The 72,089-nt window shown below is 32.4% G+C and overlaps 4 protein-coding genes across 6 annotated transcripts; 1 reads left to right on the forward strand and 3 right to left on the reverse strand.

Annotated features, from left to right (window-relative positions):
- Positions 1 to 13,157: 13,157 nt before the first annotated feature.
- Positions 13,158 to 20,315, reverse strand: LOC137806869 (PHD finger protein Alfin1). 2 transcript variants are annotated; one of them, XM_068607208.1, is made up of 5 exons: positions 19,856 to 20,315; positions 19,739 to 19,771; positions 18,037 to 18,265; positions 13,781 to 13,910; positions 13,158 to 13,681 (listed from the first exon to the last, which is right to left on the reverse strand). In XM_068607208.1, the coding sequence occupies exons 1-5, from the start codon at positions 19,950 to 19,952 to the stop codon at positions 13,409 to 13,411; spliced, it is 762 nt and encodes a 253-aa protein (XP_068463309.1). In that variant the 5' UTR covers positions 19,953 to 20,315; the 3' UTR covers positions 13,158 to 13,408. The 2 variants fall into 2 exon arrangements, with proteins under 2 accessions (XP_068463309.1, XP_068463310.1); XM_068607209.1 differs by having other exon boundaries at positions 13,784 to 13,910; positions 19,856 to 20,305.
- Positions 20,316 to 21,899: 1,584 nt separating this feature from the next.
- LOC137806870 (uncharacterized) lies at positions 21,900 to 26,354 on the forward strand. Of its 2 annotated transcripts, none has more exons than XM_068607211.1 (9): positions 21,900 to 22,287; positions 22,383 to 22,527; positions 22,621 to 22,845; positions 23,071 to 23,330; positions 23,604 to 23,830; positions 24,117 to 24,242; positions 25,052 to 25,237; positions 25,502 to 25,639; positions 25,734 to 26,354. In XM_068607211.1, exons 1-9 carry the CDS (start codon positions 22,245 to 22,247, stop codon positions 26,040 to 26,042), a joined length of 1,659 nt encoding a protein of 552 aa, XP_068463312.1. In that variant the 5' UTR covers positions 21,900 to 22,244; the 3' UTR covers positions 26,043 to 26,354. The 2 variants fall into 2 exon arrangements, with proteins under 2 accessions (XP_068463312.1, XP_068463311.1); XM_068607210.1 differs by having other exon boundaries at positions 22,075 to 22,287; positions 23,598 to 23,830.
- A 2,456-nt stretch (positions 26,355 to 28,810) lies between these two features.
- On the reverse strand, positions 28,811 to 31,186 carry LOC137806871 (UDP-glucose 4-epimerase GEPI42-like). Its single transcript, XM_068607212.1, has 7 exons — positions 30,559 to 31,186; positions 30,248 to 30,488; positions 29,946 to 30,173; positions 29,786 to 29,867; positions 29,619 to 29,701; positions 29,415 to 29,506; positions 28,811 to 29,135 (listed from the first exon to the last, which is right to left on the reverse strand). Exons 1-7 carry the CDS (start codon positions 30,801 to 30,803, stop codon positions 29,051 to 29,053), a joined length of 1,056 nt encoding a protein of 351 aa, XP_068463313.1. The 5' UTR covers positions 30,804 to 31,186; the 3' UTR covers positions 28,811 to 29,050.
- Positions 31,187 to 40,700: 9,514 nt separating this feature from the next.
- On the reverse strand, positions 40,701 to 43,600 carry LOC137806872 (NAC domain-containing protein 35). Its single transcript, XM_068607213.1, has 3 exons — positions 42,833 to 43,600; positions 42,231 to 42,499; positions 40,701 to 41,586 (listed from the first exon to the last, which is right to left on the reverse strand). The coding sequence occupies exons 1-3, from the start codon at positions 43,119 to 43,121 to the stop codon at positions 40,921 to 40,923; spliced, it is 1,224 nt and encodes a 407-aa protein (XP_068463314.1). The 5' UTR covers positions 43,122 to 43,600; the 3' UTR covers positions 40,701 to 40,920.
- Between the last annotated feature and the right edge of the window lie 28,489 nt (positions 43,601 to 72,089).

Consider the following 72,089-nt stretch of genomic DNA (forward strand, 5'->3'; position numbering starts at 1 on the left):
GAGTGTATGCCGTCTTGAAAGAGCATCGGCTACTATATTGGTGCTTTCTTTCTTGTATTTGATTACATAAGGAAATTGTTCAAAAAACTCCATCCATTTAGCATGTCTCTTGTTGAGCTTGTGTTGGCCCTTTAAATATTTTAAAGACTCGTGATCACTATGGATGACAAATTCTTTGGACACAAGGTAGTGTTCCCAAGTCTTTAGGGCTCGCACAAGAGCATAGAGCTCTTTGTCATAGGTGGGATAGTTGAGGGTGGCACCATGGAGTTTTTCACTAAAATAGGCAATGGGGTGTCCACCTTGCAACAATACCGCACCTATGCCTACTCCCGATGCATCACATTCTATCTCAAAAGTTTTGGAAAAATTTGGAAGAGATAGAATTGGTGCATTGGTGAGTTCAGCTTTTAGCCTTTGGAAGGCTTGCTCATGCTTATCATTCCAACAAAATGCAACATCTTTTTTAACAAGTTCATTCAAAGGAGAAGCTAGGCTTGAAAAATTAGGCACAAACCTTCTGTAGAAGCTAGCTAACCCATGAAAACTCCTTACATCACTTACATTTTGTGGAGTGGGCCACTCTCTGATGGCTTTGATTTTCTCGGGGTCAACATGCACCCCCCTTTGGTTAACTATGAAACCTAAGAAAACTACACTATCTACACAAAAGGTGCACTTATCCCTATTGGCAAAAAGACTATTTTTCCTAAGCACTAGAAGAACTTCCCTAAGGTGACTTAGATGGTCTTCTAGGGTCTTGCTATACACTAAGACATCATCAAAATAAACTACTACATATTTACCTATACAATCTCTCAAGGTATGATTCATGAGCCTCATGAATGTACTAGGGGCATTAGTGAGCCCAAAGAGCATCACCAACCACTCATATAATCCAAACTTGGTCTTAAAAGCAGTTTTCCATTCATCACCCTCTTTGATTCTAATTTGGTGATACCCACTTTTAAGGTCAATTTTAGAGAATATGGTTGACCCATGTAGCTCATCAAGCATGTCACCAAGCCTTGGGATTGGATGCCTATACTTGATGGTGATGTTGTTGATTGCTCTACAATCACAACACATGCGCCATTTTCCATCTTTTTTGGGCACCAACAAGACAGGTACAGCACAAGGGCTTAAGCTCTTTTGAACCCAACCCTTCTCCAACAAGTCTTGAACTTGTGACTCTATCTCCTTGGTTTCCTCGGGGTTAGTTCTATAAGCAGGCCTATTTGGTAGGCTTGCCCCCAGAATGAAGTCAATTTGATGTTCTATACCTCTAATGGGGGGAAGTCCAATGGGTCCCTCATTAGAGAATATATCTTCAAATTCACTTAAAAGTTTTTCTACTTGAGGAGGTAGACTCATGAGTTCATCACTTGTGGCAGTGCATGCAAGTGTTCCTTTACAAAAGACTAGGTTTGGTTGTTCAACAAGAAGCAAATTTTCCAAAACGTTTTCAAAAGGCTTTTCTTGTTGAGCAACCTTGCGGGAAGGAACACTCTTCTCCCACGCCTTTCTATCCCTAAGGATTTTCTCTTTTTCTAGCACTTTTTTTTTTGTTTTCCTCATCTCTCTTATGTTTCATTTGTATTTGGTCTTTCACCACTTGAGAAGGTGGTAAAGGACTAAGTACAAATTTCTTATGCTTATGGGTGAAGGAAATCTCGTTAGTGAGACCATCATGCAAGGTTTTCTTGTCAAATTGCCATGGTCTCCCTAATAAGATGTGGCAAGCTTCCATAGGCACTACATCACATAAAACTTTGTCTTTGTAGTTCCCTATGGAAAACTTGATTTCCACTTGCTTATCTACACTTAGTTCCCCAATTTCATTAATCCATTGTAGTTTGTAAGGTTTTGGGTGAGGAACTACTTGTAGATTAAGCTTATCAACCATTCTAGCACTACAACAATTACAACTAGATCCACTATCCATAATGAGGGAACATATATTTTCTAAAACATTGCATCTTGTATGAAAGATGTTCTCCCTTTGTGTTTCCATGGATGTGCTAGGTTGATTGTTGAGGGTTCTCCTAATCATTAGCAATTCTCCCTCTAAAGGAGCTACCCTCTCATCCTCTCCCCCTTCCTCTCTCTCACTAGGCTCATCCTCTCCACTAGTGTATTCATCTACACCCTTTAAAAACAAAGTCCTTTGGTTTGGGCATTGTGCTTGCACATGCCCTCTTCCATAGCACTTAAAGCACTTAACATCTCTAGCTCGGATGGATGGGGTGGAGGTTTCTTTTGTTAAGAGTTTGGTAGTTTCTTTTTGGTTTTTCTCTAGATGTGCTACCCTCCCTTCTATATTCTTTCTTGGGATAAAAGCTAGAGTAGGAACTCACCCTTTGACTTGAAGTTTTGCGCAAAATTTGTTGTTCAACTTTAATGCAAAGTTGAACCAAGTCATTCAAGTCTTGGTAGGGAAGGAGTTCTACCCTATCTCTTATCTCAAGAGAAAGGCCACTAAGGAACCTAGCTATGGTGGTGTCCTCCTCTTCCCTAATGGATGCTCTCATCATGTAGAGCTCCATTTTCTGCCTATACTCCTCTACACTCATATTTTTTTGTTGGAGTCTTTGGAGCTTGTCCATTAACTCCCTATGGTAGTATGAGGGTATATGTCGACGTCTTAGGGCTCCCCTAAGGTCATTCCAATACATAATGGGAGGTTCCCTATGAAGAATTTTTCTCTTTCGAGAGAGGTCCACCAATACATGGCATTCCCTTGGAAGCTAAGGGTGGCTAAGGGTACCTTGCGTTCTTCACTCACCCTATGGCAAGCAAAGAGTTGCTCTACTTTCATCTCCCAATCTAGGTAGATTTCTACATTCTCCTTAACATGGAAGTGAGGTAGGTCTACTCTAACCTCCCTTGGCCCCTCTTGCTCCCTTTGCCTATTTCTTCTAGGGGGTGGTTGGTAATAGTCATTGATTCTAAGGCTTCCCTCCCCTAGGGACTCATTACTTTTAGAATGGGATGTATGAGTATGAGTTTTTTTTTATTTTTGAAACTTCTCTTCCTTGGCTTTAGTCAACTCATTGATTTTAGTATCATTCTCCAATTGTCTAAATGAAATCATTTGCACAGCTTGTGAAACTTCTTTCAAAAGAATTTTCAAAGATTTTACTTCACTTTCAATAGACTTTGCAGAATGAGAAGAAGAAGACATGACTAGAGCTTTGTGTGTAGAAGTATTTTACCTTGAGAAAATTTAGGGAAGTCAAAGAAGGTAGCCTTCCAGGTAAGGGAGGTGAGTCACAGTGTACTACTTAAATACCAAGCCTTGCCTTAGCCAAAGACTATACCTTAATGTCTTCACACAAAGTTTTCTCTTAGTAAATCACTTAAAACACAATTAAGTTGGAGAAATCAAAATTTTAATGCAAGAAAGCAATGCAAACTAACTAATTAACCAAGCAACAATTAACAAAGCTTTAAGCAAAACAAGACAATTAAAAACGTAACTATCTAAAGCAAAAAGATGCAATTAAAACAATTAACAATTGCTAAACTAGATAGTTCCACACTAGTCGGCCCTAGGTGAGGCTTCTTGGACACTTGGAGCCCTTGAAGACACACTCACCGTCTAATCACGTAATTAAAGAAGTAATTAACAAAAGTTAAGTTGCAAAGAAATAAAGAAAACTCCCTTTGTTGATCTTTTTTGCTATTGGCACTTCCTTGGTTGTCTTTTCTTTGTTGGGCCTTCCAATGTTTGTGGTGTTTTTGGTAGGTATTTGTTTTCTGCCCTTGCCTTTGTTCCTCTTAGAATTAGGGAATTAATTCTCCAATCCAGCACCTATCAAGCAAACTATACCTCACTCAAGTCAAATTTCCACTCAAATAAGCACCAATTGATAATCAATCCACCACCAAATTTAGAGGCCAAAGAATTAAAGCAAGAAACAAGTTAATTGGAAAAACAGTACCACACAAATGGAATTAAAATATGACAACTAGAAAGAGTTCCAAAGAAATATTAGACAAGCAAATAAAGGTACTCAAAGAAAGGTAGGCACACAAAATGGATCCTAAGAATAGCACTAGAATTGATTTCAAAATCAAAAACAGCACCACTGAAAAAATTGTTGTGGGCCAGAGAGCGTGATTTTCCCCGATTTATGCTGAGCTGTCCTTTTAAGATTTGCTTCTGAAAATTTATATGCCAATAATTCAAGATCTCAACTAAATTCTGGCGTTGGTTTCACTCCAAACGCATAAACCATTGTTTTTTAATAAATTTTCTAAAATTAGTGTTCAGTTACGCCAACTGTAGCGCCAGATTTGCACACTGTTTTTATAATATTTATCATTTTTTTTCTATTGACTCTTTTGAACTGATTCTTTTTTTGTCTTTTCTGTAACACCTCAATCTTTCATAATCCAGAGGATCAGAAATTTCCTATGTGGGAAAATAATTTTCTTAAGCAAAACAGCCAGCACAGAGTTATGCAAAACAGGGGATTCTGTAAATCTGAAGAAAAAAAAAACAGCAAGATACCAAAAGAAAAACACAATGGAATTGGTGAAAAGGAATTTGTGTAGATCTAAACACAAATATGAACTCAAGCTAAAAATATTAGGCACCAAAGGATCAAAAACACAGCAGATTCAAAACAAACATTTAGACCAAAATCAAGAAACAAATAAGCCAAACAAAGTACTACTATGATTTGATGACATTTTGGAAAAACATGACTAGACAAAACACATATAGATTCAGAAATTAAAAGACTCAAAGAGCATAAAATGAACCAAATAAAATTGCAATAAGGACTCAAATACCTAAAATAAAAAAACAGCAACACAAAGTGTATGGAATCCTACCAAAAATTGCACAAAGATTGCTCAAGAACAATTGAACAAGATGCACCGATTGGAATTTCCAAACAGCACACCAATTCAAAGCAAAAATTAAAAAACAGCAAGACAATATGTAATGTAAAGAACAACACGGATTAAAGAAGAACTCAAAATGAAAATGACCAAGAAATACTCATCTTTGAAGAACCTATGCTCATGATACCAAATGATGGCATTCTCAAGGAGCTCTTCTTGGATGTATGGTAAAAATGGTGCGGAAGCTTATGTATGAAATGGGCAAGGTCCTCCTAGGAGTTATGGTGACCTTGAAGGTGCATGAAGAGTATGGAAGAAGGGAGGTTCGACCAGCCCTTTGATAGATGGTGAAGGAAGATTAAAACCTAGAAACTAGGTAAGGAGCAAGTATGGCACAAAATGGGCAGCATAACATTACTCAATTTAATCTTGCAAATACAAGTGATGGGCTTCTCCTTTTATAGGCTAAGGAGGTCGTAAATGTTAAGCTAATAAAAGATGAAAGGCTAGCCAAATGAAATGGAAATGTGAAGGCACATGGCACATGAAGCACATGGTCGTTCCTAGTGGAGAATCTTTTAGAAAACGTGAGCTAACAAGGTTAAATCAAAAGGAGACAAGTTTATGCTTTCTAACACTACACTAACTACTAAGCCACCCCTAATGGGCCATGTATAGGTTCCTTTCCCTTCCATCCGTTGCTTGCCCCAAATGTGCGTGGAGATGCTTGGCCATGGACCTAGTGATAGGTCCTAGACGGTCTAGGCTTCCTCCTAGACGCTCCTTTTGTAGTCGCCCCTCTTCTTGTGCTAGACACTCCATACTTGAGTCTAAACGCTCCCCACATGGCTCTAGACGATCTAGACTTGGATCTTGTCTTCCATAGTGTGATGAGCTTGGCCCTCCTCCATCATAAAAGGAGCATGCCTGCAGAAGTTTGAGATAGAGCTACGTGTAGAAACACCCTCCTTTATCTGCCCAATGATGTTCTCCACTGACAGATCTCTTGGTATTCTGCATTCTTTAGGCAACTCACTCTGCTGCAGAATTTCCAATCGGTTGTTTCGATGAATCAACCCGGTTGTTTTTCTGCACAGCAGTCCAGCTTCTCCAAAATGATGTTCTACTCATCCTCTTCTGTGTTGTTCTTTGAGACTTGAATGCTTTTGTGATCAACTTCACCAAACACCACATGAACAGATTCTTCTACTGTCATGAGCCTCTTATTGTAGATCCTATAGGCATGGCTATTTAAGGAATAACCAATAAAGATTCTATGGTCAACTTTTTCATCAAACTTTCCCAGATTTTCTTTCCCATTATTCATAACAAAACAGCTGCATCCAAACACTCTTAGGTGACAAATGTTTGGCTTCCTTCAATTGAAGAGTTCATAGGGAGTTTCCTTCAACATTGGCCTTATTAGCACTCTATTCATCACATAGCAAGAGGTGCTAACAGCATCAGCCCAAAAATACTTGGGTAAGGAAGATTCACTTAGCATGGTTCTTGCTAACTCTTCAAGAGATCTGTTCTTTCTTTCTACTACACCATTTTGTCGAGGAGTTCTTGGTGCAGAGAAGTTGTGTAAGATCCCCATCTTCTCACAGAATTTGCTGAATTTCTCATTTTGAAATTCCCTTCCATGATCACTCCTTATAGAACCAATGTTGCTATTTTTTTGTGTTTTGTAACCTTCTAGCAAGCTTTTTGAAGGCAGAGAAGGCATCACTCTTTGATTCCAAGAAGAGAGTCCATGTGTACCTAGAGAAATCATCCACAATAACAAGAGCATAATAGTTGTCACCAAGAGTCATGGTTCTTGAAGGTCCAAACAAATCCATATGGAGCAGCTCAAGAGGTTTTAAAGATGAAACAACATTGTAATTTTTAAATAATTTTTAACTTTTTTCCCCTTTTGACATGCTTCACATATGTGGTCCTTCTCAAACTTAAGCTTGGGCAACCCAATCACAAGATCTTTTGAGATTAATTTGTTTAAGTGATTCATGTGAATGTGAGCAATTCTTCTATGCCATAACCAAGATTCATCATGCTTAGAAAGAAGACAACCTATAGAACAATGAGAAGAAATATCCAAGAGATAGACATTGTTGATTCTCTTACCAATCAACATTACCTCTTTTGTGTTAGGAAGGCAGATTTCACAAGAGTTTGTCTTGAAGATTACTTGATAGCCTTTGTCACATAATTGGTTAATGCTAAGCAAGTTGTGTTTTAGTCCCTCTACATACAAGACATCATGAATGAGCAAGATACTCTTGTCTCCTATAGAGCCTCTTCCAAGAATTATTCCTTTGTTGTTATCTCCATATGTTACATGGCCTTCTTGTTTGAAGGTGATGCTCACAAACTTTGATTTATCTCTTGTCATGTGTTTTGAGCAGCCATTGTCCAGATACCACTATTGCATGCTCTCCATCAAATTTCCCTACAAAGTAAAATTTCAAGTACAAAGATTTGGTCCCCTTTTAAATGTGGGTCCTTTTGATTTACATTCATCACTGGGAACTCCAGAATCTTTAAGAATCCATCTCATAATGCCTTTAGGAACAGAATTTTTCCTAATTTTATAGAATCTAACAGAATAGCCTCTTTTCATGCGATAAAAGCATGTAACAACCGGTTGTTTCGATAGAACAATCGGTTGTTTTTCTGGCAGTTTCGAAAATGACTTTGAAAACTTGTCTTGCTTGTTCTATGGATTAAAACCTAATCCAGCTTTTCCAAAAACACAATTTTGAGATGCCAAGACATTCTCAAAGTTGGATTTACCCTTTCAAAGCTTATCCACAGTTCTTACAAGATAATGAACTTTCTTTTCAAGATTTTTACAATTTTCACAAATAAGAGAGTCACACCTTCAAGAAGAGTTTTTGAAAAGAATTTCAAGGTTTTCAAAATCTGTTTTTGAATTTTCTAATTCTTCTTCCAGTGATTTGACTCTGTTTTCAAGCCAGTTGTTCATTCCCTTCAACCGGTTGTTCAAGAGAGTCAATCGGTTAGCTTTTTCATGTGTTTCTTGAAAAGCTTGAAGCAATTAACTGTAATTTTCAGTATTTGAAGAATTAGAGGAACTTACACTGCTTGAATCATCTCCCTTTTTGGCCATGAAGCATAGATTGAGACCTTTTTTATTCTTCCTCCTTTTTCTTCTTGTCTTTGATTTTTTTTATTTCAGTGGTACTCTCATGAGTTGCTTTGAGTGTATCCCACATCTCCTTAGCAGATTCACATTTTGAGATCCTGAAAAATTCTTTAGAATCCAAAGCAGACGTTATTATATTTTTGGCAATGCAATCAAACTTGGCCTTTTCACTTTCTTCATTAGTCCATTGGGACCAAGGTTTTTTAATAAAAGATCCACTCTTTTTAATCTTTGGAGAGAAAGGGCCATTTTCAATTGCATCCCAAATCCCTTGATCAATGGATTCAACAAAGATTTTTATTCTAACTTCCCAATACTTATAATTCAAACCACAAAATAAAAATGGTTTGTTAATTGAAGCATCCTCCTCAAAATGTAGTTTTCCAGCCATTGAAAAAAGATTTTAGGATCAAACCTGAGTATTTTTCAAGTACCAAGCTCTGATACCAATTGTTAGAATATATGGCCTTAAACGAGAGGGGGGTGAAATGTTTAAAAGGGGTTTTCAAAAACTTTTTCAGCTAGAACAAAATCCTTTGTATAAAACTCAATCAAAAATTCAGTTAGCCAAGATATAAAGCACAAAACAGCAATTGTTAGAACATATGTTAGAATATATGACCTTCAACGAGAGGGGGGGTGAATTGTTTAAAAGGGGTTTTCGAAAACTTTTTCAGCTAGAAAAAAATCCTTTGTATGAAACTCAATCAGAAATACAGTTAGCCAAGATATAAAGCACAAAACAGCAAAGTACCAGAACAACAATCGGTTGTTTCTTCGAAACAATCGGTTGTTTATACCAGCAAAGCAATAACAACTGAATTTAAATGAGTTTAAGGGAAGAAAGAGATACACAAACAATTTATATTGGTTCACTCTTAAACCAAGAGCTACATCCAGTCCCCAAAAGCCACTAGGCAATCCACTAAGCAATCAATACAGATTACACACAAACCACCAAAGAAGTGACATTGAATCCTTCAAGAAACACACTTCCTTTGGCACAACACACACCAAGAATGTTGATCTTGACAACCGCAAGAGCACACAACACTGTTTGGCAACAACACCAGAATTTACAAAGTGTTCATAACGAATTACACTTGTTTACAAAATAAACTGAAATCAATACAGATGTAATCCTATTCCACTCTCTCTTGAGAAAACCAAAGCTGAATGTGAATGTTCAAAAACTTGAAAGCAATCTTTCACAACTGAAAAACTCAAATTTGTTTTTCTGGTTTGTTATAAAACATAAACAAACTATTTATGGCTTTCAAAGATTGGTCAAAACATTTAATAGAGGAGCGTATTCAGTTGAAAAACATTTAAAGAACACTCAACTAACAAAACATAATTCTGTTAGGATTTTCAAACAAACGATCGATTGAAATTACGAAATAATCGATTGTTTTGGTCAACCAACCAAAACAGTTTTCAACCTTTTCAAAAACACCTAAGAGTAAAACAATCGGTTGTTTCGACAAAACAACAGGTTGTTTTTGACTTAGTTCGAAAAACACTTTAAACTTAAAAGGTTTTAAAAACACTTTAGCTTTAGATACAACAAATAGTGGATTACACAAATAAACTACCCAAATCATATCCTAAACACAGCAGCAACTCCAGCCTTGCATCAAACACTTGGATTTGGATTCTTCAAAGCCTTTGATCACTCTTGATCAACAAGAATCCCACTGACTTTACAGGATTTTACCAACACTTACACAGGTTTATCAAAGTACAATTACAGGAAATTAAGCAAGAATAGAAAACACCTAGAATTACAAAACCAGAAGCCCTATGATCAGTTCTTGCACCAGAGCAAAGCTTTATCAACAATCTTGCTAAACTTTGAAAAAATTCTTTCAAAAACGAATCTTTAAACTCTCTCTTGATTCCACAACAATGTGTTAAACTTGTATTTAAAACATTTGAAAGAAGGCTATATTTATAGCTTTTGAAAACTAATCGTTTAAGGCAACATAACAGAGCCTAAATCAGTTTTGATCTCATTCAAAACAGTTAAAACAGGTTTTCAAAAAACTGTTATGAAAACACACATTTAACCGGTTGAAACCACGATTTAACTGGTTGAATGAGTCAAGCAGTTGCACAGTTGATTCAAAAAGCAGTTTCAAAACATCCAGCCAGCTAAGTGACAAACAACCGATTATTTCAATAAATCAACCGGTTGTTTTCCCTTTGCTTGGAAAACACTTAGTTTCTTAAAACAGCTTTGATCAAGCTTTGCATAGGCTTTAAGGACTAATCTTAACAAAGATTCTAAAGAACCTAATCTAAACCCAAACCCAGAAAGCAGCACAACTTCAGGCTTCATGTGGATTTGAAACATCAAAGCTCCCATGCTCAACTAATATGTATAAATACATTCAAATCGATAGTGTTGATCTGTAAAAAGGATATGGAACAAATTGTCATTGTCATTGATGTCGGTGTGTTGCCACCATTCGCTACATGACACAATGAACAGGTAGGATTTTCTATGGGACAAATTGATACATTGTTGTTACTGAGTTGCGCTAACCATGTGACTTGTAGATTGTGGCAGGGTGAGGATTGAGGAAAACTGAATTTGGTCTCCCATGGACACAAGTTAAGTAAGTATGGGATCCCTTATCCCTAAATTGAGGTTGTGATATTTAACACTGGGTTGTTGTCACTGTGCAACATTAGTTATTAAATCGGTGATAAATGTTCCATATTAGACTATGTTGAGAGGTGGCACCGTGACACCAACAATTTTCACCTTTCTATTGGTGAGATTACCATTACTCTAGATTATATGTCAGCTTTGCTGCATCTCCCCATTATAGGTCAATTTTGTTCATAAGTGAAGTTATATTTCACATTAGTGTCATCATTATCGGTTGAGCTCTTTGAGGTGAAGTTTAGTGACGCCATAATAGAGTTGAGACAATATCATGATGCTCACCTCGAACTAAGTCGGTTGCACATTTGCCACAGTTGGGAGTATACAACTCTCACTCATTTGTTGCATCTAATAGGGTGTACAACATTTGTTGCAACATTTTTCAACATATCATATTTTCGTTATTCAACAATTTGAGGATGTGTGGTGGGTACGCATGGGAAGCTGACAGACTCACCCACATGTATCACCAGTTGGAGGATGCTTTTGCGCAAAGCAGTTAGGAGGTTATGTCACGCTATTATAGGTAAATAATATACAAAATTTCAACAACTTAAAATTATTTTTAACAAAATATATCAATAATTTTGAGTTCATGATAGATCATGAGTAGATATATGAACACTTTCCAAAGATGGAAACGAGATATATGAATCTCACATATAAGGAGCTCCTTCCTCGAACGTATCATTATGTCACAGGATGCTATATATGTACAATTAGCATTGTGCGTCTGCAAATCGATGGTCTTACCAATGTTAGGATGCTTTGAAATCCTTACAATGACCATCATCCTAGTCTATTATTTGATGTGATAATCATGTTCTTGAGATATATTTGGCTAAAGGTGTGCTAACAACCATAGTGTGTATTACAGTAGTTTGGATACAAGCAGATGATTACTTAGGCTCCCCACCATTGGAAGAAGGTGTAGTTATTATTATCGATGATCGATGATTGCAGTTTGTCGACCATCTTGTTAGCAGTGTGACACTGACTTCACATCCCTCAACATAAGCAGTTAGATACATGTACTAGCTCAGATCATTGTCACACCCCACATACTTCCTTGGACGGACGAAAATCTTGTGTTATCGTATGTATAGTCTAAATGATAGTTAGACACTACAACATCATAACAAGAGCATATTTATTTGATAATTTAGTTACATTGTTCTCATGTTTCACCATCATTTATTATTTTAATATTTTTTTAAGTGTCTAATATAATTTTTACAAATACATATGATATTAAAGAGGATTGTCGACTTTCTACTAAACAAAAAAAAATACTCCAAAAATGAAACTCATTATACGTTATAGTAGTCTATGACATCACGGATGAAAAAACCATTTAGACCAAATATTTGCATGTTGTATGGAACAAATGATAAAATCATGGTTCCAGTTCTTAGAACAAATACTTAAGTTTTATATTTTATATTTGACAATTATATTATAGAATTTATTTTATCATTAATATATAAAATATTGTCATAATATATTATGTTTACTTTACGTTATACTTTTGAAAAAAAATTGTATTAAATAAATTATTTATGTTTAAAGTACAAAAACAAGTCTTTAAAATATATTAATAGGATTTGAAATCAATTCTATAAAAATATTAAAAAATGAAAAATGAAACGTCTTGAATTATATATTTTGAAATACATATTTTATATTTTATATTACATTTTAATACATCATCCAAAATATATCCAAAATATAAAAGATAGAGTAATTCGGATTGCACATTTCAAAACATAAAAAATTATTATAAAATATGTAATTTAGAATATACTTTTTCTTCTTGGATTATACATGTCAAATTATATATTTTATATTTCAAATTTTACATTCACGATACAAATTTACAAAATTAAATTTTCAGATTATATAGAGATGACTTTTTAAATTATGAAGGTGCTGGACGTAACCCCAATAACATAGTATCATACTAAAATAATATCCTTTGATAAACAAATAGTCCACCGCCCATTGATTTAAATCTGTTATCCATATTAATAGTTCATTTTGATAATTGGACCAGCTTATATTTTGCTTCGAAGTTCAAATCCAAAAGGAACTGAAATTTTGCTTCAAATTATCTTTTCACCCGATTAAATTTGGGAGCAGATTATCGGTTCAAAAACAGGCATTCTAAGCATATAGTGATGCACGGCCAACAATTTGTAATTCTTGCTTTAATTCCCTGAAAGATTACTTTGAACCTGCTAACAAGACCCGCCTCCAATGATGGAAACAAATATTTCGGGTGCGACAGAATATCATTGCTCTTTGCTTTTTCTTTCTCAAAATTGACTAACAAAATTAAAAACCGGTTCAAGCAATATCAAAGCCCCTTTGTGGACACTACTGATCTTAATTGATTTCCGTTGAAGGCACACTATATAACAGTGGTTCCCACCGCATTATAATGTAGAAGTAAATAAAATGTTTATTAAAGCAAAACCAGAAACTGCATAATATATTTATATAATATCTTCGTTGTCAATGACTACTTAACACAATTCCCAAGAAGATTAGACAGTAGGAATGAACACAGTAGCAAAACTTGAAATTCCATCTGCATAGTCATTAAAGTGCACCATTGACTAGAACAGGAAGCAATTTTCACTTGTAAAAATGTTATCAAACATTCTAAATCTTGTCTGTTTAATTGCTGATGGATCCAAAGGTTAGTGCTTTCAAACTCTAACCCTCTTGTTACTGCAGCTGGGGCACTTGTATTGCTTGATGTGCTCAGCCTTAGCGGGAGTAATTTTAACACATTTACCATGGAACCATCTTTCACACATATCACAACAGATCCAGAATTCATCAGTGCCATAATTATCACCGCAAGCACCACATGTTGCACCTTGTTCATCATCTTCTTCTTCTTCCTCTCCACTCTCATCCTCCTCTTTAGGTGGTGCAGACATCTTCATCCCCTTGGCTTGAGACTCAGACTGACGAGACTGTTAACAGGAAGCATCCAAAACAGGAAGACCGAAGTGACTTTTCACACAAGGACAGTTATACAAACATAAATTAAGAAATGATTGAAAACTACGTACCACCTTTCCACTTGATTTGAATTTGCTACCATTGTTGTGAGCAGCTGGTTGATCCTTTGATTGCTTAACACTTCCAGTCACAAGTTCGAAGATTGTTGGCAGATCATTTATCATCTGAAAAAGCCTTTTCCTGAAAATATCCATTTGAACCAAAATTAGAAGAACCTCCTAAAATGATATCATATACGATCTTCAAACCAAGTATCTCAATATTTGTAGCAGTGTACTTTTTCTTCTTGGACTCCTTGAGTCTGTTTTTTTCATTTTGTTTTCATCACCCTCCCTACCCCAAAGACCAAACTTTCCGTGAAAGACACATGATTTATCTCCCAACTTTTAGTATTGAATTCAATCGGACTACCTTTGTACTCAGATATTAAATTGAGTACCACAAGTAGGTACCGAGATTAAAGGGACCAATGGGAGGCTCAAATATACCCCAGAAGAAGAATATTAGTAATTGGCCTTAGTTCAAATATATAGAAAATATCTACTATTATATTGACTGTATCACAGTATTTCTCAATATGCAAGAGAATACTATCCAAATTTGTATACTCTTAATTTCTTTCCCCAATACCTAGAACCCTATAATTTCAACAGGGTCCATATGAACTCCCAATGTTGTTCTTTGTCTTTTAACTTTAGTATTAGTAATACATCTTATTTGTGATGATTTAAGTATCCATATTCCTGCACAAGGGTCTTAGGACTCACCAGTAAAAAGCTGCAGTATCACTACCAATGCTGGGGACCTTAAAAATTTAAGTAAGCCACAAGCAACTATCCCCACCTTCACCCTTTGAACCCATCCTTAAATTTGTTTGGCTTAAATATACTTTTCATTCTTATAACCTAATCTTTTTTTTTTGTTTTAGTCCCTAAACATCTTTTCCATTTGATGTTTAATTTATTGACATTGTTACTTTTAGTTCCTGCTGTCATAATATTATAAAATGACGACAAGGCAAATAAATTGCCACATTATCATGTATACATGAATATCTACTTGGCATATACAACATGGACATCTTTTACCATGTCACCTTCCAAACCCATTATGGTATGGTAGTGGCCTATTACCATACTCCAAAGCGACTTTACATTCTGACCATAAGCACTTTCTATAAAATTTTCTATACTTCCTTCATCACCCGTAGAAAACCAATTTAACTACACCACAAACCAACTTCACATATGATTGCTTCCACTGTCCAAGTACCACAAGTAGCAACCTTCTGCATCCATTCCCCCCCATAGCAAGACTCAAATTTCTGTCTTCTTCTACTCTTTCCCAAATCCCCTTTCCTACTAACACATTACTAAATCCATACATACAGTTTTAACCACATCCAATTTACTATGTTGTTTCATTGGTTCTAATACAGTGGCCCAGAGGAAACACGGGTTATGGCCAATTATTCACTTTCTTTCTAAAATCTCAACTCTTAAGATAACCTTTTCTTCACTCTGCTTGGCTGTATTGACCCTTCAATTATCACTTATGCTTGGCTCTGGTTTCTTGTGGCTTTGGTTTACAGTTATTATGTAGAATTCAAGGACTTTGGAGGCAATTTTGATCAGCAACAAGTTGAGGACGTTGGGTTTGGGAGACTAAGGCATAGAGAGGGAATACCTCATGGGGTTAGTTTGTAGGTCTGTGTAAGGGTGGATCATTGCCATAGTATTTTGATGCAATACAGCAAGAAGCTTCAACAGTGGCATGGAGTAGTGGCAGAGGCATATTTTTTGCTTTAGTTCCTGGTTTCATTTGGGAAGAAGACAAGATTGCCTTTTTTTTTCTCCATGCTAGGAGGATGTGTATCAAAATCCCTCCCTAATTCTAATTTCTGTGTTGCACTCAATTTCCTCCCTCTTTATTTTGTTTTTGCTCACTTATTTTTGAGGTTAGTTTTCTTATGACTTGCCTATGGCCAAAAAAATTATCAAATAAAGTTTATCCTGTATATTCACCAACAATATATCACCAAACTCCAACGATTTCATACTTTACTATAACAAGTTTAAAATTCAATTAGAGTGTGAACTTAAATGAAAAGGAGCATAAAGTGAAAATGAAGAAAATTTAAAACTGAGAGTACAGAGAAAATTAAAAAATAAATCGTACCAACAAACAGAAAAGGAAGCTCCTCTAGACAAATATTACAAATTTAACAAGTAATTATCTCTACAGTTAAAACAGTTTCCAAGACTAAAGAAATAGATAGTCACGGTACACAAAAGGGTTAAAAGGAGAATAGGGATACATTTAGACATAGACATGGTCAGTCAGTATCTAGCAGGGTGAGAAAAATCGTGATTGATATGCAATTTATAGACAAGTATAAACCTTAAACAATGAGGAAGAATATGCACGGTCATGCCATTGGTTTCTTGACAAGATAGAGATGAAAAAAACTGGTATTTTGGTCTCTCAACATACTCTTTACTTTGATCAAAACTTTCAAACACATCAATCAACAATATAATTCTGCAGCTGAATTCAACCACCAATGAAATTCAGCCTTTAATGATTGGGCACATAACAATTGTCTTAAAAGGACTGGATTAAGTCAAATTTGGAGACTGTGGTGACACTTGACAAAGTCATTTTTGTGTCCCATGTTGAGGTAAATCCAATCTTCAAGAACCAATACATAAATTAATAAAGCCGAGTTTTATTGAAATTTCACAACCCATTTTTATAAGACTTTCTAATTGTCACTTGCATTAATCATTCTTTTTACAAAATTCCATTATTTTAATCCATCATAAATAATAAATATTTAGTACAAATTGTTTTTCTCTATCTTGTTAGGGGTGCGTACACAAACCCAAGTCCGTGTGCAGACTGTTAAGAACCATATCCTTGCTGTTTCGAGCCTGTCTTTAAAACATGCAGATAAACATACGAGATTTTTATGTTCGGCTGGTTTAGTCAGTGAACTTTACAGACGGGCTAACCTATTACACATTTAACATAATTTATTTTTAATACTGAAACAAAAGTGCAAACTATAGTAAAACAATGGTTCAAATGTTATAGGAGATGCCTAAATGTTGAAACAAACAACAAAATGCCATCATATTTTAGGTATTTAAACAATTTAAATGTTTTTATTAGAATTATTAACTACTGACTATAGAGACAAACAATTTAAATGTTGTAATATTTTTAGTAATTAAAACAATTTTAATGTTTGTATGTTTAACTTTTGGCACAATTTAGTTTAACAATGTAAAAGAAAAAACTATGTAATGGTATAAAAAATGTTCTCTTTTTCGGAAAAGCTTGACAGGCTAGCAGACCGGTCCATTTATCCATGGCTTAGGGGACCAGCAATAGATGTGGACAAAAACCCATTTACTTTGCAGGCCAGATTTATCCAGCCCATTTAAAACACAGACTTCATGGGCCGAACCTTAAACGGGTTGGGTGTATACCCATCCCTATCTCTTAGGAAGATTTGAAAGTAGAAGAGTTTAATTTTTAAAAATTAAAACTCCACCACCAATTATTCTCTTTCTGTCATTATTTCCTAAAGAGGATTTGGAAAATATTACAATTACAGAAAAATTAAACATTACTAACTGAATTTTAACAAACTGTCTTAAAAAATGTGAATTGGTTACTTATATATTCTTGGAAAGTGGCTTTAGGCCTAATTCAACCCTACAAAACAAGTTTGTAAAGTGAGGTTGACTATAATTTGGTCACATCTCTAGTTGGCATCGGATCTACAAAGATTATCGATGTCTTTTATTTTCGAACAATTCCATCCACAGTATGCTTATCCTGTAGAATTAAAACTGCAATTAAGTTCACAAAAACACACAGAGAACCTTGACTTTCATTTGGTTCGGCGTTTCAAGAAAATTTACACATATTGCTACGTTTCATCTTTGACAGTGGACTGCAATAGATTATTGAAACATAAAAATTCTTGCAATATCTTACTGTCGTAATGTATAGAAGAATTCTGTAATGTATAAAAGAATTCGACGAATTATAACTTTTATTCCAAAAACTGTGTACTGCTTGAATCGAGTGATGTAAACAAGTTAGATGTATCAAAGAACTTCAAAACTAGCAGGGCAGGGCTACAAAAAGCCAAATACTTATTGGAAAAATACAAGGAAAAGATGGAAGCAAGTTTAGAAGGTTGTAGTTCTACAGTAAATAATATAAAATAAGTTAATAAGGCTAATAAGAATAAAATGTTTTGCAAGTGTATAATAGAGAACGGGATTCTTACCTTTCATTCTTACCAAATCCAAAGCGGGCACCAAAGTAGAAAGCAACAGCAAGCAGCCATGAGTCACTGTGAACTGCAACCAGTGATAACCAGTCCTTCTCTTGCATGCCATCCCTGGCAAAGTTTATACCTAATGCCGGCTCAGGAAGTTCAGGTGGCACTTCCTCAACAGGCAAATTTACTTCCCAGGTTTCATTTGGAAACCCATATAGACACAGATTCTCCTTCTCTACAATGAGAATAACATATTGTTAACAAAAACATTACATGTAACACTTCAAAAATACTCAGTCTTTCAGGTTCTTCCTACTTTGGAGGACAAATTTTGTAGATTAATAACATAATGTTAAGAAAATACATTACGTATAACACTTCGCTTTTGGGTTCTTCCTATTTTGGAGGTCAAATTATGTAAATTACTTCAATAACCATTCATATATTTTCTATTCAAATCAAATTTAATTGTAGAAATTGCATTTTGGTATAGTACTTTATTAATAGGACAAACAATTATTCAAGATTGATACTTTGCCCCCATTCTTTTTTAAATTCCCTTCATATAACCATTAATTTCCTTCTAACAACTTTCAAACATTGCGCAGTCGGAAAAAACCAACAACCCATGGTGAAGATTAAAGAAACCGAGTGACACGCACTCAACCTTGTAGTAGTGACACTTGTGCACAGTGACAACCAAATTCACATTAAACACGTCAAACAACAAACATTTGCAGTAGAGGAAGAAAACAAAATTGTTGTTAGCAATGGTTCAACATCACCCGTAGATTCTCACATTTAACTGAATGCATTTGAATCATTGTTACTATCAGTTCAACATCACCCGTAGATTCTCACATTCAACTGAATACACTTGAATGGTTGTTACTAACGGTTCAACGTCACCAGTAGATTCTCACACTCAACTGAATACATCTGAATGAGCATTACTAACTGTTCAACATCACCAGTAGAGTCTCACATTCAACACATAACAGCTATGAAACTTAAACGGCCTGATATATCACATAAAAAAATATACACAGGCACCCAAGGAAGGAGGGGGGAAAGGGTTAAAAAAAAATCCGAAAAATGAGGAGGAAAAAAAAAGGAAAATGAGGAAAGAAAACGTATAGAAATAGCAGAAGCCTGGGATAGCATTATATTTGATATTATATGTCCCTCTCTGATTTCATACATACACAAACCCTAAGCGTATGCGTACTCTCAACTAGGGAGCTAAGGAGTTACACGGTGAGCAGTAGTGTTAGTTTTTTTATGGAGTGGTAGATGCTAGTTTGATCGAAGTAGAGGAGAGATTTTTTTTTTTTTATCAGCAAAGATATTACTCCCTCAAACTAAAACTTTCCTTTTTTTTTAAAATAATGGTTGTACCGTTTTTTTTTTTTCTTTGAAAATTGATCAGAAACCTTTAACCTGTCCCCCTCCAACAATTTGCGTTTCTCAATGGCTTCCGAAGGAGAAATTCAAGCAGTGCAGACAAATTCTCAAACATTAATGGATGAGCGAGCGCGAGATAGATGTGTGCTTTGTAAAGTAGAATGATACTCCAAATGGGGTGTAACAGTTGAGAAAGGCAGCAACATTGATAATTGGGGAGCATAGTAAAAATAGCGAAACAGAAGACGAATAATGGGTACGAAAGCAGAGAAAAGAGCAATAATTGAAGAAAACCGAAACCCACCAGGATCGCACTGCTGGTAAAACTTTTCAACGTCTGCAAGAAGAAGAGAGTGTAAAGAGAATATGTTATGATAACTGTAATGAATAAAAGTAAAGAAAAAAAGGAGAGAAAGAGTACCAGTGGTGAGGGCCTTAATCAAACCAGAGCGTCTGCCCTTAAAGTCGGTGAAAACCTCTTCGACAGTTCTGGGTACTGGGTGCGGTACTCCTTCCATCTCCTCTCTTCTTCTCTGCTGGACTAATTCAATTATCCACCCACGCCACCCCAACCAAGGAGGTTTTTCTTTGAGATATATCCTAGGCTAGGGTTTTGTTTTTGCCCTATCAGATAGAGAGAGATTCAGGGAAAAGGAATTCAAATAAGGAGAAGCAAAAGCATGAAAGAGTAATAGTTGCAGTGATTGAAATAAGAAGGAAGATGCATTGGAATTTGGTGGTGTGGTTTGCAGAGAGAGATAGAATGATGGATGGGGTTGGGAGAGAAACAGAGAGAGTTGAAAGAGTGAGAGATAACCAAAACGGGATGGGGTCCGGTCCAGGACGATTCATTACAACTATATATTTTCACTACCCTCTCCTTTTTTTTATTTAACTTTATAACTTTCTATCATTACAAATATTTTTTCTTTTTACTTTCTTTCTTTAAAATTATTTTTTTATTATTTATCATGAATTAATATTCTTCTAAGTTATTTGTGCTGTGTTGAACAATCTCGTTTATACTATCTAAATTCTTATGTATTAAAAAAATCAATCAATTTTATGTTTATTGAATTTAAAATATAACTTTTAAATATATGAATCAAAGAACGGAGTTTATTTATTTACAGACACAAAGTGAAGAAGAATTAACCGTTTTTATACTTATTGTCTTCTTTGTTGCTTTATTTACAACGCTCTCTTCCATCTTCTTTATTGACAACTTTTATGTTACAATACCAATATTTTTAGAAAATATTAAAAACTGTCATATTTAATTACGTTTTATTGAAGACTTTTAAAAATGTTTCTTTTTCTCACGCATATTATTCCACTTATTTCTTCTTTCAAAATATGTACAATTGTTAAGTATAAACAGTATTTATCATAAAATTTATTTGAACATACTTTTTATTAATTTAATAAAGATTTGCATTAAATGACTAAAACTTTAATAGGACATTTATCTTAAATAAAATCAATGTTGGTAGTGTAAAAATATTAATATTATTTTTACTAGCAAAAACACAAAAACATTTACGTCGATGTATCCTATTTTTTTTTAATTATATTTTACGTTGATAGAAATTTAACATACATACAAAATAAATTTGGATGAGTCAAAATTGAAAAACAAAAATTAACATGTAAAAGAAAAATGATTAATTGATTAAACAACCTCTTTTTTCTTCTTTTTTAGTTTAAGTCTCTTTTCTTCTTTAAACTTTTTCTCTTATTCCATTGATAGTTTTGGGATCGGAGAGTCTAAAGATGTTCACGTTAATGTTAGGATTGACTTGATGGTAAATAAAAAAAATAATGGTTTCACCAGAGAATATATTTATTTGAAAGAGAGTGAAGAGGTGATTGAAAATTAAAATCAATTTATTTCTTGAGTAATTCATATTCATATGAAATCACAAAATACTTCATTATACTAATAAAATAAGATAAATAAAGGTAGAATAAAAAAATATTTATGTATAAAAAAACGGTTATAATGAAGAATATCTTTGTATGTAAATATAGATTAAATATAAATTAATTATATCAGTTTTTAAGGAAAATGTTAAGTAATAAATGATTAAATAACAAAAATATGATGGATTTAAAAAATAATTAACTTTTTAAAACATTTTACTTGATTTTCGTTAACATTTAAAGCTTTGTTTTTTTTCAACATTTTCTTATTGCATGATTTTTACTTATTTAATTGAGATCGATTTCTTTTAGTAGAAATATATTTTCAAAATATAAGAAAAATACTATGATCAAGCATCAAAGTTAATTAAACTACATACCCATAGATGTAAACAAAACAAAAAACGATTTCTTTTAAACCAATAAAATATAACTCAGAAGTAAATAAGTAAAATAAATTGTAAAATAAAACTATAATTACATTATTCAAAATTAAAAATGGTGTACTAGTATTAGATTGTAAAAACAAAGGCGGTGAGCTTGTAAGAAAAATAATTTCATTTTACATATGGTTTTGAATATTCCCAAGAATTTAAAGTGTGAAAATAAAACTATATTGATTTGAAATTTGGATTAAAAAAAACAATTAATCTAATTTCATAAAAACTTTTTGTATATTTTGCATTTAATGTATGAGTATAACACTTATTCTTCCTTGTATTTAAAGGAATGCATATTTGTTTCTACATTTGAAAAGGGAGAAGCTAAATACTCAAACTTGGGAGCAATCTCATCACAATGCCGTGTCGTGTAAACTGCCCCACAACGTGTTTGTTAAAATGCTTTTGAAACTTTCACATTTTTCATAGCCTAGCTCGAGGGATCAAATGACCCGCATCCGGAGGCTCCTTTTTTTCCACAACTTCGCTTGTAACTTCCTTCATCTCATTATTCCTTTCACTTCGCAATATGAAACTTCACTATCAACTCTCTTCACCAGACAAAGTTCCTCACTTTCTTTGCAGTTGCAGCACCATCGTTGGAGGTCACTGTGAGGGGGTTTTGTACCCGTGCTGCACCTCTTGATTTCACTCAAATTCAAATTAATCGCCTCCCCACTGTCGTCATTCTAGGGCGACCTAATGTGGGCAAATCTGCATTGTTCAACCGGTGAGGCACTGAAAACAAACACACACACAATTTGATGATTGCTTAGTCATAGTGATAGTCCCCCAGGCAGTTGTTAATTATTATTGGTTTTAGTCTGATTCGGAGGAGGGAGGCTCTGGTGTATAACACCCCTGATGATCATGTTACTCGTGACATACGAGAAGGAATTGCCAAGTTGGGTGATTTGCGATTCAGGGTCTTGGACTCTGCTGGCTTGGAAGCTGAAGCCTCTTCCGGTTCTATCCTCCACAGAACTGCTTCTATGACAGCAAACGTGTTGGCGAGGTCTAACTTTGCACTCTTCCTCACTGACGCAAGGTTTGTTTCCAGTTTTCTATTGTATGCGTATACCATGCTTCCCTTACGCTGCCTTGGAGTCAGTCAGACAGACAGCTTGTTGTGTTGGCATTTAGTTGTTATTTTTCCTCAATTTGAATGGGATGAATGAATTACACATGTCAGACAGATTTAATTTATCTCTTTCCCTCGATTCAAAGTACTAATATGTGCTGGTCTGCTTGTGTTCCTTTGGTTGGTCACCAGAGCTGGAGTTCATCCTCTTGATCTGGAGGTTGGAAAATGGTTAAGAAAACATGCACCTCAAATCAAACCTATTGTTGCCATGAATAAATCGGAATCCCTCTTCGATGCCAATGATTCTCTGGCAACAGCTGCTAATGAAATCTGCCGTTTGGGTTTTGGGGGTCCTATTGCCATATCTGCTGAGACTGGACTAGGCATGCATGAGTTGTATGTGTCTCTGAGGCCTCTCCTGGAGGACTATATGCTTCGAGTCTTGAATGGTAAGTAAAAGCTTATTTCATTCGGCAATCAAAGAATGATAACTATTAACCATCACTACAAGGTTACTTTTTGGTCACTTATGATAACTTTTATCATTTTGGGTACGTGGAAGGGCTTGCTAAACTAATTATTTGTTGGTGAGTTTTTTTGTGGTCACAAACAGGTGGGAAAGACCATTCAATTTAAACTTGTCAAACATTAAGTTCATCATTGCGTTGCTTGTAATCACTTATTTTAATTCCACATTCAATTGTTACTAACCATAGATATAGATGAAGGTGATCATGAAAATAGCCATGACGAGGACAGCAGCAACCTTGATGTTGACAAAAGTAAGCTGCCATTGCAGTTAGCCATTGTAGGACGTCCTAATGTTGGTAAATCGACCTTATTGAATGCATTGTTGCAAGAAGAGCGTGTTCTTGTGGGCCCTGAAGCTGGTCTAACAAGGGATGCAATCAGAACCCAATTTGAATTTCAAGGAAGAACAATTTATCTGGTAATCCCCCTTGAATATCTTGGTTCTGGATTTCTGGTTGTATTGATAAAGACAGAGACTGATAGCGATTAGACATATAAGTAGGAATGTTGCTTGTAAGAGGAAAACATGACAGTTCTTGTTTCTCTGACCTTCAAGTTAGATGCTATGGGCACATGCATCTTTTCCATTTAATGTGTGCATGTGAGCATACATGTACATGTCTTTTGTTCTGAAATGCAGTCTATATTTAATATTAAAATTTCAGTTATATTTTATAATTATAATCATTTTTGCTGTCATTCAGGTTGATACTGCTGGTTGGTTGCAGAGGACAAAACAGGAGAAAGGAGCAGCATCCTTGAGCATTATGCAATCAAGGAAGAGTCTACTCCGGGCTCATATAATTGCTTTGGTACTAGATGCAGAAGAGGTATATGATTTGACAACGCCATACAACTATAATATAATAAAGACAATTTATTAGCTTGTTAAATTGCTATTCCACGAAGTCTATTTTTCCACTTTTGTTCACATGTTTCTATGAATAAACACAACTTTGAACCTTTCAAATATGTTCTGGTAATTCATTTATTGGTTGAAAATGTTAAGTTAGCGGCTTATATTTTCTGATGGTTTATGGCTTTGTTACACATTCTATCATTCAACTATCCATATTTCGTGAATTTTACCACTGAATTTTTTTTCTATATTTACCATCTCATATTTTTAAGTTTTGTGCATTTTATCGATCCATTAAATATGTAATAGAAGGCCGATATGTGTCACAAAAAAGGTTAAGAAAACGAAACAATGTCAAAGCAACATTGTTTTTGCAACGTGTTTTTTTTCTTTTTTCACATTTTAACAAGTTATTACATGTTTAATGAATAGGTCAAATACAAAAAAGAAGAACTTAAATGATAAAATTTTCAAAGATGATCAAAGTTTACTGGTAAAATGTACAAATATATTAATGTTCCATAGAGTATGCTTTCTTTCTGACAGGTGCACTCTGTGTCCCCATTTCATCTCCTTCTTTTATGTGACCTACCCCTTATATGAAGTTATCCTGTCTATTATGATGGACGTGGTGCATGATTTCCTGTGCAGTATATGCATCTTTGCGGAATATCCTCTTTTATAAGTTTGATCTATCAAAAAGATTGGTCCTCTCATCTCTCTGTCTATTTGATAATTAGTAAGTTTTTTTTAATTGAAAAAAAAATACTGTTTGACCAGATTGTAAATGCAAAACGAAGTATGAAACATGCCGAAGTAGTTATAGCCAGACGGGCAGTGGAAGAAGGGCGAGGTCTGGTTGTGATTGTGAACAAGATGGACCTTCTAAGAGGCAAACACAAATCATTATCCTATGAGAAGGTTATGGAAGCTGTCCCACAAGAAATTCAGACAATTATACCTCAGGTCTGTCATGTAATAATAAGCTCAACTGTAAGTCTAGCAGTTCAATAAATTGGACAGTCACACATCAGGCTTTTTAGTGTTTATGCCTTTGACATAGATGTCAAAATTGGTCATGGTAGTACAAACTGGAGAAGATAAGTGCTATGAGAGGCTGTCGACTTATCATACAGTCCTTACCATTTTCCCCTTAGCTTTTTAAGGGCATGAATAATGAACTTATTTTTTGTTTTTTGATTTAGCATTGACTTTTGACATTGTCAACAGATAACAGGAATTCCAGTTGTATTCATTTCAGCATTGGAGGGAAGGGGCCGAAGCACTGTCTTGAACCAGGTCATTGATACATATGAAAAATGGTGTTCAAGATTACCTACAGCTCGTCTTAACCGTTGGCTGCAAAAGGCAATTACTCCATCGTCACCTTTTGTAACAATGAAATATGCAATTGGTGGTAAAATTGCTTTCTTATCTATCACTTTGGGTTGGTTTTAATCAGGTTATGAGCAGGCACTCTTGGAAAGACCAAGCAGCACAGCCTAAGGTCAAGTATTTCACGCAGGTCAAGGCACGGCCTCCTACATTTGTTGCGTTTGTGCGTGGGAAGACTCAGCTTTCCCAAACAGACATTAGGTTCTTAACCAAGTCCTTGAAGGAGGACTTTGACTTGGGTGGAATTCCTATTCGGATCATGCAACGTTCTGTCACTAAGAAAGATACCAGTGAAACTAGCAAGAATAGTCATTCAGTAGGCAGAGTGGTGGCTGAAAGAATTGTCTCGGACAAGAGAAGTATCTTAGCTGAATAACAAATTTGACTTCTTATTAAAGGGCATAACCATCATTCCGCAAAATTTTCTTAAACGAATTTAGAGTAGTTTAATAATAATTTTATCCTCAGTTCAAAAACTAGATTCTGAATATTGAACTATGTGCAGTTAAGAGGAGCACAAGTTCAAATGTGCTGAGTTGGGTGTATGCAACAACAATCATATATGTTTGTATAGCTGTTAGAATTCAAATAGATGGTTTGGATCTTGATTATCTAGTGATGTGTATCATGAAGTGTAGATGATTTTGAACAGGGCATTACATGAATGAATTGTTGCAGTTTTGTATCAGTAACATTTAATAATTGTTTCTTTTGTCATTCATTTTAGGATTAATTACATTTTTATTTATATTATTAATGAAAAATTGGGTAAGAGCATATATTGTATTTATGTTGTATTTCCTTCTTTTTGTTATATTTCTCTCTTTTCTAGTAATAACGTTAAAGAATGACGCTTTAATAAAAAAAATTAATGACATTTGTATTTCTATTAATAGTTTAAGAGTAATATTATTAGATAGAAACTTTCATCTGAGTTAATTAAACTAACATTTGTTTGTATATAACACTTATATTTACTAGTCAATTTATATCCACATTTTTCTTTTTTACTCAATTTTTATGATGATAGAAATGTAACATACATGCAAAAATAATTTTGGATGAGTCGATATTGAAAAGCAAAAATTGGAGTTAGAGAGAGTGATTAAAAATATAAAGGTTATTTTATTTTATATGTGAAATTTGGTGTGAGAATATGTTTTCTTTGTTGTCTTAAAATAAGAAACTAAGAGAAGAGGGTGAGAATCATATAAAAACTGAATATTAATTTAAAAACTTAAAAAATAATTCATATAAAATGAAAAAATAAATAAAATGAGATATATTAAATAAGGGTATAATTGGGAAAAAATTGTGTATACCAAAAAACAGCTATAATGGGAAATCTCCTGGGAAGTACCTATATAGGAGAGAGAAAATGGAAAGTAGGATATGTGGGTTATGTGTAGGGGAGAATCATAAAATCTGTTTCTTAAATCAATTTTAATAAAAAATATATCAGTTTAAATCAGAAAAGTAACGTATCAAATCTCTACTCTCTTGCTAAAGTGGTCCACAAAATATTACAAATATCTTTAATTTTTTATTTAATACAAAAAAAAAGATTTTTAAAACAGAAAAGTAACTAATCAATCTCCACTCTCCAGTTAAATAATAACAAATAAAATAAATTTTAAAAATTAAAAAAATATTTTATTAATTTTTGAAATTATAAAATGTCCAAATAACCAAAATAAATTAATACAATAAATTATTAAGTAAGGATAAGATGGAAAAAAAATTAAGAGCAGTTAAGAGGGGAATAAGAAATGACACAATGATCATAATACAATAATAAAATTAAATATTAATATAGGATAAAATAGGAAAAAAATTAAGAGCAGTTAAGAGGGGAATCCCCTTTATATATAGGTATAGATATATAAATATATGTAATTTAATAAATAAGTTAAATTATTTTTTATGCAATGAAAATAATTATATATATTCATCTATTTTAATTGTTAATATTTTTTCCTTAGTAACTAAAAATAATTTAAATTATAATTATAATAATTATTTTTATTATCATATATTAATATTTTGTCATTATTTAGGCTTTTCCAAAAAAATTACAATTATAGAAATATAGTAGAAATATTTTATTTGTTATTAAATATAAATTTATTGGAATTAATTGCTCGTAAATATATTTAGATTTTGTAAGGTTATTTTCTGTTTTTTTTTCTATGTTTAGCATTTTGTATAATACTTAAAGTTAGTAGATTTTTATAATTTTTTATTTTCCATATTTTAATTATGATAATTTTTTCATCTCATTTTAATAATAAATCTTGCATAAAAAATAATTTTTCAAAAAATTATAATAATAATATTTTCTTCTTTTATATCTTTGTTCTAATTTAGGGGAAATCACGAGTGAGTAAAATTGCATTCTTTGTTAATTAAATATTAAATAAAAGGAAATGAAGAGCAAGATCCGCTTTATTTCTACTTTATACATTTAATAGAAATGATGATAATCATACTTGTGGGCGCTTCATCACATGTTTCTTTAAAATTTTGTTGAATGAAGTGAAAATACTACATTATATTTGTATTGTATGCAACACCACTTTAAGTCCAATCATTAATCTAATTGTCTCCACAACTCACCATTCACTTTCACACACCTTTTTCTTAGGTGTTGAGGGCACGATTAGATTTTGATGTATACGTGGCCGCACCACCACAAAATTAGCCTCATAATCCATACAAAATTATAAACCACCGACAACTCTTTCTAAGACAAGGGACAGACTAACACTACCAATCTGCATTTCCCTTTCCTATTATTTTCTGAACTAAACCACAGAAATAAATTGCACTCACTGGTTAAGAAATTAATATTATTAATTTCTGCGCTAAGAAAAAAGTAAAAGAATAAAAAAAAATCAAGTTATTTCATATAATTTTGGCTATTCCCGTTTTCTACAAAAAGATTGAAGGTTTTGAGATAGAACAAAGCAAACACATGGTTGGTATGGATGGATTGATCTCAACGTGTGCTGCACAGAGCATAGCCAGCCAGCAATCTCTTAAGAAAATTGGAACAGCTGTCTGTGCAGCAACAATGTGTAGCAAGATAGCATGTGATAACAATAAAAATAATAATAATCTTTTTGAAGAGACATTCGATCACTGTTTCATGGAAAATAATTTAATTGGCTCTCATATATGACTCAGAAGTTCTGTTTTCTACAATATCAGAAATCAAAATCAGACAATTATTTAGGCTAAGATAGTATAAAGAATCAAGCAATTGTATCAACAGAAGAAAGAAAGATGAAATATTATTAGTGAAGATGATATGGTATAGTGGAAGAATCCGAAAACGACAAGGAGTGGGAAGTCTGGTACAAGGCACACGTGTCCGGGATGAAGCTAGTGTTTCCCCTGGTATCCCCATGGATTTTTGCTCGCCCAATTCCATAGGTCCCTGCACATTTCCTCTATACCGTATTTTGCCCTGTACCAACACACAGTCATTTTAATTCTCAAGAACATGCCAATTTCATTCCTAACTTTAATTTCAAATCACTACATTTTATCTCAAATTTTGCTTTTAGTGTGAATCAATTAATCAATCAAATTGGTAGGTAACTAAAACTATAAAATCCAGGACTGATTTTGTAATATCAATTAAAACAAAATCAAGTAGCAGTATCAACTATAGAGATTAAATTGATGGATAATTATAGTTTTAGGAAGTAGCATGATGTAATTGGAGGTGAAATACAAAACTTACTTCCAACCAAGTTCTTTCTCAGCCTTCTCCGTGGATGCATATACAGCAGTAGCATCTCCGGGTCTCCTGGGACACATTTTAATTGAAATTTTCTGGAAAAAGGAAGAACAGTTAATTTGAGTGCGTAGGTACACTACATTTACATGGATCATATGATGTGATGTGATGTGAAGTGAGTAAGGAAGATACAAAATGAATAATGACCTTGCCGGAAGCTTTTTCAAATGCAGCGACCATTTCAAGCACCGATGTACCACGCCCAGTTCCCAAATTATAGGCAGTACAACCTAATGAGTGAAGCAATTGTTTGTGAGTTATAGGAAATTTAAAGTAGTAATTGTGAAAGTGGGTTTGTTAAAGGTATGACGGACCAATGTTGTCTGTTGCAAAAAGCTTTCGAAGGGCAGCAATGTGACCATCTGCCAAGTCCATTACATGTATATAATCCCGGATCTGCATTCACAGTCATAAACTGTTATTGGTAAAGTAATTTTGAAGGTGAAGAAAAAAGAAGGAGATTGAATGACGAACCGGGGTGCCATCCTTGGTGGGATAATCATCACCATAAACTTTGAGCTCGGGTAATCTACCAACAGCAACCTGATGAATGTAAGGCATAAGATTATTGGGGATACCCCTTGGATCTTCCCCAATCTGGCCACTCTCGTGGGCCCCAACCGGATTGAAGTACCTCAGCAGAATGATCCTCCACTCTCCCTCTGCTCTCTCAATGTCTCGGGCTATTTCTTCAACAAAGAGCTACACACACACACAAACACACTCTGTCTGCCAAGTTCTTTCATCTTAAATTCAACCAGAGTATAGTGTGGTACCTTGGTTCTTCCGTAGGGATTCATGGCGTGTAAATGCAAGTCCTCCTCGACGCAGGGAACTTGTTGAGGTTGGCCATAAACAGTGGCGGAGGAGGAAATAACCATGTTTTTGCAGTTAAATTTAGCCATTGCCTGAAAAAGGTTGATCGTGCCCACCACATTGTTGTCGTAGTAACGGCGGGGCTTTGCAACGCTTTCTCCAACACCTTTGAGGCCAGCGAAGTGGATGACAGCATCAAACCTGACGGCGATGGAAGAATGCATTATGCAAACGGAGAGAGAGAGAGAGAGAGAGAGAGAGAGGAAGGTACTTGGTCTGGGAGAAGAGTGGCTCCAAATCGTTGGGATTGCGGAGGTCGCCGTGGCAGAAGGTGAGGTTGTTGGAAAGGTGAGGACCGACAAGACGGCGAACCCTGTGAACGGCTTCGATGACGGAGTTGTCGAGGTTGTCGATTATGGTAACCCGGAAACCCTGCTTGAGAAGCTGAAGCACCGTGTGGGATCCGATGAAGCCCGCCCCACCCGTCACCAGAATCGTTGACATCGGGGACACCATCTTATCACACTTGTTTCCTCACAACTTTCCCTTCTTCCACCCCAACCTCATTTAAACTACTCTTCTAATCACCCCTTTTTTCTATTTCTTTTTTAATTATAAATAAACACACAATAATTGCTTCTGCACTGTTGGAAAGCAATCTCCCTCCTCTCCTCACTCACTGTCTCTTCTCCTTCAACCTTCCCATCAACATTATCTTTTACATCAATTCACCTTCCCCCTAAACTTAATCATACTTCTCCCTTTACCTTCTATATATTACAGATTACATTCCAAACTCTATCGTTTTCTTTCAAATTAATACGATCAAAAGCCAACGTCCCACCACTTTCTTTTCCTACCTTGCATCTACTTTCCCCTAAATTCCACACTTTTATCACATTCTCAAACATAATTTCAACTAAATTTATTCAAGGGGTAGTTTTTTTTAAACCAAAGTGAACTTCAAAGGAAGAAAAAGTATACAAATATCAAAGGGAAAAAACAAAATACCATAGAGTGTAGTTTTCTGTAACAAGTACTATACAAAAATTCCATTTTCTTTTCAGTTTTCTTCCTCTACAAACCAAAGCAAAAAGGATCAAAGAACCTTTTTAAGTAATCATAACTTGGACAAGTAGCAATGCCAATGAAATACATTTTCTAGCACTCCTTAATGGCTTGTGAGATTTGAATTCAGCATTCAGTTTCAACAAATTCTTGAAATTATTAATGAAGAAAAACGTGCAAATGTATATAAGTTATATTTAGGAAGAAATATTACAAAATAAAATGTATTTTTCATTAATGTGTGGATAACTAAGAAAACATCAAACATGGCATATTGGAAAATTGAGAAGACCAAGAAAATAAACTTGAAATTCCATATAAAACAATATGAATTAACAGGCATGCTTGATCAAGAGTCTATTGAAGAATATACTTCAATGTGATGTAATTCCCTGTGAATTTTATGAAAACTTGTCATTGATCAAATTTGGATTAGAAAATCATGAAGAAGATCTTTAGGACATTAACTCCTTAACTTCATCATGTAATTATTACAATAGCAGAATCCAAACACTTGAAGCACATAACTTAATGAAAGGGCTATAACACAAGAGAATACCAAGTTATACAAGTTCAAACCTTAAAATTATAGAAGATTTTCACAAGAAAGATTGAAAGAAGGATAAATGGAAAATTAGTCATAGAACAAAGAAAGAAACAAAATTGAAGATAAATCTGAATCCTCATAAAAATGGAGGAAGGAATATAAACAACCATTGAAGAAATAAAAGAAAATGTGAAAGAAAAATGTATTATTATAATTATGATAAGTAGGATCATTATGCCTCTAAATACTAAACATACCAATAATATTGAAGAGAATATAAGTGTAGTTCGAGATAAGGATGTTACAATTACGTTTATTGTAATCAATGATGAAACTTTTCACTCAAAAATTGGTATCTAGATATTGGTGATTCAAAATTATATGATTCGTCATATAAAGTGACTTTGATGAAGTAACCGGAAAAGCATCATACTTGTGGTTTAGTATAATCTTGTCAATTGAATAATTGAATGCAAGGGATACATAGTGACATAGAGAAAGAAAGACAAGAAAACATTTAAAAATGTGTTATTTGTGTCAAGAATGAAGTGTAATAAGATATTGACAACAAATTTCTCTTTCCTCTCGAAAGCAAGGGTTCTTAAATCAAAATACGAGTTTTAAATGGTTTATAAATCCTCGTCTTTTTGGCTTGAAATTAAACAATTTTATTCTACTATACTTTATTATACTTCTTGGACTGTTGGTACAAGTTCTTTTATTAATTTCTAGAATGATAAATGGTGTGGTACTAATTCTTTAGAGAATATTGTACGATTATCTTATGGTGCTAGCATTCTGGATACAGTCTCTCAATTTTGGACAGGTGATAATTGGAATATTTCACTGTCTTTACACTAGATGCCTCATCTTTTTAGTCATATCATGGTTAGGGCGAAACGGGATATTCCTAATTGGATTCTAGATGAGTTTGGTCATTTCACTCTTAAATCGGCTAAGACTTTTCTTTTTTATTGGATCCAGAAGTTCCCTATAGTTGGGGTAAATTTATTTGTTCTTCATATCTTCCGCCTTCCAAAACTCTTGTCCTTTGGAAAATTTTTCATGGACGGCTTCCTACAGATCAGCATATTCAAAATAAAGGTCTGCATATTTGTTCTATGAGTACGTTTTGTGAAAAGTACGGGGAATCTATTCAACATTTATTTTTTTGAATGTTCTAATGTTTTGCGTATTTGGAGTTGGGTTCGACAGATTTGTCCTACTTCTCATTTCTCTAATAAGGATGATCTCCTCTCTTTTATCAAGAGTGATGGTAGTCCTTTGGTGAAATTGATTAAGCTTGTTGTGCTAACTTTTTCTATTTAGATGATATGGCGTATGAGGAATTATGCTCATTTACAGGATAAGATTGAGGTTTCTTTGGCTATTTTCGTTATTAAAGGTTTAACTCGTCTAGTGGGAAATTCATTTAAAGCTTCAATGAAGAATGATATGTTGGATTTCAACGAGATCAATTTTTTTGGTATTAATACTCGTACTATTAAAGTTCTTCGTCCTCTTCATGTTAGATGGGAGTTTCACCAGGCTGGGTTAAAATTAACACTGATGGGACTGCTAGGGGATACCCTGGTCTTGCTACTCGTGGAAGTATTTTTCATGGGAGTATGGGAGAATTTACTGGAGCTTTCTCTGCGTTTCTTGAAGTTCAGATTGCTCTGGTTGCTGAGTTTTATGGGGTTATACATGCTATGGAGGAAGCTCAAAAAATGGGACTTACTAATGTCTGGCTAGAATGTGATTCTGCTTTGGTTTGTGCTACGTTTTTTGCTAGGACTAATGTTCCTTGGATGTTTCATAATCGATAAATACTTGTCTTAATTACTGTGGGAAATCAAGTTTAGAGTTACTCATATTTTTCGTGAAGAAAATACATGTGTTGATAAGTTGACTAATTTAGGATTTATTCATGGAGAATCTTTTCATTGCTATAATAGGCTAACATCTAATCTGTTCTTAAAATTCTTTATGAATAGATAGTCTACCTATGTATCGTTTTTGTTAACATATGAGTTTTGGTCTAGTCCCTCCATATTTTTGTATTTTTTTTCTTTTTTAGTAATATTTTTTTTTTCATGTGATGGCAAATGATTATTGTTACTTAAGGTGTCAACATAGCTAATATGTCAAGTTACATAATAATACCTAACATTAAAGCTTTTATTTAAAGATGAGAGACATGGAGGTGGGTATACGTCAAAGGTTTTTGAGATGTTAAGAACAAATAAAAGTGGAGAATATATATCATAGATTTTCGAATCATAGTGTGAAAAACATGGCATTTTGCATTAAGTAACAATATCATACACTCCTAACATGATGGACTAAGCTATAGGAGAAATAAAGCAATAATTGACATGACTAGAAACATGGAGGAGAAAAATATCACTCCCATTCATTATAGGGTGAAATTGCAAGTATAATACTCTACTTGCTAAATACATGAACCAAAACATTAAAGATGAAATTACTTGATGAATATTGATTTTGGAGTCTTTCATTCTCTTTGTTTCCAAGACATTCTTGACGAAAGAAGAAAGAAGTTAGTAGACAAAATAGACATAGTTGGATATCAAGCAATTGAATCTCGTGTGCTTTACAACTAAGAGAAATAAATAGTTAAAAAGTTTATGATAATGAATGAAGTTGACTCGTGAGATCTAAAAAACTAAATAATAAACTTGTATCAAATACTTTATGCTTTTTCATATATTTCTGTTGTATTTTTAATCTTCCTAAAAGATATGTTTTTGCTGGTTGACTCGATTACCGGTAGACTCGAACGACAGCTTCAGGGTCCGCCTGTCTCCTCTTGAGAGAGAACTTCCTTGGGTTGAAGAACGCTTTCTTGCAAAGACAAAAGGGCGCCTTAACGGTCGTTTACACTCTGACGCTCAAGTCAGTAAGGACTAGAGGAACAATAATGTGTGTAAAGCAGTTTCAGTCTTAGAAACGACGTACCTTGCTAGGGTTCATACCACCCTATTTATAGGTTGTAACTAGGGTTACTTCTGTGATGCTCCAACGTCTCTTAGTGGGCTTAGGGTTCCTGGGAGAATGTCCTTGCACCGCTATCACACAATCTTAGCGTAATCTGGCGCATAGGACTTCCCTTTTTTGGAGTGCAAAGACCTAATAGCGTAGCCGCGAAGGTACCTATTCGTGTACCAGCGTTGCGGCATCATTTGTTTTGTGGGTGCCCTAAGTGTTCACGTGCCATGCATGCAGTCTTCCCCTGGAAACCCTAACCCTAACCGGCCTTAGCGCCTCCAAGGAACACTTGCTTGTGTCGTACCCGAATGTACCATACACACCCCATGCATGATCCTCTCGTGACTTGGGTCTTTATCTGGGATCTGGATGTTAACTTCATGTTAATTTATACTGTTTGTGAGATCTAGCTTACGTGGCCCACCGTTACTATCAGTCCACCGATGTCCGATGTCCGATGTCTTTCTCTCAAGCTGATGACCGAGGTCTGGCCTGTATAAGATATAATAATTAAAAAATTACCGGTAAAGGTCGTACGATTGATCATGTCTCGGTCTTCATCATTGGGTCGACCGATGACTAAGTCCCCATCAATGAGCCGACCGACAACACGAATCCAATTACGCTTAACCAGAGTCAGTGAAGTTAATCCATGATTAAGAACTAGGTAATGTATACTTAAACATGGTCCAATTCCCTAATAAGAAAGGTCCACTAAAATAATATAAATAACACAAATTCCAAGATTCAGGTACGTCATCATATATAGTGCTCTGACAACCGAGAGTGTCGAATACTAAACTGACTTAAGCGTTAGAGTATCTTCTGCAGGTACTATCCGAGTTTGGGTTACGAGAAGATCGATAGGTGAAATGAGTAGAGAGGAGGAAAGGGCTTGCAAGAAGGAAAACTAAGTACGATAAGATCTATTGATCGAGGAAAGAGAAGAGTGATCTCAATAGTTTTCTGGGCCCACCCCATTCGAAAAAAAAAGAGATATTGAAAATTTTATGTGAAATGTAAAAAAATGCATCATAATACATTAAATATTATTTAAGACATTTAGCCAAATTTACTTTTCCGTAAGATAAAGTAATATATTTATCTTGGGTGAATGAGTAACAAAACCTGTTATTTATGGATAAGGTTATTTGGAACAATATATTTCTCTAACACATCTTACTTGGATGTTTAAGACGAAATTTTTTATATCATTTATAATAGGAGTTGTGTTTTCTTCACACATCTTTCACTCAATCAATACATTAATCTAATATTCAAGAAATTTATACTTTTAATTAAAATGCTATGTTTGGACTAAGAAACACACATTTTTGTTATTATTTTATTTCTATTTGAATTTGCACTCAATTTTTATATAAAATGACAAAAATATCCTTAAATAAAAGGGGTGTGGATAAAATTACATTTTGAAATAATTTTTCTGGAATACATTTCTGGATTTGAATTTTCAGAACATTTTTTCTGGACTCTTAAATCCTTTTTTTGAAATACATTTTCAAAATTTATTTTCTGAAATATATTTTTTTGCATTTTGGAAATTTTCTTTTAGGAATGACAATGTGGGTTAGTTTACCCCATGTATATTGGTTTGTCACGTATTGACTCGGCCCACTTAAGTAATGCAGACCCAATCTATTGACTCGTCCCATATAAGAGATGAATTGCGAGTTTACAGGCCAGCCTACATAAAAATTAAATTTTATCAAAAATAAAAATATATTAATTCACTTGTTATATATATAGAAAATAAAAGTTAAAGGAGACAATATTTTTATTAAGGTATTTCTTCTTGCATCCTATCAAATTTCTTCTTACACCTCATCAATTTCGAAATTTAATTTTCATAACATAAAATTCAATTCTAGAAATGAAAATTTAGAAGAGAAAAAAAAATTCCAAAATATTTGAGAGGTGTAGGAAGAAATACTCTTTTTACTATTATGGAGGTTGTCCCATCCTTGACCCACACAAATTGTAGATTATGAGGGACAAGCTTAAGTTGGTTAGCGGGCCAAAATAATAAGTCTGTCATGCGTTTTTCATAATGGACTGTGAGCCAATCCGCACGGCCCGTCCCTACATTGCTTCCAAAATGAGATTTTGATTTTCGAATTTAATTCTGAATTTCATTTGTAGAACACAATAATCTATTAAGAATTTTCCTTTTCAATATAATTTTTTTATTCCAGATTTTCATATCCACAATCAAGTGTAATTTTTGGAAATTTAAAAGTGTATAGGATGAAGGTTGAAAAAAGTTGGGTGTAGGATGAATTTTTCATTCTAATGTGCATCAAATATCAAATCTTGGTCCACCAATTCTGGCTTCAGCAATTTTTTTCTTCAGCATGGGCCATTTTAGAAAAATGGACCGAATGAAAATTGATGGTTGTGACCATATACGAACCCAATTTCAACGCATGAAGCCTTATTTTTTTGATCAGCAAACGCATGAAGCCTTATGATTCTGGATTCTAATTTATTTCAAAATCCAAATTAAAAATATAGTGACATATAATAGTTGCACACTACAGTGAGAAGAAGAGAAAGCTAATAAGGTGTCGCTTAAGAAAAGAAAAGAAAAGAAAAGAAAAAAGAAAAGAAAAGTGGGTTGTCCTTTATTTTGTTCACGGGAAACACTGCCAGGCTGTGACCACACACCACACCTAAACTCCATTCCTGTCATTACATACTTCTTATTCAATTCACTTTTTCCTTTTTTCCTTTTTAATATTACATATAAATCTTTTCTTAAAATTATCCTTAAATATAATTCTTTTCATTTATACGGAGTCATGTATTTATACAGCTTTTATTTGCTTTCTTCTTAATTATTATGTCGCCTTTAGTTATTTTTATATGCGAGAATAAAAATTAAGAGAATGCAGATGTATTCCAGAACCAACCCCCTTTTTTAAAAATATTTTTCTAGTCTTTTTTTTTCTACAAAATATTGATATAAACTAGAACCACTTAAGGAATTATCATCAAAATATGACATTAAAAATGTATCTTCCATCACCAAGAAATTTTAAAAAAATCATATAATCATCATGACTTTATATATAGATTGTATAATATATATATATAAATACACTATTATTTAATATATTCATAGCATAAGTTAATTTGATATACTATAACAAAATTTCTATAATGTGATACATTATTCGTTTAGATAACATTGATACTGAGTAATCTAATGTTCATTTAATTTTTTTCAGTGGGTCAAACTTTTGGTTATAAGCTCAACAAGGAAGTAAAAGAATGCGGCATGCTAATAAATTGGAAATCAATACCATTAAGTGTTTATGCCAATCTGCATGGCTAATTTTTTATACCAACAACGTTTTTACCTTTAATATATATTTTTTTTAATCAAAATAAATAAATAAATACTACCTTTTCTATTGGAACAAGTTTTATTTATTTATATAATCACAATTAAATTTTAAAAACCGTAATAATGTTAATTTTGCCAATTTTTTAATAATACATAGAGAATATAAAAAATTTCAATAAAAAAATCTCTTATGCAAATCATAAATAATTAAAATTTTAATTTTATAATTTTAGTTTATATATATTGAAATAAACATATATTTTCAAATTAAATGAATAGTAAATATACATTATTTTCTGTTCAATTGAAAATCATGTTAATTTAATTAAATGAATATCTTCAAACTTATATATCAACATGATAGAAACTTCGCTTAGAACTATCACATTGGTATACACAAATAAAAAACAACTGATTAAATTACTATTTTTTAATTAAAACATTCAGTAAATATATTTTTATTACAAACTATTGGAAGAGTTAAGTTTACCTCGCTAAAAACCCGATACTGTGTTTAGAAATGTATATCTGAAGTGAAAAACTATTTGTATAATTACTAAACAACTTTAAAGCATTTGTGTTAATTTTTATTGCATGTTCGTAGATACTATAAATTTCATATTTAATTTATTGATGATTTTAATTATTTGGAAGAAGGCATAATTATATTATATAAACTATTTTATATACGAAGCATGCATATCAATATATATAGTTTATAGAATCAAGCATATACTTCACTTGCAAATGAAGTTCTTACACGAGCTTGTATTAGTATATAAATTACACAGATAAAAAAAAAATATATATTAAAGTAAATTCATGTAACACGTATATCTGAATTCCAGAATAACTTTTTAGAAAATATATGAATCTATACATTTTCATGCATCACATTCAAAGTGTAGGAGTAAATATTGATATCAATAAAACAAAAGCTTTACATGTGAACATATATGAATATGATATGAAGTGATTAATAAGACAGATGTATTTGTATTTAAATAAGGATTATATGTTTTGCCAAAATGCGTAACACTAATTATGCAATGTATCATAAAATCATAATGCTAAGCGGAGAGACAAGTTATTAGGATATAATTAATAACAAAAATATACAATTAATTCATTCTTTAAAAGCATGTAAATACATTCTTAAGAGATTGATAGAAAGAAGTGCGGGAATTAATCTTTATATATATATATATATATATATATATATATATATATATATATATATATATATATATATTCTTCAAATAAAAGTCCAAAAATCTGGAAGATTTTCCACTTAGGAGTAGCATAGTATTGTTGAATGCTCGACCAGGAAATATTAGAAATTCGAAAACAACAATGATTTTTTTTTCTGAAAAGAAAGCATACTTACCTAATAATTAGTTATATGAATGAGAGGATTGATAATTATATGAATTTCTTTACAAGTGTTTTAGTCGATATATGTGTTATTTGACCACTATTTTGGCTTCTTTCTTAACCCATTCCACGAGCAATTTCTAATTGTTAACTTTTTCTATATATAAAACAATTTTTACCAAAATAAAATTACAACTTTAAACTTATATATATATATATATATATCGCATAAAAATAAAAATAATGATTTTTTTTAAAAAAAAGAATAGAAATGTAAAGAATAAAAAAATGTAATAAGTGATGTTTGATGAAAAATGACAAAAATAAACATGGAAGATGATCATAAACATTAAGGTCTGAAAAATAAAATAATAAACTTGATTGGACAACTTCTCAGATTTCTCTAAAACACATTAATATCCATATCTGTGTAATTTATTCTGGAAAGCTTGACCTAATATAAGAATCTGTTATTTGATTTTCTTATAAGATTCATATTCAAATTTTCTCTCTCTTTTGCTTATTACTCTCTAGTTACATTTCAAAGTGTATTCTTGAAGTCTAAATGGTCATTTTTCTTATTCTAAAATTACCCTATTATTAACTGTGGCTTTTGACTTACTGTGGCCAAAGCCCGCATCTTATATAAATTTGTAACCCTAAAAGCACACATATATGTTATGTTTCTCTACATTAAATAAGCTGAAAATTGAGGCTGAAATTCTTTAATTTGGTATATCATTTCTACATTGGGTTTAGTTTTGTTTGGACCTAAAACCTAACTATATATGTAAAAATAATCTTATAGCTTTGTGTTTTGAATTTAATAATGAGAATGCCAAACTTAATTACTTTATAACAGAGGTGGCATGTATACAGTTTCGTTTTATGAAAAATCTGGAAGAAACGCTACCCTGCCTATCCATCTACCCAGTAGGAAGACGCCAGCATTTAACACAAAATTTGTAACTTCAAAATGCACAATCAAGAGCGCATATATAAACAAGAATAATGAAAAGGGCTTAAAACTATAAAACCCTAAAAGTGCTACAGACAAATACATATATTGGTGATTGATGAGAATGTGTCATACAATTATGTTATTGAAATCTAAGATAATTAAGACACGGGATTAATTAGAGTAACGAGAACAACCTAGATAAAGTTGATAGTAGAAATTAGCACAGATAAGTGTCTCTATCTCCCTCTCTCTCTCTCTATATATATATGTATGTGCAGTTCACAGATATAATATCGATAAGTCATTACTTGAAGGACATGTTGCTGTACTCTTGATTTGGTGGCTCGGGGATTGGATTCCACTCCCACAGTCGGTCAGAGAAGGTGGTTGGAAGTGGATTTGGTAGCGAGCTGAGAGACACTACTGGTGATGGTTGCATCAGCAAAGTAGAGAACTGATTGGGATGGCTTTGAACATTGTAGTACTGCTGCTGGTAACTCATTAGCCTATTCAGATCATCCATGTTCACAACTCCATTGTTATTGGAACTAGAAGGCCCAGCAGGGAAGATTGTGCCAATACCAGGAGCACCTGCATGTGCTGCTGCTTGCTTAGACTGCTGCTGATGCTGCATCATCAGCAGAGCTTCCTCGTCCATTTGAACAACTGGAAGTGCCATTGTGGTGCTGAGTGCACCCATTGCAGCACGGTAAGCATTGTATTTGGAAAGCCCAAGAGCCGTGTTGACATCACTGCTTGCTTCCGTTTCATTCATTTTGTCAACTATGTGTTCAGTTGGCTTCGATTGTCCCACAAATCCCATGTTGTGATGAACCATCTCGTTGTGCTTCTTAGTTTCGGAGTGTGAAGAAGCCCTTGACGAAGATGGCCTTGTTGGGAGACAGCGAGGGAGGGAGGGATGATCCTCTACTCCAGCTCTCTTGTACACGCGGCAAAGCGATATCTCAGCCTGGAAATAGAAAAAACAAAACCATTTCAACATTCGATAGTTAAGCATTCGATGAAGAGACTTTGATGAAAAGAAATGGCTGAACAAACTTTGAGAAAAAACTCTGTACCAGTACGGAGGGATGCACGAAATGAATTTATGATAAGACTTCAAAATTCATGCATGCAGTCATAAATGTGTGCGAGAGAAAAGGATATAGAAAGTGAATTAATGACAAACGGTGCTGGTTGTTTTGATTTTCTGCCAACATTTTTATTTTAAATTTTCAATCCCTCCTTCTATCACGTATTCATTAATTGTTCACCTCTCAGCTTCTCGATCTTGGTCGAGTATTGACTTTAGACCATTAGTGGATGCAAGTTTCACGGTGCTATAGCATTTTGGTGTGCTATAGCTTCGAATCTAGCTTTGATTTCGGAGGCGAAGAATCTCTAGCAGCACCAGAGATATAAAGTGTAGCCAATAAAAACGATCTCAAACCCAAAACCAAGATATTCACTTTAGGTTTAAAACGAACTAGGGTTGAATAATTATAAACCAAAAGTAAGACCCGGAGACTTTTCCTAGACAATATCAGGAAAGAAAAAGAAGAAGCAGCAAGTGGAACGATTATTGCAAATACATACATATGTGGTATGTGGTACCTTTTGATATCGTTCGGTTTCGTGTTGCGGCAAGCGATACTCGTTCATAATCCAACTAGTTCGTATCCCTTTGGGAGCTTTGCCAGAATAGAAAACTAGGGTTTTCTTAAGGCCGATGGAGCGAAAATTCTCGGTTCGGATCATCCTATCAGCTCCTGTTGCCTTCCAATACCCAGAGGTAGTGACACGATTGGGACGATCACCGTTGCGATACTTTCTATCTCTCGGCACATAGAAGTACCACTCTTTCTCACCAATAGCCGCCAAGGCTGCTCATCACACACACACACACACTCACTTCATCAAAATTGGAAGATCCATAAACACAATACACATCTCTGAATTGAATTAAATAACAAACATGCGACAAAATTGCACATGATATATGTATCTGCCGGAACTATATGTATATACATGTGTGTGTATGTTAGTATATGGAAGCGGAAAAAGCTAGCGTCTAGGAAAAAGGAATGATATATATATAAAAAAAAATAGTGGGAGATGGCAGAAAAAAGGGGGAGTTAGTTCCCAGAATTGCTTGAGGAAAAGGGAAGCTAAACTTTAATATATGCGTAAGTGAGCATATATATATATATATATACCAGGAAGCTCCCAAGGGTCATAGCGATAAAGATCGAGGAAAGTAATAAGCTCAACGTTGAAACGCTTTCCCTCCACCTTACGGCGAAGGTAGAATTCCACGAGCTCTTCTTCAGTTGGGTGGAAGCGAAAACCGGGCATAACCATGTCATGCTCGTGATCATCAGGCTTGTTATCGTTGTTGTTATTATTGTTGTTGTCGTTGGTGGTGGAGGCGGTGGTGACGTCCTCCTGGCTCTGGCTATGGGTGAGACTCATGGTGGGTGATGAGTTTGCGGCTGCAATTGCCATTCACTCTGCCTATGTATCTATGCAAGTAAGTAACTAACAAGTAGTTAATCTGAGACTGAGACTCAGACAGGGGCTACGACTACACTTTGCTTTGGCCTCACCTCTTTATACTCACACAAGTAATATTTGTACGAATTTGGTGGTACACCAGTGTTAGGCAAAGATAAGAGATTGATGGTTAACATCACTACTACTATGTATATGCAAATGACATACTCAATTAACTTTTCTTTTCTTTTCTTTTCTCACTCTAGAAAAATGAACCCAATTAATTTAAATAGATAAAAGAAAAAGAAAAGGAGAAGAGTTAATAGAAACATCTACATAGCTTTCAAGGAGGGCCTACATGCGAAGAGGGTATACGCTGAGGTGTTTTTAAGATGAGAAAACGACTTTTCAAAAACAAGACAGGGTGGCTACAGCCCCAAAGCGGTGCCCTTGGACCTTTCTTCCATCTCCTACACAACACAACACACCACACCACACCACACCACAAATCTTAATTCTTATATCCTTATAACCCTTCCATCTTCTCTTTTTTTCAACCTTCACCCAAATATATTAACCTAACTTTCTCTCACCATATCATATATCTCACCTAAAACACTCCTCTCTCTTTTACCCTAAATATCTTCTTTTTTTTAAACACTCGTGTGCTCTCTTCTCTCTCCTCTTTTCTGTCTCTTTCCCATACATTATATATTTTAGCTCTAAACTTCAACTGTTTTTAACTAAAACTTTACATTCACTATAACTATTTTTATCATATCTCTCTCTCTCTCTCTCTCTCTCTCTATCTATCTATATATATATATATATATATATATATATATATATAAGAATAATAATAGTATATAAAGAACTAAGGATGACTTATGTATTAGAAAGTGTGTTTTTTATGTAAAAAGAAAGAAAGGTAAAATGGTTGGGTTGTTATAGCAGTGGGATATGTTCCATGCAAATTCTTGAGTATATTGAAGGGTTGATTTGGGTTACTGGGTTGATTGGTTCTTTTCCCGCCCGTACATTGGCAGTTCACGTGCACCACATGAATCTTGTAAGTCTCATCAAATTATAATACCATGGAAATGTCATTCAACTTTCAACTTCATCTTCCACAAGGATTAATTACATATGGAAGTTAACTAATAAAACACTTTTATACCATCATTTAATCACAACACATTATCCATGATAAGTTTTATACTCTAATTATTTTAAAAGCCCCATCAACATTAATTTCTAATGGATTCAATTTTTTTTAGGATAAATATTTAAAACAATATAGGATCAACAAAAAGTGTAAAATAATAATTACCAATAATTACACTGTTTTATAAAATAAAACGCAAGCTATATATATATATATATATATATATATATAATGTCATCTTATGATTTTTCTACATATATAATTTAGTAAGTTATCTCGTAAACTTTCGTCTAGCAATTCATAAGTTTTAAACAAGTGTATAAATTACCTAAAAAAACTAGTTTATAACTTATAAACATAAGCTTTAAGTTAGTTAATCAATTATGTCTGTCAAACATAACCAGTAGTTCATAAAAATGTTCTTTTAAATTCAGTGTTAATACAAATTCATAATATAAGAGAATTTATATTGAGCTAAGCATATTTAATTTGTTTTGTAACATTTTCAAAAAGGCGAGGGGACTTATTAATATATAAACTTTCGAATTAAATTTTTTACTTCTTTAAAAGTAATAACTTATTAGTTAACACAGTAACTAATCAATCAAGTTCGTAGTACTTCAAAGTTAAACTTTGACTAATGAGAAAAAAAATAGAAAAAGAAAAAGGACATTGCCAACTGAATTAAATTTAAAAATTTACTTGATTTGTGTATCAGTACCAAATTTAAATTTAACTAATTTTATTTATTTATAATCCGATTCACTTTTTTTGTATACAAAAAATCCTAAAGTTATTTTTTATACGTGTAATAATTTCTTATTTTGAAATTGTCTATTAAACTAGAGTTGATTTGTTAAAAAAAAGGATTTTCATTAAAAAAAAGTGTTTATTAACAATTTCAAAATGATAATTAAGGACGTACGGGTAATCATTATCTTCGTATATAAGTTTAATACTAATTTAAAGTAGAAAATCATTATCTACGTACATATAAGTTTAATAAACTTGAATTAACATTTCAAACTTAAATTTGAACTGTGCAAATTTTTTATTTAATGAAACACAAACAGTTAAACTTGAATTGTTTATAGAAATATAAAGTTTAAATTGCCTTAATTTTCTAATTTATAATTTTAATTTTTATTTATTTATCAAAACTTTACCTGATTCAGTATTTATGTTTACTTATTTTGTGTTTATGAGTTGTCTTTATACAAAAATGGAATCAAACATTATTTTGTACTTGAGAGGAGTTAAAATATTCAATTTTAGGTTTTTGTTAAAGAAAGTGATTAAGTAGCACTTGTTTTGAAATATGACTTTTGAAAATTGAAATCGAGTTACTATTACATGCAAATACAATACAAGAAAAAGAAAAACATGAAATAAAAATCAATTTTTAGATACCAAAATAATTAGTTACAATAGTAACTAAATTAGAGATCATTTTAGAAATTAAAAAAAAATGGTTTTTAAATTAGTTTCTATTATTATTAAATAGTTTAGAGAACAAATTTAGAAACTAAATAATTGGTAGTTAAAACCTTGGTTGCTAATTAGATACTAATTTAGAAACTATTTAACAATAATAGAAACCCATTTATAAACCATTTTTTTTAGTTTCTAAAATAGTCTCTAATTTAGTTACTATTACAACTAATTATTTTGGTGTTTAAAAATTGATTTTTATTTCATGATTTTCTTGTAGTGATAGTATATATATAATAAATTTAAAATTACAATTCTCCATATGTATGAAAGTATAGTAAGTAAATAAATTAATTAAAATTTCTAACTCATTAACACGCAAATTGTTAAGGTTAAATAAATAAACGGGAAGACAATATTGATGACATTAATTAGTATGTGATTTTATCCTATTTTGTGATGTGCATTAGTATGTTCCAATATATCGATGGCATCATAAGACACGTGATTAATGATACAAGATACATTCTGCACTTAATAACTTTGCTATTAAAATAAAATCATATCAATAATTAAAATTTAATACCTTATATATTCTTATCTCTCATCTTATTATTACAACAAAATAATTTATTAGTTATGTGATTATTTTAAAATATAGTCATTATTTTCTCTGATCAATACTCAAACTTATTCAAATTAAAATTGTATGAATCCATGTATTAAACTTGATGACACTTCCTACCAAAAAGTTTAACATAATAAATTTGTGAATATTTTTTCTTATATATTACTCAACTTTCTTAATTTATACTAGGACTTAAAATTATACTTGAATATTTAATAAAATAGCATTCTCAAAATACTGTTATAAGAAATAAATAAAGTTTTATATAATTTAGACAAACATAGACATACTAGATTATTTATTCACTTATACTTAATTTAAAAACCACATCACCAGGTAAAATTAGTAAAGTAATAACACAACACAGTATATTAAACATGGTATACTTGAAGGAAACTTTAAAAATTAACGGTAAAAAGTTATTGAGTACATCATTATACTAACTTTGAGAATGATTTTACTTTATCTGCCCTTTTTGTAGATTATCAATAAAACATACCAAATATTTGGATTTTATAATATTTTACTCATTTAATACTATAATTTGTTTTATAGATGTTACAGCTATGTAACATAATAGAGTTTACAATGCTAGATTTTTTTTTAATATTTTGTTAGACTTTTTAAATAAAAAAAATGATTACAAAGAAGTTTTTGAAAGTAAATTTGTGTTTTGATAAAATATTTGTTCTCATAATTGGTATTAAAATTTAATCGCAAAAAGTCTTGATGTGATGGGGTTTTAGAAGTATGTGCAGACTAGTTGTAAGAATAAAACAAATAGGAAGAAAGGTTGCGTTGACAAATTGACATAGAAGTTCTTGGTGCAATGCATATTATAAGGGTTGTGGTGCAATGTGGGGGATGAAGAAGAAATTTTGTGAGGTTAATTAGCTGGTGCCGGCTTGTAGTTTTGTGGTCACCAATTAGGAATTAGGAATTAGGGTTAGGATAGGTTAATGTAACCATGACAATTAATTAATGCATTAACACTGCCATGAATGAAAAAGACTTAAGATTCTCACACGGTTACCTTCAGACTAAATTTACCTAATTACTTCAGACTAAATAATTAATTAAGTTTTTTAGTTAGTGTTTTTGGTGGAAAAATTCGAAATCACTTTTTAGAGCGGATCCAAACGCGCATCTTATACATATCCTAACGTGATTCTCATTAATTGGATGTAGGTAGATAGGCAGCAATTAATCGCTCCAGTCACTAAGAAAATTTGTCATTTTCATGTTAGGTTTAGGTTTCCTTTCTACAAATAAATCTTCACAACTTAAGTGTTTAATTTTTATTGTCCTATCCTAAATCATCAACAATTATACATAATATCATTTTCCTCAAATGTCTCAAATTTATTTATTTTATTTTTTCTGGAATTAAAATAAAATAAAATCTAAGAACATAATATATTTTAAAAGCAAATATCAATGCTATGTCATTTAATTTTATACTTTAAATCCAATTGTCTCCTTTAATATTATCTTATTATAACAACCAGTGAAATATTTCAAACGAAAACCTCAATCTAAATTTGACTCCAATTTAGAACTTCAAAACTAAATCAAAAGTGAAATGTATTTCTTATTTTATTTGAAATGTGCATGAAACTTTTTGTATTATATCATGATTATCTAGTTGTAATTTGATATGTCCTAAGTTTATTTTAGGTGTAAGTTATAATTTATAATATTTTGGTTAGAAATACCTTCAAAATTATTTTTCACTTTCTTCATTTTGATGTCATTTTTTAAGAATTTATGATTTATGGCAATTAATACTTTCAATACATGGTTGAACTTTAATTTATGCTATCTTGCAAAAATTCCACACACTACCTTATAAATTTAATACAAATAAATCATTTAACTAAAATCACATTTACATTATTTACTTGTTAAAAAACAAAATAAATTACAAATAACACTTATGATTTGTGAGAAAAATCAACATTGTGATGTGTTAATAAAATTACTAACAAATAATTAAATAATCATATATCTACAACAAGAAATAAACTTAATCATTAAATATCAACTAATTTAAAAATAAAAAATAATTACACATTATATTAATTAAGTTAGATATTATTTTATAAATTAAAAAATTATTGATATTAAGATAATTAATATTATTAATAAAAAAATTATTGAATAGTTTTTAAATATATCTAATATTAATTATTAAGGTTTTAACTCTAACTTAATCTCTAGTTTAATTAAAAATGAAATTTAAAATAATTAGTAGCTAAAATTTGTATAACTATAAATTTATATTAATAATAAAAATTACTTTATACATCAATAATTTTTTAATTTATAAAATAGTATCTAATTTAATCATTACAATCAGTAATTTTTTTTTTATAAATTAGTTTAATATTTAAATAATTGTAACTAAATTTCAGATGAATCATAGTTCATTTAATTAATAATATTGTGAAATAAATAAAGTATAATGAGAGAATAGTGAAATTTGATATTAACATTATATAGTTGAATAATAATATTGAGAAAATATAAGTGAAAAGGATATTAATTGAGAAGTGTGGGGATAGAATAGGATAGAAGTAGAGTGAATTAATTTGAGTCAAAGGAAGAATTAAATTATGGTATGCTGTGATTGAAAAAAGCATGAAAGAAAAATGGAAGGGAGGTGAGTGGGGCAGTGGAGAATCAAAACTTCTGCTTCTTCAAACACTGCCTTCGCTGCTCCTACTGCTAATGTTTATAGTATGGACATATTTATATATATATAAATTCATATCCATGGAATCCAAGAGTCAAATGAAACCCGTGACCACTCTCTCCCCTTCCACTCTTGACAACAACCACTCACTTTATTATCACTATTACTATTTTATCTTCTTCTCTCTTCCTCAAATCATTTTCAATTCTTCTTTATTTTTATCTCTTCTCAAGAGATTAAAAAGGAAACAAAACAAAAAATATAACAATTTCTTTTTCTTCTATAAACAATCTAACCATAGTTAAGAAACCCTAGTTCTAGATTCTAAATGTGATGAGTTTCAACTCTCAATATGGAACACAAAAAAGAAATCCGCAGATACTTTTTGCATTTATTAGAATGACAATTGCATGTTCATATCATTTAGTCCCATCAACTTTATCACCCTCATGCTTATCATACCCGACCTCTCTGCCCACAAAACCCAGCTAAAGGAAAAAATTTAACAAAACAATGTCCAGAACATGAAAAAAAAAATGTTCTTTAGCTCCAAGGAAACGAGTGAAAAAATAATTAAGAATGGGAGTAAATAATGAAAAAAGAAAGTGTAAAAAATGGAACGATGTAGGCAATGCAAATCAATAAAAGTTTAGCCGAAAGAGTATATGTACCTCAGAAAATTGTTGGCATGTAAAAGCCAAAGCGTGTCGTATTGTGATGCGAAGCATGTGTAGTCCACTCACCCAACAAACATAAGTTTGAGTTTAGACTTTTCACAATCCTCAAACTCTGATATTTTCAATAAAACTCATAAATGCATCTAACACTGAAAAAATTATCTATTTTCCAAATTAAATTAATCACAATAAAAAATAACAATCAATTTCATTTTAGTAATAAATAGTAATTAATTAATTTTAATTATTATAAATAAATCATTATAAATTAACAATCAATTTTATTTTGATTATAATTTTTTTATAAATTAACGAGTGATTTAGTTTTTGTCATTAAATATATATAAATTATTATAAATTAATAATCAATTTAATTTTATAGTTAAATAATTAAAAATTAACAATTGATTTGATTTGATTTTAGTTAAGGATCAAATTAACGATAGAATTATAACTATTTTATTATTATGATTATAATTATTATTATAATTAGTTAATATTAGTAATAATATTAATTATAATAATACTAAACTTAATATTAACTGAACACCGAATTTTTATTAGTTTTTTGTTTTGTTAAATTTATTTCTTAAAATTGGGATAGTCAAACTCTCTCTTTTATTTCAGTTTTACAACTAATGAAAAAGTGATAGCTAAATAATTTTTTTACTTAAATTTTTACTATCACATGTATTTAATCGTTATTTCAGTCTCAAATCAATCTAATAATTAATTTTAAATTTTAACGATCAATTTTTTATAGTAACATAAATGTTATAAATAGATGTATAATATATTAATATTAATTTAAAATAAAAGTATTTAGCGGTATTAAAATTTCTTAATTGTAGTTGTAATCCTTAAAAATATATTTTGTATAAAAGTGTTTGAAAAAAGAGAGAATTGAGAAAAGTATCCGAAAAGAGATGGTTAGTATTGAGAAAGGTTTTGAGGAGGTGACCGACTAAATATAGTACAACTCTGTCTTTTTGTATGAGTCGTGGTCTTCTTGAAAGCCCTAACAACAAAAACAAAAGAATTTTGCCAACAAAATGACAAACCGCCTTATATAATTTGTACATCTCAAAATGTTGTTGTGGTTACATAGTGAGATGAGATTGTGGAGATTTGAAGCAGAAGGCACTGCAAAAAATATCTGGGTACCTATTTTTGGTGGATTGTCATATGTCAGAGTTATGTGATGATGTGGTTAAACAAGAAAGATATGACGCAGTTTCTACCCAACTATTCAATTAATAATTCTCTCAATACATAACTTCAAAATTTAACTCTGCTACAAATTTCTGGAAGTCGCTTACGAATATCATTTTCAATATGGACCGACCAGATATTAATTAGATGGATGACCTCCTTCAAAGATTCAAAACTCATTTCATTCTGATGGAATAAAAAATTATTAGACGTCAAATTCTCCTTCTCATTACTTCCTCATTTTATGTTTTCCAAATCATTTTCTAGATTTTTCACTTCTTCTACTCATTTAAGTCGCTCCTTAAACACAATATAATATTATTAGCACTTAGTCATATATATGATACAACAGATTTCAATTGACAACCAGGTTTCAATGCACATTGGGAAATGAAATGTGAAAAGTACAGAGGGTTAGTGGGATATTTTCCCCGACCCTATATACGCGTTGTGAATGTGAGCAATGATTAAGCAGTCAATTAAGGAAACTTGTTTCATCAACCACACAAATATCTTATATATTACACACACGTACAGAGAGAGTATTCATGTCTGATCTTCACAGTTAAAAGTGAAGTTCTTAAAAATGTTTCTTTATATGAGACAAAATTAGACTTTTAAAAAACATAAAACACTATATTTTATTACTGTTTAAAATCATAATTAAAGATCTGTGAAAAAATAATTACTACGTACTAAAATAAACATCAATTTTCATTTATATATTTTAATAATGAAAACCAGAAAAGAATGCCATTTATAACAGGTTGATTTTGGGGTTTGTGTTTTGGCTGTTGTTTTTTACGCTATAAACCAAGAAACTTCTGTTTAGTGAGACTGTTTCTTTTGACACGTCAGTAAATATTAAAGATAATGTTATGAAAAAACGTTAATAGCATTTGTCATAGGTAGCTAGTGATTAGAAATCATGCAAAAAGTGAATGTGAGGAGTTTATGGTAAAGCAAAAAGAAAAGGTGGTTTATAGGAAACAACAATTGCATGCAGTGATTCGAAATTGCAGATGAAAAAGAGTGAGGCTTTGATTTGAGTGTGAAAGGCATAACGGGGTGAGACCTCGTTATCTGCTAAAATATCCTGTGAAAGAATTAGAAAAAAAGAGAGGTATGAGGATGATGCAATTGAGTGCTAATAATGACACAAATATTTGGTTTTGTATTCTGGAAAAGAGTAAGAAGAAGAGTATTAGATTAGAAGAAAATGGGACCATGCAAGCATATTGAAGGGTCTGATTTGGGTAATTGTGGGTGCCTAGCTCATTAAATGGTCACACTACACAAATAAACCCTCAAGAAGCTCGTGGTTTGGACCATTTTGGCGGTCGTCCCCCTTGCATGCGTCGACATGTGACTCATGGAATGGAATCAACCAACACACTCCATAGTGTCACTATCACTTTTGTACTGTATCTATGTGAAGACACAGTTGAACCTCTATCGTCACATACTGACAAAACTTTACATAGGACACTCTTCTGCTTTTCTCATACACACCCACTTTTGCAAACTTATATCTCAGTTCATTACCTCAATAATTTTAAACTTATTATAACTTTTGCATAATTTATATGACACTTAATTACCAAAATCTACTAATTTGTTTCCCATTAACTATGCTGCATTGTGATTGCGTACGTATGTAGTATAGAGGAGTGTGAGGAAGAAGGAGAATTAATTATAAGATATGGGTTTGGCAATCACCGACCATAAAGGAGTACTTTGTCTCAAATGTAAAATATAAGAACATCCAAATCCATGTGCTATTATTGGCCTGATTTAAGTTAAGTCGGCTACAACACTTTTCCTATCCTATTCTTATATTTCGTTTATCTTACTTTTTCTTATATATATTTTTTCTTATTCTCATATTTCTTCCATACTCTTTCTCCCATTTCCCATGGTCTTTTAACTTTCATGTTAACACGTAAAAATATTTTAGATTAAATTTATAAACTTGACCAATACAAATTTTATGATTCTGGATTTTGTTTTAAAAAGTTAATTAAATAAATACAACCTTTAAGTGTTTACAGGAAAGCTAAATTGTTAAATATTTTGGTGTATTTCTTTTTTTTTTATCAGAAAAAAATAAAAAATGAACTATTTCAAGGGTGCTTTAACACAGATCAAAGCGGAAGCAACCGGTTATTTCAACTAAACTAAAGCTACTAAATAGAGAAACTTAATAACACCACACAAGCGTTTTACTCAAACTAAAAGCCTGTAAAGTCAAGGGTTTTTAATCATAAACAGACACGCCAACGGGTCTAGACATCAGTCCAACCGGAAAAAATGCAGACCTTTAGTTGGACCAAAGAAAAAAATTCAGAATGATCTATTTTATTTTATAAGTAGTCTTGTTTTAATTAAATGGGAAAAATACAATTCATTTAAGTACGTTAAGTGCCTGCTTAAATGAAAGAAATTCAATTAGAGATATTCTCATTTAACCAACGTGAAATGTTTTCTTAACCTAGTGTTGAGAGAGGGAGATTGATTAAGGAGATGATTTTATGAGAGTACCGTAACATTTCTATAATTTTTTCCACATCTAATATTATAATATGCGTGAATTTTCAACATAAATATTTACTATACACTTATATCATCAATATAGTAGTTCAAAATACATCTCTTTTCATAGGAAAAATAATATTTACAAACATCAACAAATTAATAAAAACAAATATATATATATAGCTTTTTAATTTGCAGTCTCATCTGCTATCGTGTAAAATACATGATCATCAAAAATAAAGAAAACAAAACACAACAAAAATAGGATAAGCTAGCTATAAATTTTTTTGCTATATAATTTGAATTTTAATTAACAAACATAAAGTCATCCACTCTCATACATTTTCTCAAAATCCATCAAGTGTCTATCATAATTCATTATTCACATTACTCATGTCAGATTTCTACTGACCAACATACTCAAACATTTGACTTTACTTCCGGAAGACTTGTGCATTGACTTAGACTCAGAGATCTGCACTTGTCATACTATCTCACTATAAAATCCACACAACTATGTGTACAAATAATCTCAATGTCATCTCTCCTAGTATGACATGGTTAACTCATATAATAGGCCATGTTAGTTATCTTTCAAACAACTTACCCATTCATATGAACCTCCTTCGATTCTAACCACCTGAATAATTTCATCTATATGATCCCATAATCTTAGGAGATTCAGGATATTTCTTTCTAGACGAATCCCTAGTCAATGCACATCCTAACAATCTTAACACGATATTTTCTTTTCTAAAAATACTATGTCGTGATTTAAAATTCATATTCAAAATTTCACAATAACCAAAATCACACAATTTAATCATAACAAAGTTCACAATTTCAAAAGACACAATAATTCATAATCACATAAATATCTAATTAAATGATTTTTCAATTAAATATACATAAAATAAAATTTAACATAAGTTATAAGTAAAAACTATAAAATAGAAATAAACCAACCTTTTAAAAGTAAGTATAAAATTTCAATTTAAGTTTTTTTTAAAAAAAGGTTAGCTTGAGCGAAAAAATTATTATTTGAACGAGATTGAACCCGGTAGCACCTTAGAATTTTCCCATTTTTACTTGAATGAGATCTCATCTCGTTTGAGTGAAAATGGACCCGAGAGTACCTCATATTTTCATTCAAGTGAGAAACTTCCCACGTGAGTGAGATATGTAGAAAAAAGTTTGTAAAAATCTAGTCTATTTCACATTTTCACCCGGATATTTCCATTCAAATTGTTATATTATCAAATATACTAAACCAAAGTAATAAATTCTTTGCTAAAGTTGGATAATTACTCTAATATAGCTATTCTATAAATCTATAATACCATATATTCAATATCTCTAAATCAAAATCAAACAACCAATACTCAACAACATTATCCTTTTTTTTAATCAGCAATAAAAATTTAATAAATAGAAGTACTCGGGGTACTCCAACCCATGTACAGAAATTTCCTATGCTAGAGAAAGAGGTTTACAGATAAAGTACCTAAACATAGCCATGTTCTGCAGATATAATTCTAATGATCTTACACCTCTTTAAAAACATTAGGATGTCTATACATACATCAGATTATCTATCAAGGAATCCAACCCTTAGTCCTAATCCAGAATATAAGCGTATCAGCTCAAAAGAAGGACTTTGTCTCCTTGCTATCCACTGCAGTTTCCAAGCATCCATTGTCCATTATGACTATAATTATACCCCAAGAGATTCCTCTCATGCAAACCGATAGTCCAGCCAAAAGTAGAGGAAAGGCATTAATCATCAATATAGTGATTTTAAACATTCATATACATTAATACACCAATCAGAATAAGAAAAATTTGACTTTGGAAATTTATAACTAACCCATGCCCACACCTTTATTTGGGCCAAAGCAAAAACTTCAACCGGATCCACCACTGCATTATTGAAAATTATCCTATTCCTATGGTTCCATATTGCCCAAATAATAGAAATCCACATACATTTCCAAACACAATTTCCCAAGTGGTTTAGACCCGTAAAACCTATTTGTTCAAAATGTTGAATAGCATTATCACAATGTACAAAAGCTCTACCAGCCCAAGTATCAGACATATACCACACTTTAGAAGTCACTTTACATGTGAAAAAAAGATGATTTACTGTTTCAAGCTCGGACCCACACACACATCCCCCCTCCAGTCTGAATTCCTCTATGTATTAAGTTATCATATGTTGCAATTTTACCAATTAAAACACGCCAGACAAAGTAATGTGCTGATGGAATAGCTTTTAATCTCTAAAAAGAATCAAAATTGAATGCAGAGAATGAATGTGGCTGCAAAATATTTTGGTGGCAAAGAATTTTATAAGCAGAGCTAACAGTAAAAGAATTTGAGGTATCACCTACCCATATCCATTCATCATTTCTACAAACATCTATTTTGATAGTCTTCAATTCATCCATAAATTCATTTATAATTTCAGTTTCCCATAGAAACCACTCTTTTCTCCATTTTATTTGCCATATCCACTGATTTTCATGCCATATCCCATATTTATCTATAGAACCCTCCTTAAGCACTGAGTTTGAAAAAATTCTGGGATATCTTTTTTTCAAAGTATCATTCCCTATCCAATAATCTGACCAAAACAAGATATTACTCCCTGCACCGACCTTCCACCTTCTGTGATTATCAAACCAAGAATTTGAGTTTCCTCCGCACACCTTCTTTATATCTCTCCACCACCAAGATTCAGTATTTGATACAACAGTATCGTCTAACCCTCTCCAAGAACCATATTTAGATTCCAGTACCTGTTTCCAAAGTCCTGATTTTCACTACCAAGTCTCCATTTCCATTGCCCAAGAAGATCCATATTATCCTTTAAATGATTCATCAAACTATTTGAATACATTCATTTACTTATTCAAATAAAAAACAATATAATTCTATAACATCTACCATATCTACAATTTCACATTCTAATCTCAATCAAATTCTAATATACCTAATAGGAAGGAATCTTGCCAGAAAATTTGAGACTGGTGACCACGTCACCCTCACATCCAAATCTTCTAGCCTAGGGTTCTATTGAAAATTTAAAACTACTTTCCCTTACTTGAACTTGAGCAGATGCTCACTTAGAGCTTCAAACCCACCAAAAGCTCAAATGTAGCTTAAACTGCACTACAAAGTCCTGATAAAAAAATCTAACTATATCACTAGGACTATGAGCTAATAGAGACTAATCCTAAAATTAAAATAGTTACATGCAAAAACCTAAATTGAGACAACCCTAACAAGTTTAAAATTTGACTAAAAGAGAAGAGCAAAAATGAACTTACTTTATCAGATATTCTGATCGGACAGTCTTGTAGTATTCATTTACCAGGAGTCTAATGGCGGACTCCGATCGCCAAACTGATGAACGAGGAGGTCAAAATCTTAGAGAGAAGACAGAGGAAAGGAAAAAGGAGTGTTTAGAGAGATGATAGTTCTTTTAAAATAAAACCTGGATAACTGAATTTCTATTTATATACTCTTTTCACTTTAATAATAAAATATTCAATTGTCATTTTAATCGTACCACTTTTAATCTAAGACTATTTTTCTCGGCTATTAGAAGTACTACTTAATTATTATTTGTTTGGATCAATAAAAGAATAAAATAAATAGGAAGTGCAAAAGTGTTTTAATTCATATACAAATAAGCAAGATGTATCTACAAGATGATTTATACAAAATTATCCTACATCACCTGAGATTTTATAGTACAATTTTCTTTACTATAAAAAATATTAAATAATAACTAATTTTAAAAATAAAAAATAAATAGTTATTATATTGATTAAGTTAAATACTATTTTATAAGTTAAACAATTATTGATATCTAAAGTAGTTTATATTAATAATAAAATATAAAATAGTATTAAGATTTTAGTTACTACCTACTTCAATTTTAAATTAGTCATTATAAAAACTGCATCTATTAGACTATTCCAGGTTCAAGCAAACCTAAGTGGTGCTACCTAAATATCTTGGTTAACAATCTCAGCCAAGTAATTGAACTTTAAATATAAATTGCAACATGTTTACATATTGGTTGCCTATTAACCCTGGTTTAGCTTGCTTATGCACATCTAGCTATTTGCCTCATTATAGGAAACCTCTAGGCTATTTAGCATGAACCTAGTTATCAATATAAAGAAACTAATTACTGCATCCAATTTTTTTGAAACAAACTTAATCATGGCTTACCCATTTCGTGATTTTATACCTAGTTATAACAATATGCCTTCCTACCCTATCATGTACCAAGTTTCTAGTTTCTATAGATTTTCAGGTTATACTAACCTATCCCTTTTCTGTATGTTGTGCATATCATTTGCACACATATTATTGTACAAAGACACCAATCAAAATTTAACAATACTAATTTGCTATAAGTACAATGTAATCATGTCCATATTTTTAATTGTATTGAAAATCTTTTATTTATCGGTGAAAAACCAATAAAATTAATTGAGGTATTTAAGTGATACCTCAACTATTTTAAAAAAAATAATTAACACATTCAGTACTTTAAGGTATCTTAAGTACAAAATCTGCATTATTATATACCCTCTATATAATAAAATTAATTGAGGTATTTAAGTGATACTTCAACTATTTTAAAAAAGATAAAAAATTAACACATTCAGTACCTTAAAGTATCTTAAGTACAAAATCTGCATTATTATATACCCTCTATACTACTATGAGCGTATATTTGAACCAAACAGAGGACCTAACAACTCTCATAAACTACTATTTGTAATATATGTAAATTTGCATTTCCTCCAATTGATTTGGAATATTCTTGGCATAATCTTTCACAATCATGAACACCTCTTCTATGTCTAGTCATGCAATTTTAAAGATAATTGCATCTTTATGCTCCCAAATACAAAAAAAAAAAAAAAAACTATCCATATCCTTCTCCAAATCTTACTCCTAACCTCTCGCTTAGAAAGAAGATACTAAATTGTTGAAAGTGTAACTTAGGTTGGAAGTGTTGCACAACACTTACCATTGTCCATGTGTTACACGTATTTGATAATTGTCATATTTCAGTAATATTTTATATTCAAAGATAGACACTTATGAACTTTTATTGATAAAATAGCTATAATTCAACCCCTAATTTAAGAATTTAAACCTTTTTTTTTATACTTTTTTGTGTTAATTTTAAAATTCTAAGAAAAACGAAGATGAAAGGGCTAAATGAGAATGGACAAGATAAAAAGGAAAAGTTGGAACATTGGAAACTCGATCAAAACTCGCCCAAGATCGGGTAAGCAAGATCACTCTAGAGGAATTTGCCCAAGACTCGCCAGTGAAATTGAGCTTTTTCTCGTCAAACTCGCTTAAGCAAGTAATAACTCGCTTGAGCGAGATGTCACATAGCCCAAGTCCAACTATGTTAAATAGAAGGTGTGAGACATAACCCTAGACATCATTGGGAGAATAAAGCGAGATAGAAAACCCTAGAGGAGGTAGTCGTCAAGGAGAAACATCCTAGATCTTCTTTTCTTGTTTTTCATGATTGTAATGGCCAACATGAGTGACTAATTCTTCCCTTTGGAATTGGGAGTAATTTGTTCAAACTCTTATGTATTGAGGTGATATTTATCTATAATATTTAGTTCTTAATTGATGATTGGTATTATGATTTTATTCTCAAAACTTGAACTATTCATGATTTTGAACCTTAGATTTGACTGGAAAGTACTTATAAGCATCTGACCTAAATTATAATGTTTAACATATTTGAATGCTAGGAATAGATTTGAAATGTTAATCGCTTTATAACATATGTTCGTAATGATAAGGAGTTTTCATAAATATCCAAGGAATCGGTATTTAGGAGACTCTCTTAATATTTTTGTATGTCAGAAATTGATATGAATGATTTTTATATGTATATCAATTAAGATTGAATATTATATTCTTTTAAAAAAGTACAAACGAGTGAGAAGGATGAACCTTAATCCCAATTTTTCCAATTGACTCATACAAATATTTTAATTTGTTTTATTTAATTTCTTGTAAATTCACCATACAAACAACCTTACCAACAAACTTTTACATTTGTCTTATATTTGGTAAATATTGTACCTGAGAATTTAACTGTTCCTTGGGACAATTTATTACTTCTGACACTACCTATCTTCCCAGAAAACTATTTTCTCACCTTATTCTACCCTCTATGTAACATTGTCATCAAACCACTCCACACAACCTTGCCACAAAGTTCTAAGATCTTTCCACCACCATGATTTATATTTGTCATTTTCATTAGCATTCCATTTTCTCCATGAGTCGTATTTAGATTATAAAATGCTTTAAATTTCCACACAGTTGATGACTTTCTACGACAAGTGCACCGCGTTGTTAGAAGTAATAATTTGTCCCTAAGGACGAATATCGATCCCACAAGGAACAGTTGAATATTCAAGTAAAAGATTAGCTAAATATAAAAACAGAATAATAAAAGTTGGTTTGAGGATTGTTATGATGGCAAGAATTAACAAGAAAACAAATCAAAGAGTAATTGCTTTAATTGGAAAAATGGGAATTAGGTTTCATCTTCCTCACTCCTATGTATTTTGATTATCATGCCAATATTAAGTTCTTTGATTGAAATTGATGCCCGTAGAAAATTCATTTATATCGATCTCTCGCATATAAATACTTAAGAATGTTTCCTAAATATCGATCTCTCGCATACTTATACAAACAACTTAGAATCACACTCAGACGTTAATGACAATTAACACTTCAAGTCTATCTCTAGCACTCAAATATGTTAAGTATTACCGTTTAGGTCCGAACCCTAAAAATACCTCTTGGTCAGATTTAAGATTCTCAATTTGTCACCGAAAGTTAGAAGTAAAACAACAATACCAGTAATCAATAAAAAATTGTTTATTTTAATATAAGATATCACCTCAATACATAAGAGTTCGAGCAGATTACTCCAAATCCCAAAGGGTAGAGTTAGCCACACATACTTCTAGCACCTTCCATTCTCTCAATTGGGTTACAATTCACTCTATGGTGTTTTCCTCTCAATCTGGCACACTAGGGTTGAACCTCTAGCCCCCTATTTAACCTAATTTTCTAGTGTTAGGTTGCTTTCTGTGTCGCGCTAATAGACTCTTTTGTGCACTTATGCATTCTGAGCCTTCCACCTTTCTTCTTTTAGCGTATATTATTCTTCTTAAGCCCAGTCATCTCCATTCTTCCCTAAAAACCTGAAATTAACACCAAATTTGGGAATAAAATGTTCTTATTCAAATAAAGATCATAAAATATATAAAAGGTATAAATTCATAAATTAGGAATTATTTTATATTTATTTTAGCAATTAATACTCATAAGTGCATATATTTTAATATGAAATATTACTTAAATTAGACACTTATCACTCTCCCTAACTTAGAATCTTGCTTGTCCTCAAGAAAAGTAAATGAATATATTAGAACTTAAATATCAAAACAGCTTAATTTATTAAACAACAGATTAAATTAGAAATTGATGCTTCCAAATTCAAATATAGAAAAATATAAACACAATCAACTTCCAAGATCAAAACAAAACAAATAAATGACAATCTATCAAGGAATTTATTCTCATATGCTCACAGGTAAGTGTTTCTCTCTATTTTCACTGAATCATAACAAATCAAAGTTGCTTTTAATTTCATCTTCAAATCACAAACATATTCGAAACATGAATCTTGAGGTCTTTTCCAGGGTTGTTATGAGGTTGGGCTTAAAAAAATATTGTTTTCTCTTAGATAACAAAATGCACATTTTAAAGAAGAAGAACATACATACAATTCAATTATAGAGAACATATATGTTATCTAATCACCATTTTCTTTTGATGTCACCTTTTTCCTCATTTTCTTTCTAACTTTTCATGATTTTCATTATGAATTTTTTTCTTTTCTTTTTCTTTTTCTATTTCTTTCTTCTTTTTCTTTTTTTTCATTAATAGGAAAAAGATTCTTCCTATTTTTAACTATTTTTTTAGCTTTCACAATCAGAACCAACCATTTCCTTTTCTATATGTATTGCATCTATGTTCTCATTCCTTAAACATGATAAAGGTAAGAAAATATATCATCAAATATTAAGGTGGAATAATAAAAAAAATTCTTGGCGCAAAGGGGATATATAAAATAAATGGAATTCTAATAAGATAAAGGTTGACTATTTGACCCTGGTTTCCTAACTAACACAAACAAATGTCTCAATCATCTTCATGCTCTTTTATGATATAACAAAAAATAAAAATTAAGCAACCACACCTGTCAATTCAATTCATCAGTAAAACTCTCAAAGTTGTTTAAGGTTCACACACTCACTTGGTTTAATTGGTCTCATTCCTTTTTGTTTTATCATTCTCTGTCTTAATCAATCATCCTGTTAAATTTTCATGTATCACAATTTCAATTATATTTGAATAGGTATTCAATCATATTTTTTTTTCTAACCTATGTCTAATTCATCTCACTATTTAATATTTAAACACAAATTCTTTTTTCCACAATTCAAAATTAATATTCTAGTTTTTTTTATTTGAGAAAAATAAACTAAAAACACAAACAAATTAAAACTGAAATTTATCCAAGAAAGATAATTCAAGACCTAAAACTAAAAAAACTAAACAAATAAGCAAATAAACATAAAAAATAACCGAATAAAATAAAATAAATAAAATAAGAGCTAAATAGAAAATAAAATTCAAATAACTGAAAAGAAAAGAGAATTAGAAAGATAAAACCATATTTTTGCTCAATCCTCTCTTCATAAGAAGTCATCCAGCTTTTTGTTAAAATCTTTATCTATAGTCTTGCTTCATTTGCTAGATCTATCCCCTAAATAATAGAACATGTCCCTAGGTCAAAATATATAACCTACAAAATGGTTAGGAGGCATATAAGATTTTATTTTTTTCAAAAATAAAATTAACAAAGGTAATTGTAAGAATTGATGGCTTAAACAAGAGGGGGGGTGAATTGTTTTATCAAAGATTTTCACAAATACTTGGTCTAGAATGAATCTTTAACAAACAACTCAGATAAGCACTTCAGGAAGGCAATCAAACAATCCAAAAGAAATAGATATCAGAATTTTAACCGGTTAAAATTACATTTTAATCGGTTGTTTAAAGCAGCGAAAATATCAAATAGTTAGAGAGTTTGAGAGAAAGAGAGATTTACACACAAGGTTTATACTGGTTCACTCAATCCCTGAGCTACATCCAGTTCTCAGACAAACCTTTGAGTTTCCACTAGTAATCAACACAAATTACAATCACACACCACAAAGAGGTGACTTTGAATCCCACAAAGCTACTTACCTCCTTTGCAAAACTTCACACCTCAAGACAGAACAACCTTTGTGTTTACACGATTTCAAACACAAACAGTATGTAAAAGAAGCACAATTACAAGACACTAAGCAAGGATAGAAAACACCTGGAATTATAGAACCAGAGATCCTATGATCAACATTTGTCACCACACCAAAGCTTGAAAGCACTCTTGTTCTTTTTGAAAACACTTTCAAAAAGAAAATCTCTTTCTCAAATATGAATCAATACTTTTTGTATTTGTTGTATGCTTTGATTTGAAGAAAACCTTAGTTATAGCCTTTGAAAAACAACCATTTAAGGCATATTTGAACAACTGAATCAGTTAAAACAAGTTTTCAAAAAACTGTTATGAAAACACACATTTAACCGGTTGAAACCACAATTTAACCGGCTGAATGAGTCAAGCAGTTACGCAACTGATTCAAAAAGCAGTTTCAAAACTTTCAGCCAGCTAAGTGACAAACAACCGATTATTTCGACAAATCAACCAGTTGTTTTCCCTTTTCTTGGAAAAACACTTAGTTTCTTCAAAAATATTTAATCAAGCTTTGTGTAGGCTTCATGGACTGATCTTAACAAAGATTCTAAACAACTTAATCTAAACCCAAACCCAGAAAGCAGCACAACTTTAGGCTTCATGTGGATTTGATACATCAAAGCTCTCATCTTCAACAATCTCCCCCTATTTGATGGAGACAAATCCTTCGGATGCTTTTAGGAATGTTCTTTGTTTAGAATCTGTTGAATCCTGCATTCATTAAGCAAACACTGGGTAATCTAATCCAAAACACATAAGCACCAGAAACTAGTTCTCACTAGGTGATTTCCAGAAGGAACATCAACCAAATCAGATGAGAAGCCAACACACTTACACAGATGCATAATAGATAAACAATCAACTATTTCGCAGGAATAACCGGTTGAAATTTTTTAAAACTGAGTTTTAACATTTTAACAAAACTCAAATTTAAAACCAATTAAAGCAGTTCATAACAACAATGTTCTAAGTAGTAATAAAGATAGTTATTAAGAACATTATAGAACCAACACAAACCAACTTCTCCCCCTATTTGTCTAATCAAATAGACAAAATGTAAAGGTTAAAAAATAGTTTAAGATAAGACATGCATATCAATTTCCCAATTCAATTTTTAGAGAATAGAACTTGTCCTTTGATAAGGGCTTAATGAAGACGTCAGCAAGCTGACTTTCTGTTGAGGCAAACTTGATTTCACAATCTCCATTGTTGATATGATCACGGATGAAGTGATGCCTTATTTCAATATGCTTTGTCCTTGAGTGTTGAACTTGATTTTTCGTCAGATTTATGGCAACCATGTTGTCACATAGCAACGAAACTTTGTTCACCTTTAGTCCAAAGTCTTCAAGTTGTTGTTTGATTCACAAGATCCGTGCACAACAATTCCCAACAACGATATATTCAGCTTCAGTTGTTGATAAAGCTACACATGTTTGCTTTTTACTGTGCCACAAAATAAGGCTCAATCCAAGTAGGTGACATGTTTCACTCGTACTTTTTCTGTCTAATTTGCAACTTGCAAAATTAGAATCAGAATATCTTACTAAATAGGTGAATGTGAGGGATACCATAAACCCATGGATATTGTGCCTTTCAGATACTTCATGATCCTCTTTGCGGCTTTGAGATGTGATTCCTTAGGACAAGATTGGAATCTCGCACAGAGGCAGGCAACAAACATAATATCTGGTCTGCTTGTAGTTAGGTATAGAACAGAACCTATTAATCCCCTGTACTTGGTTTGATCAACCTCTGGTCCAGCTTCATCAGCACCTAAGTAGCAGTTTCTTGACATAGGCGTTGCTGCAGCTTTACAGGCTTCCATCTAGAACTTCTTGAGTATGTCATTGCAGTACTTGGATTGACATACAAAGATACCTTCTTTGGCTTGCTTAACTTGCAGTCCAAGGAAGAAAGAAAGTTCTCCCATCATTGACATTTCGAACTCTCCCTACATAGCTTGGACAAAATCCTCACAAAAAGAGTCAAATATAATATCATCCACATATATTTGTACTAGAATAACATCAAAATCAGCTTTCTTAATGAACAAAGTTTTATCAACCTTTCCTCTTTCATATTGATGAGATAGAAGAAAGTGACTTAGGCTCTCATACCATTGTCGTGGAGCTTGCTTGAGGCCATACAAGGCTTTCTTTAGCTTGTATACATAATTAAGGTGCTTGTCATCTTCAAACCTAGGTGGTTGTGAAACATAGATCTCTTCATTCACGATTCCATTGAGAAATGCACTTTTCACGTCCATATGAAATAATTTGAAACCACTCATGCAAGCAAAAGCTAATAAAAGTCTTATCACTTCTAACCTTGCTACTGGTGCGAAGGTTTCATCATAGTCAATTCCTTCAGCTTTGTTGTACTCTTTGGCTACGAGCCTGACTTTGTTCCTTGTGATGATGCCTGAGTCATTCGATTTGTTCTCGAAAACCCATTTTGTACCTATTACATTCATCTGGGCTGTTTTAAGGACAAGGGACCACACATTGTTTCTCACAAACTGATTGAGCTCCTCATGCATTGTTGTTGTCCAATGCTCATCCTTGAGTGCATCACAGATTGATTTTCGTTCAACCTTGGAAACAAAAGTTGTAAGATTGCAGTAGTTTGCTATACTCCTTCTTGTGGATACACCCTTGTTGATCTGGCCAATGATGTTATCAATAAATAGGTCTCTTGGGATTTTCCACTCCTTTGGTAGATCATCCTGCTGCAGATTTTCAATCGGATGTTTCGCAGAATCATCCGGTTGAATTTCTGTGTTGTTGTCAAGATTCTTTAGGAAGATGTTCTGTTCATCTTCTTCTGTGTTGATCTTTGCTAAACCTTGTTCACACTTGTTAGTTTCATCAAAGACAACATGTATAGATTCCTCAACAATCATAAGCTTTTTATTATAGACCCTATAAGCATGGCTAGATAAAGAGTAACCAAGAAAGATACCTTTGTCTGATTTAACATCAAACTTACCCAAGCTTTCTTTGCCATTATTCAGAATGTAGCACTTACATCCAAAGACCTTTAGATGACCTATGTTTGGCTTCCTTCCATTCAGTATCTCATACACAGTTTTCTTCAAGATAGGTCTGATTAGCACACGGTTCATCACGTAGCAAGCAGTACTAACAACATCAGCCCAGAAACACTTAGGTAGGGCAGAATCATTCAAAATAGTCTTTGCAAGCTCTTCTAGAGATCTATTCTTCCTCTCCACCACTCCATTTTGTTGAGGTGTTCTTGGTGCAAAGAAGTTGTGGAAGATTCCTAGCTTGTTGCAAAAGCTGATGAACTTCTCATTTTGAAATTCCCCTCCATGATTAGTTCAGATAGCTCCTATGTTGTTGCAACATGTGTTATGCAGTCTCTAAGCTAGCTTTTTGAATTCTGGATATGCTTCTTTCTTTGAGTGTAGGAAAAAAGTCTAAGTAAACCTGGAAAAGTCATCTACAACCATAAGAGCATACAGATTTCCTCCAAGGCTCATAGTCCTAGAAGGACCAAAAAGTTCCATGTGTAAAAGCTCAAAGGGTTTTGAAGTTGAAACACAAATTTTCAAATTAAAGGATTTTCTAGTTTGTTTCCCCTTTTGACATGCTTCACACACATGTTCCTTTTCAAACTTGAGTTTGGGTAACTCATGAATAAGTTCATTTGAAACAAGTTTATTTAAATGATTCATATGAATGTGGGCAATTCTTCTATGCCAAAGCCATGATTCCTCATGTTTTGATAGAAGACAACCTATTGATGTAAAGCTAGATATGTAAAACAAATAGATGTTGTTAGACCTCTTACCAATGAGCATAATATCTTTTGAATTTGGTAATCGAATCTCACACGAATTTGTTCTAAAGGTGACTTGATATCCTTTGCACAGAGTTGACTAATACTCAGCAAACTATGTTTCAAACCTTCAACATAAAGCACATCATGAATGAGCAAGCTACTTTCATTTCCTATGGTCCCTTTTCCAAGTATCTTTCCCTTATTGTTGTCACCATAGGTTACATGCCCATCTTGTTTGAGAGAAATACTGATGAACTTGGATGCATCTCCAGTCATATGCTTGGAACATCCACTATGAAGATACCATAGGTGCTGTTTTCTCTCCAAGAATCCCTACAAAATTCAAAATCAGGTTGCTAGATCTGGTCCCCTTACAAATTTGAGTCCATGAGTGTTAATGTGTTTCCAAGGAGCCTTAGGAACCCATTTCAGAATACCTTTAGGAACAAAAAACTTCCTGATTTTACAGAACCTAACAGAGTGACCATTTTTCATGCAGTAGAAACAACAAACAACCGGTGTTTCAACTTTTTAATCGATTGATTTGAATCACATTTGCAAGATGAGTTTTGATAAATCAGTTCAAGATTTTTGAAATAAGCATTTGAATGATTCAAATCATATTCCAGAATTGTGATTTTCTTTTTCAACTTGTTGTTTTCACTTTTCAATCGGTTATTTAAAAGGGCTAATCTTTTAGCTTCTTCATGAGTTTCTTGAAAAACATTAAGAAGTTGAAAATAATTTTTACAATTGTTGGAAGAATATGTACTTACTTGGTTTGATCCAGATTCTTCTTTGCCCATTAGGCAAACTTCCATCTTGGTTTATGAAGAGAATGAATCAACAGAAGATTCTTCTTTGTCCATCAAGGCACTCCTTGGATTCTTGTGATATTTCTTATGTGTATCCCACATTTCCTTAGCTGAGATACATTCTGAAATCTTGAGCAATTCATCAAAATCTAGAGCAGAGACAATTATATTCTTTGCTATACAGTCAAGATGTTCTTTAGATGATGCATAATTTATTTCAGGCATAGACATGTAGGCACTATTTGAAATAACACTCCAAATGTCCTTATCTAATGATTGAATAAAGAACTTCATTCTTATACACCAAATTGGGTAATTTTGACTACAAAACAGAGGTGGTTTATTCAAAGAAGCACATTCCCCAAAAGGCATTTTGTCAGCCATCAAAAAGATTTTTTTAAAAAGACAAAAACAAGGATTTGAGTAATTTTCAAGAACCTAACTCTTGATGTCAATTGTAAGAATTGATAGCTTAAACAAGAGGGGGGGGGGGGTGAATTGTTTTATCAAAGATTTTCGCAAATACTTGGTCTAGAATGAATCTTTAACAAACAACTCAGATAAGCACTTCAGGAAGGCAATCAAACAATCCAAAAGAAACAAATATAAGAATTTTAACCGGTTAAAAATGCATTTTAATCGGTTGTTTATAGCAGTGAAAATATCAAACAGTTAGAGAGTTTGAGAGAAAGAGAGATTTACACATAAGGTTTATACTGGTTCACTCAATCCCTGAGCTACATCCAGTTCTCAGACAAACCTATGAGTTTCCACTAGTAATCAACACAAATTACAATCACACACCACAAATAGGTGACTTTGAATCCCACAAAGCCTACTCACCTCCTTTGCAAAACTTCACACCTCAAAACAGAACCAGAGATCCTATAATCAACACTTACGCCACAACAAAGCTTGAAAGCACTCTTGCTCTTTTTGAAAACATTTTCAAAAAGCAAATATCTTTCTCAAATATGAATCAATACTTGTTTTATTTGTTGTATACTTTGATTTGAATGAAAACCTTATTTATAGCCTTTGAAAAACAGCCGTTTAAGGCAAATTTGAACAACTAAATCAGTTAAAACAAGTTTTCAAAAAACTGTTATGAAAACACACATTTAACCGGTTGAAACCACGATTTAACCGGTTGAATGAGTCAAGCAGTTACACAACTGATTCACACATTTGATATTTTATGCAGGATTAGAGGAAGTATATAATAATAAAACATTTTTTAAAAAAAATACACTTATAATGATGGTTCTCACTAGAACTGTCTTTAAAAAGCCATCCACTAGTGCAGATATGAATAACAAATGCGGCTATTTTCAATTTACAAATGCGGTCATAGAACCGCATTTGATCAGCACGCATTCGTAAATCTGGAATTTACAAATGCGGTCCTATGACCACATTCATAAATCACATTTACAAATGCGGTCATTTCAGGTAACCGCATTTGTATATTATTCTGAATTAGGGAGTGGGTTTGGGGTTTAGGATTTATGAATGCGGTCTTGGTAAAAACCGCATTCATAAATCACTATTTACAAATGCGGTCATTTACCAAGACCGCATTTGTAAATAGTGATTTTTTTTTTAAAATACACTCTGTTTTGTGCAGAAACCATATATTTATATAACCTGCATAATGATCAAACCCAGCCAGACAAATACAGAAATGTAGTGATCAATTGAAATCATCAAAATGTACATTTACAAGTGATCAAATTACATATAATAAAACCACTATTGTTTACCTATGCTAGAGTTATAAAAATTAATGAAATATGTGGACCAAGAATCTCTAACATATGAAATGCCTTCCTCACTCATTGGTGTTTCTTCTATGAATAACTGCATTGCAAAGTTGACATAAATTAGTTTCTAGATATATATATATATATATATATATATATATATATATATATATATGTTCAAGAATTATAAAAATGATTTAACATATACCTCTTTCCAACCAGTTTTAACACCTAGTCTTATAATGGTAATCATCCATTGCATAATGTAATAGCCACACTCATAGCTTCCTGGTTGTTTATTACACTATAATTCAATAAAAAGTAATATGTTAGTATATTGATAAACAATGATAATAGAGAAAGAAAAAAATTACAAACCTTTACTCTTATGTAGTTCAAATTATTTGAACTGGATCGACCTTTTAGGATGTTATATCCACGCCATGAACTGGTTAATACAAAAAACCTCGTTAGTAGATGGTTAATTAGTAACATACAAAGTTAAGTTTATACTATACTTACGTATCAATGATATCCTTAAATTTTGTGGGCATCTTCTTGTGTAGGGAACAAAACCACACAGCAGTCTTATCAATGGTTGATAAGACAAGTAACTGCCAATGATGCCTATATGATCATTGAAAAGAGTTAGTAAATATTTAAAACATGAAATAATAATAATTGATGACATATAATTAAACTTACTCATTAATATAAGGGCATAAATAAATTTGTTTTCCCTCTTTTTCCAGGATGTTAGTGATGTATGCTTGAGTCTCAGTTGAGTTTGGTCCAACGGGATTAGTATATGCAGGATCTAAGAATCCATACATATTTTCCTTCCCCTCAGTGATACAGACTCTATGCAAAAACCTACAAGTTTTTAGTTAAAGCATAATCAATAATAATTTAACATAAAGTAAATTGAATAATAGGTAAAGATACTTACATCATAAAAAATTGAATTATACTTATATTGAGCTCCTGTTTCCCAGATATAAATTCTGATAAATCTGTGTTGTAAATCATCAGTGGCAGTTCAGTGTTGATTTGAACAAATGTATTATCCCACGAAACTGGAAAAGGATCATTGCCAATCTGACTAGCAATGAGACGTAGGGAAGCCATAGGATCGTCAACTGGAACCTCACCCTTCTTTTTCGGACTTGGTGGCTGAAAAGGTTTCTACAAGATAAACAACATTTGTATTAAATTATATGTAATATATAAATATAAATAAAAAATAATATAATGAAACGAAATTATTACATGAGGTTCGGGCATAGATCGAATGAGCTCTCTGGGCCAGGCAACGAATGTCTGAAATGCATCGGCCACAGTGGTTACCTCATCTGAAGGTAGTGGAACACGAGCATCAGGAAATCGTACTTTTTCAACTGTTACCTTCGCCACATCAGGGGAGAGAGGAACGTTATGTAAGGTGGTGGCGTTTTTATAGACTTTTCCAAGTGCCACCACCCGAGGAAGTTTGCCGCCCACTACCAGTAGCTCACAATCCTCTGTCTGCCCATTGATATCATCCCCTGATGTTGGAGGAGCCGCACAACTCCCCTTTGTGCTCTTGGGAGTGGGACTAACAAGGGGTTCAATCGGCTCAGCACAAACTTGTTGTGATAGAAACTCTTGTCGCATTCTATCATTCTCCTTTTTCATCTCCAGCCACATCAAATCAGTCTCCTTTCTCATCTCCTCCATTATTTCTTCACGTAACTTACTCTTCATTTGAGTTTCCTTCTTGGAGGAGGAGGATGGTTGTCGTTCTGAAACTCCAAAATAAAGTTTAATTCCGACCCCTTGTCCAGCGGCACGAACACGACCAGAGTGTTCAGGTCGTCCAATTGCTTCAACCAGGATATCGTGATGACCTTCAGCAACAAATTTACCGTCGGATTCGAAGGAATCCTGCAAGAGTACACAAAAACCATATTTTCAATCATTAATATAATTAATGCTTTAAAAAAATTGAAAATAACAAAAATAACTTAACAATTTTTTCGATTATAACCCCGGATTGCTCAGAACTTGGTGCACCCGACTTCTTAATTCGGGCCCTCTTCCATTTTACATGGCGAAAAGGTGGTGATGGAGGAGAAGTGACCCCTGTTTCCACATTCTCAGACAACGTCCCCTGTTGAGATTTCTCCTTTTCCACCATCAGTGTTTGCTCAAATTTTCTATACCCCGAACGAGACATAACGTGCGGGGTAAGATTCTTCAAAGCTATCTCTTGAGCTTTCTTCCGACGATCCTGTCATAATTGAAATAAACAAACTGAAGTAAATAAGATAAACTTATTAATGTTATATAAACAAAAAAGTTACTTCACTTACCATCCAAGCCTCATTTTCACGGCTTTCTCTAAAAAGACGCCATGTCTCTTCATCAATATGTTGGTACTTTAAACATGGATTTTCGTCTTTAAGGTCGCCAAAAATGTATCTCGAAGTCGGTCTTGACTTAAAGGTACGAAATTTAAGTGCGATATTGGATAATATCTTTGATCGAAGCGGTTCCACATCAGGAATGTCAAAGTTTGCCTGGAAAATAACATCATCAAATTAAAATTAATTAATCAATATTAAAAAGCATTATATGATAACAATAATAATGTAAAGCTTACCATAACATCCTCCCATAGCATGTTCCGATCAACCTCTGAAACCTCATCCCATGAATTAATCAAAATGGAGAGCCTCTCACGAGAAACAACTCCAAGATAGCTCATAAACTCATCTGCCTTAGGACCAAAAGCCACTCCAGTGTTGACGTCAATGTCAACA

This window comes from Phaseolus vulgaris, chromosome 3 (genome assembly GCF_000499845.2).
Source record: "Phaseolus vulgaris cultivar G19833 chromosome 3, P. vulgaris v2.0, whole genome shotgun sequence".
NCBI lineage: Eukaryota > Viridiplantae > Streptophyta > Magnoliopsida > Fabales > Fabaceae > Phaseolus > Phaseolus vulgaris.

Coding starts and splice junctions, on each gene's coding strand:
- LOC137806869 (XM_068607208.1), bottom strand. CDS start 19,952: ATGGAAGGAGTACCGCACCCAGTACCCAGAACTGTCGAAGAGGTTTTC. Junction 19,772..19,855: donor GATTAAGGCCCTCACCACTG/GTACTCTTTCTC, acceptor TTCTTCTTGCAG/ACGTTGAAAAGTTTTACCAG. Junction 18,266..19,738: donor TTACCAGCAGTGCGATCCTG/GTGGGTTTCGGT, acceptor TTCTCATTGTAG/AGAAGGAGAATCTGTGTCTA.
- LOC137806870 (XM_068607210.1), top strand. CDS start 22,245: ATGACCCGCATCCGGAGGCTCCTTTTTTTCCACAACTTCGCTT. Junction 23,331..23,597: donor TATGCTTCGAGTCTTGAATG/GTAAGTAAAAGC, acceptor TACTAACCATAG/ATATAGATGAAGGTGATCAT. Junction 23,831..24,116: donor AAGGAAGAACAATTTATCTG/GTAATCCCCCTT, acceptor GCTGTCATTCAG/GTTGATACTGCTGGTTGGTT.
- LOC137806871 (XM_068607212.1), bottom strand. CDS start 30,803: ATGGTGTCCCCGATGTCAACGATTCTGGTGACGGGTGGGGCGGGCTTC. Junction 29,702..29,785: donor TTTTGCAACAGACAACATTG/GTCCGTCATACC, acceptor TTCACTCATTAG/GTTGTACTGCCTATAATTTG. Junction 29,136..29,414: donor GAGAAAGAACTTGGTTGGAA/GTAAGTTTTGTA, acceptor GTGTTGGTACAG/GGCAAAATACGGTATAGAGG.
- LOC137806872 (XM_068607213.1), bottom strand. CDS start 43,121: ATGGCAATTGCAGCCGCAAACTCATCACCCACCATGAGTCTCACCCAT. Junction 42,500..42,832: donor TGACCCTTGGGAGCTTCCTG/GTATATATATAT, acceptor TGTGATGAGCAG/CCTTGGCGGCTATTGGTGAG. Junction 41,587..42,230: donor AAACCGAACGATATCAAAAG/GTACCACATACC, acceptor TTCTATTTCCAG/GCTGAGATATCGCTTTGCCG.